General features: G+C 40.1%; 2 protein-coding genes across 7 annotated transcripts; one reads left to right on the forward strand and one right to left on the reverse strand.

Annotated features, from left to right (window-relative positions):
* Positions 1–13937: 13937 nt before the first annotated feature.
* LOC116260726 (uncharacterized) lies at positions 13938–21392 on the forward strand. Of its 2 annotated transcripts, none has more exons than XM_031639171.2 (10): positions 13938–14061; positions 14481–14645; positions 14941–15042; positions 15941–15986; positions 16131–16209; positions 16740–17112; positions 18640–18883; positions 19187–19429; positions 19498–19620; positions 20855–21392. In XM_031639171.2, exons 2-10 carry the CDS (start codon positions 14574–14576, stop codon positions 21298–21300), a joined length of 1728 nt encoding a protein of 575 aa, XP_031495031.1. In that variant the 5' UTR covers positions 13938–14061; positions 14481–14573; the 3' UTR covers positions 21301–21392. The 2 variants fall into 2 exon arrangements, with proteins under 2 accessions (XP_031495031.1, XP_049935579.1); XM_050079622.1 differs by having other exon boundaries at positions 14003–14061; positions 14514–14645.
* A 66-nt stretch (positions 21393–21458) lies between these two features.
* LOC116260725 (uncharacterized) lies at positions 21459–37548 on the reverse strand. 5 transcript variants are annotated; one of them, XM_031639170.2, is made up of 15 exons: positions 37438–37548; positions 30986–31081; positions 30593–30727; positions 29056–29626; positions 28676–28899; positions 27871–27946; positions 27715–27785; positions 26440–26533; positions 26290–26360; positions 24901–26128; positions 24488–24780; positions 23682–23788; positions 22686–22821; positions 22272–22424; positions 21459–22178 (listed from the first exon to the last, which is right to left on the reverse strand). In XM_031639170.2, the coding sequence occupies exons 1-15, from the start codon at positions 37474–37476 to the stop codon at positions 22050–22052; spliced, it is 3423 nt and encodes a 1140-aa protein (XP_031495030.1). In that variant the 5' UTR covers positions 37477–37548; the 3' UTR covers positions 21459–22049. The 5 variants fall into 5 exon arrangements, with proteins under 5 accessions (XP_031495030.1, XP_031495028.1, XP_031495029.1 ...); XM_031639168.2 differs by having other exon boundaries at positions 26290–26354; positions 28676–29626; XM_031639169.2 differs by having other exon boundaries at positions 24931–26128; positions 28676–29626.
* Between the last annotated feature and the right edge of the window lie 34541 nt (positions 37549–72089).

A 72089-nucleotide genomic window follows, 5' to 3' on the forward strand; every position in this document is an offset into this window, starting at 1 on the left:
ATTGAGCTGAAATTTAATTGGGATTATGTTTATCATGAGCAAATCACTATTACCTTAGTTCGATTGGAGTTCATTCCTTTCAGTTTGACTACAATTTAGTTCCAAGTACTTTCTCTCTCCTATTTTTAGGGATTTGAGCTGAATTTAAGCTTAACCCGATAGAGTAAACTAAAACTAAGTTAGGATCATGTTTAACATACATAAATCAAGCTTTTTTTAATTTTGTTTGAGTTCATTCATCCCGGTTTAAGTGTAATTCAGTTTCAAGTGTTTTTTTTTTCTTCTGCTTTCAAGGATTTGAGCTGAATTTAGGCTCAACCCAGTAGACTGAACTGAAACCAAGTTGGGATAATGTTTATCATGAGTAAATCAATAGTCTCTTACTTTAGTTGGAGTTCATTCCTTCTGGTTTGAGTTCAATTCAGTTCTAAAAGTTGTGGAGAACATTCCTATTACTTACTACACTCTATAAGTAGTTGTCAATCTTATTTTATAAAATTAAAAGTGAATTTCTCTGATCTTTCTTCATATCCTTACAATAAGTAGCTTTCCCAAGTACCCTCAGTTCTACTACGAAAATTCCAGTAAGTTTTTGTGTCTCTCGATTTCCCTTTATAAATGTGTCATATATAACTTGGTAAAAATTTGTTTTTGATTTTTAGAGTAATCCATAAAAAAGTTTTCAGCAAGACTTTAATTACAGCCTATTTAGGAACCTGGCCACAAGCTGGTTCAGTCAAATTAAGAAAATTCATTTGACACTCTGAAAATACAAACACAAAGGCAAAATAGTCATTTCCTTTTGAGCTATATTCTTCTACATAAACATAGGGTGTATGTTGGTTTATGATTTTCTTTGGTTCTAAAACCTTAGTTCAAAACAATCACCTTATTTGAACCAATTTCAGCCCAAAATCACACATAAGGGCATTTAGGTATTTTTCATAAAACCTAACTTAAGAGCCACATGAAGCTAAGTTACCTTTTATATTCATTTCATGGATCGCTACCCCAATCTCTCATTAAAATAGAATTTTCCAAACATAGCACCTAGGATGAGTCTGTGCCCAGCCTAAATCTGAATTCAATTTTACAAAACTCAACCTAACCCAAGTCTAGTCCATGTCATACAACTTGAATCTACCTAACCCAGCTTAAGCCAGGTTCAGGTCCATGCTGTTTTCATATATCTATTTCATATTTCTGATCCAAATCTTGTATCCAAGTCTTATTTCTATGTTTGGATTTCATATCCAAGTCTCAAATCTAATCTATCTTTTGTAGATCGAGATCCATTATTCAGATTTTAGATCACATATATCAAAACATGATTTCAATGCCATATCTAGATCCATCTTCTAGAATTTTTCTTGGATCTAGACCTAGATTTGGATCTCAGCATCAAACCCAGATCTAAGATCCACATGTGAACTTCATGCAGATTATATCTCAAAAATGTATCGTGATTTTCTCTCTTCGCGCCTAATGTCAATTTGCACGTAAGCACTTGAAATATGTGAAATTCTTTGTTGAGCACTCCAGCATAGATTAAATCAAAATAGATATCTGAATCTAGCCGAAATGAATATTTTTTTTTATTTATATCAAATTTTATAATAAAGTTTAAAAGTGTGTTTTCTCTTCTTCGTTTTCTCACAACGTTCATCCTCCACTCTTAATGTCAATTTAAATACTTTATCAAAAATCGATCAGTACTTCTCCATGTATTAAGAAAGGTATAGCTCAAAACAAGTTAAATATTTAAGAGTCTAGGCTAAGTCTTGGTACGAGCTGCATTAACACTCAACCTAAATCCAACCAGACTCAGTGTGGGGGTCGTGCGAGTGGGCTCAAATATTGTGCAAGCTTCAGGTAATTTTGTTTTCCCTCTTCTTTTTTTTTTTTATTATTTGCAATTTAGTTGTTTTTCTTCATGCATATTTAGTTTAGTTTTTACTTTTTATCATGTTTAGTTTGAGCTTCTTTTTTTTTTTTTTTTTGCTTTTGGCATGTTTAGTTTTCTTTTGTTTCTAGCATGTTTACTTTAGCTTATTTCTTGCTTAGTTTAGCATGTTTATTTTATAGATTAGATTTTTTTTAATGCCTTTATGATAGACATAGGGTCAGGTTCATCCATCTCTTCTGTCTTTGTGTTTTATAATTTCATGTTTTTGCTTATGTAGTTTTACTTGAATCATGCATGTAAAATATAGTTCTTTTTCATGTTTTCTTTAATAATACATTGCACCTCTATTGTCACGGGCCGACAACTCCGGACCGTGCGGCACGGCAAACTCTCGCCAGTAAGCCGCAAGCCTTCGCCTCGTTCAAGTGGGCGCAGATCACTTGAACGCTTTCCCGAAAACAAAGGACACAAATTTGCACAAAGAGTGTGGAAAGAAAACTCGATTTCACTTCAGAGAGAAGAGTACATCACGAGGGAAAGCAAGTAAGCTATTACACTTTACTTACAAGGATGGCCGAAGCCGCTTACAGAATTCCCGATGCCGACCATCCAAAACAAGGAATCTCAATATCACACTTAGGGAGCCGTTTTGGGAGGGTACTCCGACATAGGTGAACAAACTAGCTTACACCAAGACTCAACATAAGCAAAGCAAATACAGCAAAAGCAAAGGACTGTACAGACTCTAGACGCAGGGGAACATCTATTTTGACATGCATTAAGTACCTTGCAGCCACATGCACCTCTTGTCTGAAACCAGACTGGGTCAACAAAGTATCATACCCTGTGTGCATTAGCTCAGGTATGTAAAAAGCATGAATCTAGCTTACTCCTTATACAAGAACCATTTCAAAATCATAGTTTTCCAAAATATTTTTAGAAATCAATTTCTTTAGATGTTTTTAAAAACCTTAGGCCATATAGGCGTGGGATCTAATCTTAGCACAATTTTCTATAAGACTTAGCTGCTTAGAGCCTACTATTTATAAACTTAGTCCCACAGCCTAGGTCTAGTCAGACTTCTTTAAACACTCATTCATATAAAATAAATGAAGTGTATATTCTATATCACATAGTATGACTAAGATCAACCACACTTGCTATAGTCAAACCCAAGTCGATTCAAACCTAGTTTACAAAAAATTGAACTCAGCCACTTTGACCAACTTACCCTTAGCTCATTTGGATCTTGGATCTCAATTCAAAATATTGAATCCAAATCATAAACTTCATACTGATCTAAATTTGGATCTTAAGCTCAGTTTTAGCATACTTAGATTTGGATCCCAAATAATGAATTATGAATTTTGGATTATGGATCTTGGATCTCAAATTTTGGATCTTAAATATTACATTTTGGATTTTGTACTTTGAAGCTTAGATTTTGGTTCTGATTCCTATTGGGTTTTGGACCTTATATCTTAGATTATGGGTATCAAATTATGGTTTTTGGATATCAAATTTTAGATTTCAAACAATATATCTTGGACCTTGGATTTCAGATTTTGGGTTTTAGATCTCAAGTTTTAGATTTTAGATCAGATTTTACACCATGAATTTTGGATCATAAATCTTAGAACAATATTCACATTATCAAACCCAAATACAAGATTTTAAACATTGTAATCATCAAATTTTATCCTTTCAATTTGGATATTAAAAGATCCAATCATGAATACAGGATCAAATTTATTGGATCTTTGACCTTGAATTTTGGATCATGAGTTTCAATCACATGAAATGATATTTTGACTTCTACAACGTCTCATATTTCAAGTTTAGGACAATAAAATTTTTTAGATCATGATTATAAGTCTTGGATTCAGATTTTGGGTGTTCTCTTAATGGGTCAACGTCCTACATCTTACTCCTAGTAGAGACCGGACTCCAAGTCTAGATGACTTAGTTGCATGCATCATATTATATTAATGACATTGATTTGCATTGCGTTATGATGATCCATACATGAACAGACTTTAGAATAATTTCCTTTTGTTTATTAGTCTATTTCTGAGATCTATTTAGATTTTAAAACATGCATGATTCCAAAATTAGGGTACATTTGCTTTTCATAGGTTTTGGATGATATTTAGACTTAGTTATTGGAACTTTTAGTCTAGTGTTTGGTTTGATTATGTTTAATAAAGGTGCCAGGAATGATCAGACCTTGTACCAACAGGTCGGGTCCCATCTCTCAGAATCCTGCACAAGGAACGGAGGTGAGTACGGGTTAACAAGTATAATTTTATTATGGCATGTGTGTAAGATTGAAAAAATTTACAAGCAACCAAGTAAACACTTTATATATATATATATATATATATATATATATATATATATATATATATATAAAGTGTTTATATGGTAGAGAGTGAGGAAGAGAAAATTATATCATTATTACCAACAAATACAAACAATTTATAAAAAAATGTACATATTGAAAATTTTATTATTTAAAAATTATCAATAAACAAATGCAGCTTTTATGGGTCAAATAGTTTCTCATTATTTGCAGCGAAAACTTGAGACCCATCCAAGAGCTCCTTGCTAGTGTTATCCTTCTAAGGCTATCACATTGAAGAAATACAAGCAATCTTTCTTCTATTGGCTATTGGCGCCATCTGTTGCTCTGCAAACTGGACCTCCTCAAGATGCCATGAAAACCATGAGTCCACTTGCATTCCAGTCTCTGTTACCATGTTAAGTACAGAACTGCAACCATCTCAAGAGAAGATTTGCCATTTATAACAAACATGCTGAACTTTGAGCACTACAGTTATGCCACACATTAGCTCATTGAATTCTTGTGCATCTCTTATACTTGGAACATTTGTATGTGAGCTACAAAAGCACATACTTTAGCTAGCTTCTGTTAGAACAGTATGCACAAGTGGCTGCAGACTTCAAGCTCCAGAATAAAGACATGTAAGTGCTAATTACAAAACCATAGACATATCATATTTAAGACATTACCATAAACACAGAACCACTTCTTGGCTAAAACTATTTGATTACCATAACAAATATACCAATGCTTGAGTTTGTGACAACTTATACAATTGTGTTTGTGTTAAATATATCTGGCTTGTTACATTGATAGAACGAAGTGAAAACTAGTTAGGACCCATTTTAGCACAGGGTAACAAAAAAAGACTTTTTTTTTATTAGCACAAAATTGAAATAGAAAATAAATGCTAAAAGCATGTCTATGGAAAGATTAAATAATTCTAGATAGCAATAAGTCTTGCAAGAAAATCAGCTACAATATGAGTAAAGTGTAGTAGCCATGAACCATAAAAAGACCCAAATCTAAAGAATTTTCCTGCATTCATGATGGAGAAGCTCAGGACCAAAAGAATGAATTCCATGCAAAGAAAAATGTAACCTTGCATTTTGCTGAAGAGAAATGTGACTGCGTACTTCTTTAGTAATTTTTCTATGCTTTTGACATTTTAGTTTTTAGTAATAACTTATGATGCCAAATAATTAAAAGTCCATGTCCTCGTGCTCGATGTCTCATGGGATTCTTGGAGTTGCACCTCATAGATGTAACTACTGAAACCCATGTTCAAAAGATGCAAACCCTAACCCACAATCGAGTTTATTTTCTTTTCATATTTAAATATTTATATCAAAAGATTGAGAGTGTTGCTACTTTCTCAAAAAGATTTTATTGATAGACTGCTAAATAGAGTACAACGTTGAACATTTACTTGTTCTAAAGATTGCTATCTAGCGCTATAGCTTCGATAGAAAATCTATAACTTTGATTGAGAATGTCAACTATTTGGCACTCTATTGGGTGAACTAACATACAAAGGAAAAAGAAATGGTGATTGCTTGATTACTTCTGATCTAATCAAACTGTTTGTCCAACATAGTTCTAAAATTACTACATAGTAAACAGTAGGTATATAGTAGAGGGATACCAAAAATTAGGAAAAACATTATATGATCATCCAACATCATGAAGGCCACCTATAAAAGGAGCACGTAGGAAGATGTCTTAGCAAAATAAATGCAAGCCATATTATGATAGTAAACATCAAAAGGATCAAGGAATATAGAAGAGGCAAAATGTTCACTGTACATAGAAAAAGAAATCTACTCGATTCCATCTTAAAGACTGATCTCATGCAACCTTTCTCCTTTCCAACCATCATCCAATTGTTGAAGTAGTCTCAAAGAAACATTCCCCCTTTCCAGCTAAAATCTAGAGAAAGAAACACCTTCATCTAGGAATAGGACGTCAAAGGAGGAAGATAAGTGTATGTTGTTCTTGAGAAGCAGCCTTCCTCTTGAGAAGATAACTAAAGTGTTGAATTGTTGTTCATATGCTACTCAATCCCTTGCATACACAAGGAGAACCAATGCCCTTTTGTTGAAAGAACCAATGGGCCTCCAAATGACTAAGGCCTCATTTTAAATCTTTGTCCCACAGTAAAAGAGAACACAAAGCTGAAATCACTAGAATGATATATTCAGAGTGATTTTGAAAGAATACAAAATTTCTAGAAGGATAATCGCAACCCTTTAAAAATATTTGTAAAAAGCAAGGGAAGATTTTGAAAAGTTAGAAAGGAAGAGGGTTTATCGAGCACTATTCTCTCTCTCCCAGCTCATTTAGGTAAAATTGAGGAAGTGTTGAAGAGTCATAGAGAGAGGGAGAGAGAGAAAGAGTACGACAGTGGAGAAGGGAGCACAGAAGCAGGAGAGATGAGAGAATGAGAGAGATGTGGAGGAGTAGGAGAGGGCAATAGTGAGGTAAGATTTATTTGAGACTTTTGACTTTGCCCTTCAATCTTCAATTGTTTCTAGATTTGTAATTTAAATAATTATCTTGTTAATCTATGGAAGAGAATTTCTATTTTTAACTATTTTAAGATAGAACTTTTGTAACTATGACATTCCATCGTAAAAAAAAGGAGTTTATATGATATGTATATCATGGAATTTTTTGGGGCTTCTCTTAATCATGGTTAACTATTTGGAATAGAAGAGTTGTATGAGTCTAACATGAGAGTAACTTCAGCAAGTTTTGCTTCGAGAAAGTTATGTGGTCATGCCCTTGATGGGGTTGTTATCATGCACAGTCCACTCTTGTGCCTAGTTGGGGTTCATGTTTAATGTAAAAGATGAAAACCACTCAGTTGTCACTTGATTAGGTTTAAATCTTGCATTATGCTGAAATGAAAGAGGGCTTTTATAGCCACGTATGGGTTAAGTTTGAAGGGTTTATATGATTAAGGGTTTGATTCCTTAATTTGTTGGAATAAACTACATTCTTACATCTAAGGGAAGGCATTGTCCTACATGGTTAGGGTTTTTGGGAGTTTGTATTAATTAGGATTTCAAGTAAATGCAAAAAGGGTGGATTAGGTAAGGTTATGACAACATACTAGGATCAGCAATTAGTGGGACTGATGGACATGTAGTGGGATTAGTTTAAAATTACTTATTGAAGTTTACAGTTAATTATATTATTGAATTATGAATAGGTGGGCTGGCACACAAAACCACACCAAGGACATGTTCGAAGATCATAACAAACAGTGCTCATTCTTCTTAGTGAGAAATTTTTGTATAATGGCTTATTTGGTGGTTGCTTTGTGGAATATTTGTTTTGTTTAGTTGATATGAAGATTTTTAGAGTGGCTAGTTTGTTATGTAAGCCTGATTTACTTATGTTAATAGTGGAAGAATGATGATTTTACACGTAACATGATTCTTTATGGCTAGTTGATGTAAATAAATAACTATATACATATAATTTGGTTAAGTCATTTATGGATGGACCATGGGAATAAATGTACAACAGATTTTTAGCAGTTTGTTTTGCATTTCAATCAAGAAGTAATATGATTCTGTTTGGTTGGATGTTATGCTGAATAGTTGTCATAACTTATGTATATATGTTGACGATTGTGCTTGAAATGTGATTAAAGAATGACCTATGTCCATTTTTTTATAGGAAATGTTGATTGTCCATTAAAGAAGAATGATTACCTCATGTGTAATTTGTACCTAGCACATTATATCAAGTTAAAAATGACTGCCAAGAAAGAAAGATTAAGATTCAAGGTAATTTCTTGTTGAATGAGCATGAGAAAAATTTTAAAGTGAATATATGTTATAGAAAAATAATTTATAAGATGATTAAAATTTTCTTGTAAGTCTAGCATAACTGGCCACAATTGCTACCTAAGGGCGGTGACCACATTGACAGCCAACCAAGGGGTGCAGCTTGTGATGGGTGAGGAATGAGTCCTATTAATACTCTTGCATTTGTTACCCAATGGGAAATTGATTGAGTATAAAATGGTCACTAGTCGCATGATTTCATGAAAGAGTGAGGGGGAACCTCAAGTGGATAGTGAGTCTCCATTGAAGTAATAGAGCAAACTTAAAAAGACTGGTACAAGAAAGCTGAGAGCTCAATAACACATGATTTTAAGAATTAAGTTTAGAACTAGTTTAATAGAATCAAGTTGATTGCATGTTAACATAACATTATCTACTATTTGTTGTTCTTATGTACGGATATTCTGAATGGTGTGGTCATTATTATAAATATGCTCACTGAATCATTAAGACTCTTTATAAGTATTTTATTTTCAATGGAGTGTGATAGAGCTCCTAAGGAAGGCAGCTAAGCATGAGCTTATATCATGCCCTGAGTTCCCAATGTAATTAGTAAGATGTAGAGTCTTTGTTTGATTATGTATTTGCATGGCATCTAGAAAGTGGATGGTTGTCTTCACGTGAAGAAAGCTAAATCCATGTACTTTGGTATGAGAACGACAAAGTAACAATTACATCAACTTTTGGCCATATTAGAAATTCCAAATTGAAATTTTATCTTAGTGACTATTGAATTTTGAATTCTATGAGGTAATTACAATTTTCTCCTCACTCCCTATACATGGGGGTGACAATTTTAGAATCAACACTTAGTGCAGAAGTTAATAAGATATATATATATATGCCTGAATCTTCTCTATCCCGCAAAAATAGAAAAGGAGGTTGATATTATTTAGGAGGCACCTGAATGCCACAGACAAAGATCCATGGATGTGGATGCTCGTCCATAGATCTTTGTCCATGGATGAAAACTATGGATGGTGATCCATGGATGGATCTTTGTCCATAGATGAAAAACCATGGATGATAATGATAGTTGTGGTCCAAAACACTTGTCAACCACAGTTGTGATAGAAGGACAACACTCCATCACTTGTTCACTCGGGCAAAGAACATCTTTGGCAATGATAGAGCAACCAAAGAAGGCTCTCGTGGAGAAAAAGGGGGCAAGTGCACACTGGAGAATGCTCCCTGTTGAAATGCTTTCACATGAAAATAGATTAATATAAACGATATTTGTAGTGCTGAGAGGGCCATACCCTATAGTGGTGATCTTGCTCATCATGTCATCATGACTAGATCCCCCAATGTGAATGGTTCTATGCAGCTGGTAAATATCACTGGCATAGATTTATATCTGTTACACTTTTGTACTTGGACCAGACAAACCTAGTGTAGAAACATGCATATTGTATAAAACAACATGCACAACATTGGTGTAACATGGTGTAGTTCATGGAGTAAGAGTAAATCAACAATTTGGAAATGGCTTCTAAACTTTTGGCATGCTTTCTTCATACAAAAATGAAGGTGACCAGATGAAGAAGTTCAAGAATTATCCTTTGGACATCAAGTTGAAAGTTAAAGAGGCCATGACAAAAGTATGACATGTAAGACAACATGCTATGTGTTTAGTAGAAGACTGTCAAAAAACTTCAGCTCAAGAAAGGGTCTAAACACCTTCGAGTAAAAATTTAGTGTAAAATATCTAGACATGTAAGAGAAACTAATGGGTTTTACAAATTTGAAAAACACTTTATGGAACTTAAATAACTGAATTCCCAAATTTCAAGACCAACTTTCTAAATCTGTAAATTGCTGAAAACCAATTTCCAAAAAATTGGCTCAATGGGGAACCGAAAGAACTCCACATTCTATGAAAATTGGTTGGCACAAACTAGATATGTAAACTAGACAATTCCCTTTTACAGTTTGCAAATATAATTTACAGATTGGGAGAAATATATTTTTAAATTTGGATGGGAATCTAAAAAAATTCAGAATACAGTTTTTGGGTTTTACTAAAGAACCTAAGGTCCTAAAACAAGGCAGCTTGATTCAAAATGACTTCTAATGCATGATAAACATTGGACCTATATAATGAAATTAACCTAAAATGCATAAAACAAGAAGGATGCAAAGCACGAACACACGAGGTAACATGCACATAACAAGCATAACAAGTTCGTAACAAACTTGACAAGCACACTTGATAACCAAGGTTCCTAAAACATGATCCCCACAAGCACAATAGCTTCTAATGTATAATAATCATTGGTTCCTAACTTTCGACACACCATCGAAGTAAATCCCCAATCATCAGATTCAAAGATCATGCTAAACTCTCAATTAATTATATTGAGAGTGTGTGTATCTCTTTCTCATCATTTGGTTTCACGTTAAAAGTGCATTGCAAAAAACCTGTTTCTGTAATTCGACTAATAGATAGGTCAAATGACAACAAAAGTGCACAAAATAAGGCTCATTGGAATCTACATCAAAGAACAAATTTACTTTTTATGGGATCATGGTATTCTATCCTATGCATGAGTCATGAAGTCACAAATAAAGATCAGATTTCTGCTATCCAAAATTCCACATGCATGGATAGTTTCCTGTATTTTGCATAGCAAAGAGAGTAGACAAAGTAAAAAACATGTAAAATTAGTTCCAAAAGAAAGCGAACACCCTAACAATTCCAAGGCCTATCTAAAAAAAAAAAGACCTCCTACAGAGCACAGAGCCTTCGTTGTTCCAGCATGGCATATTCATGTTCTATGCATAGGAGTGTTTGCACGTCCTAGATAATAATTAACATGTAATCATGTGTATGACAAAGCAAAAACACGATGAACCTACTCTATATGCAAGCTACTATTGAGAGAGTAATATGAGATGCATGAAAAGGCAACATGCAAATGGAAAATATAATGAATTCATATTGCCATGCATATATGGGTTTTGCACATGAATCGAGCAAAACACCATACAACGGCATGGAGTATGCATTAGACGCCTAATATAAACGTCCCTCACAATGTTTGAGAACCCACAAATTGCAAAATATGAGGGACTTTAGCATTGATCATTCAGAAAATCTAATAAAAATCCCACTGCTCTCTTTAGACAGTAGGTGGTACCTGCACGGATTCATGGCTTCAAAGCAGCTACTAGGAATACTGGTTTTAAGGCCATGCTAATACACAAAAGGACCTAGACCATAGTGTAAATAGAGTGCAATATGAGAGAGGGATAGAAGCCTACATTGTTCTCATATTCAGAAAGATCTCAAAAAAGAGAAGGCCAAAGTTTTCTCCGCTTTTTCTCCTTTCTTCTTATCTCTATCTTTCTTCATTTCTTCCTCTCTATAGATGGATGCAAGACTGGTAAATTCCTCCAAGGCTGGTGTGGACTCCAAAAGGCCCCCCCGACCTGCAAAATCACCTAAGTTAGGTATTCAATGAAGAATAAAGAAAGAAAAGAGGAGAGAAGACTTACTACAAAATCACCTAAGTGAGAAGGTGATATGGATGTCCCCCACCATGGCACTATTTATAATTGGTTGTGGTGGCATTTATATGATTTTCAGAAAGTCCTAATGGCTGTGAACTCCAAGTGGCCGAGGTTTTGGCTTGAAGAAAAAGAGGAGCAACTCTGGATTGGCTGGTCAAGATTGCTTGGAAAACAAATGTCAAGATTTGATGAATTCATACTTCAAACGTATATTTTAGAGCAAGATTTGGACTGAAATATGGATTTGAAAAGGGAATTCATGGCTTTTAAATATATTTAAATAGTGTTTGAAACTGCACTTTGAAGATCTCTTTTGATGTTGAGGTTAGATGTTCAGATACTGATGTCAGCCTATCCTCCATTTCATCTCCTTTCCTTGGTAGTTCCCCTTCTTGTTTCTCCTCTCACTCTTTCTGGAAACGTGATTGAAAATCTATCACTTTCTCTCTCTTTTGAAATGGAGAACTAAGGAACAGGCAAATGAACCCACTTTGAAAAGGCTCATTTTGGTTTCAACTTTGATGAAGTCAGGTCCAGATTGACGTAAGTCAATATCTGAGTCGGCTAAAATGCCCCTAAATTAGTCAAACCATCATCAAATCAGCCAAGTCAGTCCCCGAATTCGTTAAATTGACCCTGAATCAATCGGATTGACCTCGGATCAGTTGAATTGGTCCACTTTGAAAAGGCTCCATTTTGGTATCAACTTCGATGAAGTCAGGTCCATGTTGCAGGAGTTTGTATCTGAATCGGCTAAAATTGCCCCAGTATCCAAATTGGCTAAAATGGCGCTGAATCGATCGGATTGACCTCGGATTGGTTCAATCAATGATCGAGTTGCTCGTGTCGACCACCATCTTAGAGTGTATCAGATTATACCTCTGATCCAAGTCTTACGGTCCAAATTCAACATCTTAGAGCAGATCATATCAGACCTTTGGTCTAGATCCTAATATCCAAATCTAATAGCTTAGAGAGGATCAAATCAGACCTCTGATCCAAGTCTTACTGTCCAAATTCAACGTCTTAGAACGGATCATAGCAGACCTTTGATCTAGATCCTAATATCCAAATCTAATAGCTTAGAGTGGATCAAATCAGACCTCTGATCCAAACCCTGGATCCAAGTCCAACATCTTACACCAGATCACATCAGCCCTTCCATCCAAACCTCAAGGTCTAAATCCACATCCCAAGCCAGATCAAATCATATTTCTGATCTAAATCCCGAGATTTAAAACATTCGACATCCCAAATCGGATCAAGTCGGATCTTCTTATCCAAATTGTAATATTTAAACTCAAACCTAACTTCCAAATAGCTCTTACCATCATGGTCGTCCTTGCCCTTCGTCCTCCTTCCTATTGTCCCCAACACCAATTCGACTTTGAGTCCTTGCCAAATGAAGAAAGAAATTAGATGCGTGGGGAGCTACGAATGCCACCACTGACCTACATCAAGACGAAGGTTGAAGGCTTCCTAGTGGCCGGATTTCATGACGAGTTACCCATGGATTGAAAGAAGGTCAAAGGTTCCTAGTGGTCAAAATTCATTACCAACATTACCCATGGATTGGCCCAACGGGTTGAGATCATTCTAGAGGATCTATATCTGAGTAGGAGCTTAGTGACGATGTGCGTGAGAAGTGTGTGAAGGCACTTCCATGAAGTATGAGCCGTCTGCACCACTCCCCAACAAATGCTTCCTCTACTTTAATCATGAACGGCGGTGCCTGTTTTCTTACCTTCACCCTCCTCCTAATACTCAATACTCACATTGCCAAGTAGCAAGTAAAAATTGCAATATTTTCCTCTCTAAAGATTTGTCTTTCCACAAGGCTGACAACTACCCTCACTAGATGGCATATGGCAAGGATTTCTTTCATTTATTTTTTAATTTTTAAGAGAGAATTTTTCAAAGGAGGGTAATTTTGAATTTTCTTTATTATTTAAACATTTTTATTGGGAAGCAGCTGTTTGAGGGAGATGAAAACGTTGAGGACTGATTTGTTGATATTCAATAGTTAAGGCGGTGATTCACTGAACGCCTATTTTTTGGGCAGTATTTTGTAAATGTTTCTAAAGAACGAAACTTGAACTTGTTCAATAGTCGGATGCCTCGTTTATTAGACGTATGGTACCTAACATATAACCTGCTTATTTTTAAGCAGCCTTTGTAATCTATTTTTAATTTTAAAAAAGAAGACGGAAAATTTTCGTCTCCCCATATCTTTACGTTTTATGGGGCGTACCATACGATACGACTGATGATCGATACGTTAAAAGCGCCGAATTTTGCCGCCGAGCAGCCCAGGGCAAAACTACCTCCGAATTGCCGCCACACCCCAACTCTGAACTCTCTCTCTCTCTCTCCCTCCCTCCCTCCCTCCCTCCCTTTCTCTTTCTCTGAGTTCGATAGTAGATGCAGTGCTAGCCTATCTGGTAAGACATCGATTCGAAAGAACTTTCGAATGCCCTCGGCCCCGCCATATCTTTTTGCCCCTACCCTTCTTGAATCAGTGTCTGGTTTGTCCAGCAACCCGTCTGACTTTGTAGATTCGATCACAGAACCCACTCTTCTTTCCGTTCTTCGATCGATCTTCGAGCGCGTGGGTTTTAGCCTCTATTTTTCTCCATTCACTTGGTATAATTAGTTCATGCTGTGTAGATTAAACTTACAAAAGGCCAAGACATAGACAGTAAACATCGTTTTCTAGTCAAAGTAATGGAGATTGCCTAACATCCTCGTTATCTATAATTGAAGAGAAATTTGAGAGTTTACGGAGTTTCTGAGCTATTATTTAAATCTTGTAGCGACTAAATATATGTTTCCTTCATCCCTTTGTTACTCCTAATGGCAGGTTGTATTTCTCATTGCTCTTTCTTACTAGAAGAATTCCTTTTGGCCTTCTCTGCTTCTAAATAGCTGCGACGCACAGCAGGAGGTCCCAAGGATGAGGGAGATTGTAACTATCCAAGTTGGTGGCTTCGCCAACTTTATTGGTTCCCATTTTTGGAACTTTCAGGTAGCTTTTATTTGCATCAGTATGTATCTCTGAAGAAGAGCTAAAACGTTCCAGCTAAATTGAAGTTTGAGACATTTTATCTTTCCTTAGGATTTCGTATGTCGCATTCTTGATTCTCATTCATTTGTTTTGCATGGTTTGAGCGGATTGTTAACTTCGATACTGCAACCCTTTTTCTGTATAATCTGCCGCATCATTTTACTCCTTGTATACGGTCTTTTCATTTAATTTAGTAAAATTTATGATCCAGATTGCTTATTAGTTATTCTTTGATGTGCTTAAATTTTCTTGCAAGGATGAATTGATTGGCTTAGCTGATGAACCTCATGGAGATGCCATATTCAAAGATTCAGGTCTGGACATGGATGTCTTTTATCGTTCTGGTGAAACACAGCAGGTACCTTATCATCGTAGCACGTACTTTCGGATGACTTTTCATACATTATTAGAGTTATATCTGCAACTAGATATGATCAGACCGTGAGTGGAGAGTCTGATTAGCCGCCTTGGTGATCTTTGGGAAGTAAGCTTTTAGATCCTGGTAAAGAATGGAACCTATTTAAATGCGCAGCCTCTAGATCACATGCCACCTTATGGTAAACAATGCAGGCTTAGTTTCATATGGTTAGAACAACCATAATTGATCTATGCCTTTCTACATTTTTAGTACAAAATTTTGGGGACATTAAATTTTTACTTTTCTAACTGGGAAGATTTCTATACCTTGTACTAGTAAAAGGATCTGAAATAGAAGGTGAACTCAGTTTTAACTTGTTGGCAAAGGGAAAGATATCATAACCAATGTAATACTCATAGACTTGTTGAACTCTTCCTCTGCTCATGCCATGAAACTTGAGTGTTCTGTCAACCCAGTGACTCAGTCTGAAGAGTCTACCTTTATATGAACCATTTTTGGGATTGGTTAATCCAGTCCAAGCACTACCCTGTTTCATTCTTGTCGAGTTGTCTGGCTGGAGCACGTTTAACAGCTTGTTATGTTGTGAATGAGGCCTGCAGCCAGACATCCTAACCTAATCATTGTTCAGTTTAATAGATATAACCTTACATGCTAAGGTCTTTCTCTTTCAGACTCCAGTTATCTGTCGCCTGCAAAAAGGTAGTCCTAGTAGCTATACTGGCTTTTCCATCATCTTTGTTATAAATGCTGCCTTAGATTTCAGTTGGGATGCACAGAATCCTGTTTGAGTCCAGGGATCTTTTCTGTTTCCTGTATGGTCATTTAGCCTTTTTTCTCACAATCATTATTTTTCACAAGCACATGATCTCATCTGCAGGGTTTCCTCACATACACTCCTCGATTGTTATCTGTTGATTTACCAGGTAACATTAACAGACTCTTATTAAATTGATGGCTAAAATTGTATTCTTTTACAGAAAGTGCATAGACAACATTATCCAGTGCTATGCTTAGTTACTTCTATCACATTGTGATTTTGGTGGGACATTGGTGTTCTCCATTTGCAGGGTCCCTAGGTTCCCTGCAGTCTTCTGGTTCGCTTTATGAAGGTCCTTCAGTTCACGATACCACTGAAATTGCCACTTGGTAATACACATTTTCATGTTAGATATTATGAAGCCTATTTTTTTCTTTCCTTTAATCCATCTTGCTTCATTTTAGGCCTCTTTTTCCTTAGGATGGATGTTACAAAAGTTTGAAATGCTTTCTTGAAGATGTTACATTTTGGTCCTCAATGTATCAAAGGATATCCTGCATCAGAATATGGTATATTGCTCTTCTGCAATAGCCTGACTGATTACTTGAAACAAGATTTTTTTTTTTTTTTGCCTACATATTATAGGATGTGCTCTTACTGTTGTTGTATCAAAACATCTTATTAGAGAGAAGAATATCTTGCTGTTTATTTGCCAGTTTTTGTGGCTCTGCCATTCTTAAGGATGCTTTGCAGGCTACTTTTTTTTTTTTTTAATTGTAGCTCATCTGTCATGGTAGTAAAATGTTTAGTATAAATTCATTGCTTTTACCAATTAGTTGTATTATGTTAATGCAAACCATATTCATTTCTTGAATTTGCTGATATTTTTCAACCTCAATCTCTACTTATATTTTTGCAGGACAGGCAGTGTTACAAAAATAGTGTCAGAACCTCACAAGAAAAATCTGTTTCTACAAAGCTTAGAGGAGGAAGAGAAAGATATATCCACCAATTTCGGAAGCAATTCAGTACCAAAGAATGGCAATGGAGTCATACAACAAGAGAGAGATAAAGATCGTGTCGAGTGTCTGCAGAAATGCGTTCAGTTCTGGACAGATTTTGCTAAAGTACATTATCATCCTCGGAGTCTATATGAACTTACTGGCTTATGGAGCGACAAACAAGAATTCAATAACTTTGGAAGTGGAAGGGATGTTTTCTCAAGAAGCCTACATGGTGAAGAGATGAGCGAAAGCCTTCGTTTTTTTGTTGAAGAATGTGACCATATACAGGTTTAACTTTTTGCGCTGGTTAGTTCTTGAATTTGAAATATTTTGACATTTATGATTGTTAAGTGTTAACATCCTGAAGCAATATCGTCTTGCTTTTCATGGATATGAAAGAATTATGTTAAATGTTTTACCTTGTTATTTATTGAAGTTACAGAAACATTTTTGGATTTCCTCATGATAGGCACTATTACTATAAAGTGTTTTTGTGATTTTCAGGCCCTAGGAGAGTCTAGTGTTTTACAAAGTAAACAAGCCATTTAACATATTAATTTTTAATGCCATCATCTGCTTGACATTTTGAACAGACTGTCCTGCAATTTTTTTCATTTGCCTAATTGTTTCAGTAACTCGTCCTTGTATCCTTATGCTGCAATTGAAAGTTATTTGGACTGTTGGGAACCAAAATATAAAACAGTATTAGTTGAAGGTTCTGTTTCCTGTTTCGGAGGAAACAACTGCTCTAATTTTGCAGAGAAAGCAACTGTTGTTGAAGGATTTTTTTTTTTTTCTTTTTGACGAGAACCTTCAAGAACCAGACAACTCAGTGGGCTTGCCCTTCAGAGTTAAACCCCGGTGGCTTCAACCTCCATGCCTTAGTATGCAAAAGCATGCCTAGGGACCCACCTATTTGACTAGACTGGACCACCTAGGAGCCCAAGTGAAAAGATAATTTCTTTTTCTTCTACTTTGACCCCCAAAAGATAATTTCTTTTTCTTCTACTTTGACCTTTCTTCATTCTTTTCTTCTGTTTTTCTCTCTTTCTTCTTGTTCATCTATTTTTATTCCTTTTTTTTTCTCCCTATTGCTCGTCAATTTTTTTTTTTCATTTACTCTCTTTGGTCTGCCTAGGCCCACCTAGCACTCTTGCATACTAAGCTCCACGGTTTGCCAACATAGCACCAAAGGGAAACTCTCGACGCAGAGGGTAGAATCAATACTTGATCACGGGTCTGTACTTCAAGTTTCAGCTCCCTCACAATTTCCCTCTTACCTTTAGCTCTCGAAATGTGGTGGTCCTGTTGGAGGTTTTAGTTCCTGCATTCATGGCTGTGACAAGTCTTCTGATTTTCTGAGAGACTTTCCTTTTATTCACTTCAACTTGTTTCCTTTAGCAATTTCCGTCTTGTCTGATGCGTTACATAGTTCAGAAATGTATTTTTATTCATCGTTTGAGTTGTAAAAGAAAACTTGGTCGACTAGTTACCCACTTGAAAACATCAGTTTTCTGTTAACTGTAGAAGTTCAACTGAGAAAACATATGCTACTAGAAGTGTCACTCGAAAGCTGACACAATTAGGATGAGTTGTTCCTATGAATTTTGAGTTTTTCAATATCTAATGGACACTCTTTTAGCTTATGTTGTCAAGGGTTTTCTTTTCTTGACATACTTTTAGCTTATGTTGTCAAGGATTTTCTTTTCTTGACATACTTATAGCTTCTTTTGTCAGGGTTTTTTTTTTTTCTCTATCCATTTATTAGTCTCCTACAGTGCAATGCTTACACTTGAAATCTTGCCTGTCATGCAGGGTTTCCAATTTATAGTTGATGACTCAGGAGGCTTTTCCAATGTTGCTACAGATTTCTTGGAGAATATTTCAGATGAGTACACAAGCACACCTGTATTGCTTTATGCTGCCAGAGGTCCAGGAAACTATACAAATATCCTAGGACAACATGCTCGTACCTTGAGAGCACTCCATGATTCCGTCTCCTTCTCAAGGCTCTCATCTTTTTGTAAATTGATGGTGCCAATTGGATTGCCTTCTCTTAGTAAGTTCTCATTCTTATGACTTCTATTTTGAATAGTGATGGTTCTAAAGTTTTTTCAAGAACTAGATGGCTATTGCAATTTGAAACTGCTGAATCTCTTTGCTCGGACATGATAAATTATCTTTAAAATTGAAGATCATATTATATATAAATGCAACACAATATTTGTACCTAAAAGAAAATGAAAATAAGGCATGGCTAGTCTCAACTCTGTGCAGGTTTACTCTGTTTTGCATGGCAAAATCAATGTATATGTTCATTACTAGACTTTCTTTTACTATATCTCTTGTTTCGTTTGTGAAGGTAAGGTATCTGCTCACCTCTGTGTTGATGATGAAATGCCGTTCCATTCTAGCGCGGTTTATGCTGCTGGGCTTCATTCAATATCACTTCCATTTAGAATGTCTACTCTAGGACCAGCTACTCACTCAGAATCTACCTTTGGGGCTCTCGATGTTGCTACGTTTACACAATTGCTAGCAGATCAAGCTAGGCAAAATATGGTTTCAGTTCTGGATATAGCCATGCCTGCTCCACCTCTGCCAGGTAGATATACATCATCTTTGTACTGAATTCAAGCATTTTTGTGCTTTAGTCACCCTTCCTGGATACAGGTGAGCAAAATCAGAGATTTGTACAGAGGAGCTTGCATCCATTAACACCTGACGTCAAGGAGGAAGCTGATGATGATGCTCATGGAATTGAATCCACTGTCATTCATGGAGCCCTTCGTCAAGGTCACTCAACTAATTTTTTCGTCAATGGCATACATATCGTGTTGATGTGTCCTACATCTGGACTAGGAACTCTTATTTTTCTTTCTAACTATGACTAAACACTCGTATTATTAGTCATGAATACCATTCATGAAGTACTAATGAAGTAATAATTCCCAAACAACTCAAATCTTGTGATCTTTTAAAATCTTACGATACTATGCAATGATAATATAGTGATCGGAGAGCTATGGTACAACCAAAACATCTTGTCTTTAGGAATGCCACTTTTTTGGTTTTATGTCTGTGACAGCAGGCACACATGATACAACCGTTTGATGATAGCATGTAATCTTTGAAAATCACACAACTTTTACCTGTGTTAGTACTTGACTGTATCTTTATCTTCTATGTTGTATGCAAAATGCTTGTTTACCAAGATTTTTGAGAGATGGTAATGGAGGTTTTTTTGAACTAGAACTCAGTTCACCTACATAGGGTTTGAACCTAAATCTTTCAAGTACAAATGGAAGATATTCACAAAATAACCGATCTTTCCATATGTTTATGGGATGTCAAAATATTTTTCAAGAAGCTTTTTCTTAAAATTTCCAATGACAAGACCTGTGGTCTTATATTACCTCCAGTCACTCTTTTCTTCTCCTATTCATAAGGCTGGCATGAAATTTCTTGATCAAATTTGAGTTGATGAGCTTATATACATACAAACAGCTACAAGGCATCATCAAGACAACTCAGTTGGGTTCATTTTTGGGTCATTTCCTATCAGAAGATGAAAACAAACTTGGTTTGACTATCTTTACTTTTATCGATGAACTAGAAAAGATACTGCAGGGCATCCGTTAATGGAAGAAGCCCAGAACTTTGCCCATGTTTTTTACTTGTTTCTTTTTAATGGCTGAATTTCAACTAGTCCATGCAGCTATGTATGAGTCATGAGAATGTGCAAATGTTTATGTATTTCTTGTGTTTGGATGGATAGGCACTTGCAGATGCACGAGCATACATTACCATGCCTTTTGGTCTTTTTTTGGTTATTATCTTGGATGATGCTGCAACATTAACATCATGTTGAACTGATTAAATCTCATAGAAGTTCAGTTTTCTTCGTTTTTCATAATGACTTGACTCATGAAGTAGCACCTGAACTTTCCAAAAACTGTGTTTTTGTGGGGCTTGATCCAGCTGGCCTTTTGTTTGTGGTTATGTGTCTAACTAGTGTTGGGAATCGCAGGGGGTACAAGGGCTTCAATTACAGAAGTCAAGGAGGCATTCTGTCTTGATTATCAGAATTGTAAATCTTTACCTCTTTTCTCGAATATTTCAATAGCTCTCTGCCCTCTTCCTTTGCCTCTACCTTTCCCTCGACTTTTCCAGAATACACTTGGTCAGCATGGGGAAATCACAATGAATCCGACAGCTTCGGGGGCATTGGGTTCCCTGGATGTTTTCTCAATACCTATGGCAGCAAGGCTGCGTTCAAGCAATGCCATCTTACCGTTCATTGAGAAACGACTTCTTGATTTTCGAAGGTATGGTATGGCCAGAGGATCTTTGGGTAGCCAGCTGCTCCAAAGCTGGGGGTTCCAGAGAGATGAACTAGAAGATATGGCAGAATCCCAAGCAAATATGGTGCAGCTCCTAGGAGGTGGGTCAGAGGGATCATCTGATTCTGATTGACAATGTTGGATATCCTTCATATTTGGAAGCAAAATTGTAATGTTTTGTTGAATATTTTAAGCTCTGTCTAACAAGTAGTAGTCTTCTTCTTCTTTTTTTTTCTTTTTCTTTTTTTTTTTTACTTTTTAAAGAATGCTTGTGCAGATTCATGTCTACAATGAAAAGAATAAGATGTATATTTATATAATGTACAACAGAATAGTGTACATAACAAAAACAATTCAGATACACAATTAGGCATCTGAGGTAACAATTTACACCGCTATACATTCTTGCCTAAGGAAGCCATTCATCTCGACCAAATCAACTTCGAAATTTAAACTAAAATGTCTTAAATTTGCTGATTACTTTCATGCAGCAGGCCGGCAACAAGAAATGGCGATTAGTTGGCAGGTTAAATAAGTATATAGACTGTGCTGTACTTAAAAGAATACTGCTGCAATGCAAGGCTGGAGAGACTGATCAATAACCACGCTTACACCAACATACATGGTGAATGGTCATGCTGAAGGTCCATCAAGAGTTACCAACGCCACCTTCAGATGGTTCTTTCTACGATGCAGACGGTCATAGATGCAACCTTGTCCATGGGTCCCAGATTCCTGATTGAAGCATAGATGGATCATGAATTCTGTTGCTTCAAGTAGGGGCATGCTTTTGCTCTTGACTGGTGTATGCGCATGTTCATTCATGCCCGTTAAGAATGCTATCCAAAAAAGGGAAGGAAAAGCCGCTGGTGAGGACAACAGTTACATCTCTTGACTGGAGCCTATAACCTCAACTCCAGCTTCCTTTATTGTGCTGCAAAGATCCATGTCATTGGTATCAAATGGTAGGACCTTCCTGGACAGCAAACTGCCAGTTATCCAGTTTGCAGACTGCAGCAAAGGAATGAACAATCAAATCCAAAGTTGAGTTTGATATGAGGGAAAAAGAAACCAATGTTAGAGAGAGAGAGAGATAGAGAGAACCATCATATTTAGCTTGTATTCCGAAGCACATTGCTTCAGGTGGCGTGTAGCCCAGCCCATATCCTCCACCACGATGGCACCAATGTTAACTTTTTTGTTCCTAAGATTCTGTACTAACCCTTGCAGAGTTTTGAACACCCTACCGCCTCCATGCTGGGGAGCCAGATCAGGTAAAAGAATATAAGACTGGCAGCACAAAAACTATCGATAGACTAAATGGTGCGACTCAAGGTGACTGCCAGAGCCCAGTCAAACGATCAAATGGAAATGATAAACAATGAATCACTGGTAAGGTGTAAGAACAAGCACAAAATGATCAATTGTTTGTCATGGCATTATCCACCTAATCATAATGATGCAGCTCCATTATTAGGAACGGCATTAACTAGTTGTAAAAGGAAAGTAAAACATTACCCTGATTAGCTTTGTAAATTTGATGCAGAAGCTGGCCTTCCCATAGAGCATGATCCCTACTCCATCAAAAATATATGCCGATTGTCCAAGACCCATATTCTGCATTCCAGCAGATTGATTTGGAAGAAGCAAATATCTGCAAATAACATCATTAATGGAAGATAAAAATCGGCAGGACAAAGTCCAAGAACTTGTTCAATAATCTAATCATTGTAGGAAAGGAGATGCAGCATACACAAACAGATCGAGTTTGAGGGAGAAAAAAGGTCGTGCCTTGTTATACTTCAGGAAAAGATCCAAGAGTTTTTCAAATGTTTGTGGACTCTGAGCCTATCTATAATATGAAGCATGTGCTTGAAATGACAAAATTCTACTGCAAGTGATGTCACTACATAACCTCGAATGAAGTATCCTTGCTTTGAGGAAAGCAAGCTTCACAAAGCCATGCGCAACAACCTTGTCAAATAACAAAAGGGAAGTGAAGCACTTGCACTTAAAATATACTCAGAAAAGCACAGAAGGCTCTTCACAATCATCACACGGGAGAAGGGATAATCAAAAGATGCTTCAACTAGCCTTCACAAGCCTCTGAGGAAAGTACAAGAGGGGAATATCCCATTGTATACAGGAAATGAAGCAACAGAAGTAGAAAAGGAGCTAGCCGTTGGATAGCTCCAACAGACAGAAAGGTAGCCGTTGGGCCAGCCAATGGCTAGCCTGCTGCATTTTAGCAGCAAAATAGAATAAAATAAAATAAAACAAAAATAAGGAATAAAAAACAGAAAAAAATTCCTGAAAACAAGTATATATATGCATATACATATAGTTCACACACACACACACACACACACACACACATATATTATATTACATGAATATATTCTCATAAAAGTGACATCTATACCATGTCTCAATATAAAAAAGAACACGTCAACAAAACAAATAAAATCTGGACACTGCCACGTGCAACAAGACAGTAATGAAGGAAATGTTTACTTGTCGGGTGGTAACATAGAACCCAAGGAAATTGAGTCAATAAGCCATTCCACTTTCAGCAAACGAGCATTTGTTGCACATCCATACAATACTTTTGTTGTTCGCACCTACAAAGAAGAAGCTGATGATCAGGCATTGCATCAGCAAACCTTGACAAGAAAAACAAATGTGAAGCTAGGCCTGAAGACCTTAATTTCAGAAAGCATAATCATTTTGTCAAAAGTCCATTGAAAGCGATTCGCACCTCCTGAAGGAAATTTTTTAATCAACAGGAATCATTGAAGAGAATTAGGATAGCTGTAAATTTCTTAGTTAAAAGATCAATGATATATTTCTCATAAACTTGGACACATAAAACCATGCAACATTATTTCCACTAGTTAGTGCTCATAACTGATAGCTGCTGAAGGAACATGTTCCCCAATTTGTTCTTTAGCAACCACATGACATAATTCAAAAGGCAGACCTTGGAGAACTTGTCGAGCTGGCTAGCATGCATCCATGATTAACTTCATAGATGCAAAGGGCAGTTTGTTGAGAGAATAACATGCACTACACTTATGCAGCAATAAATTGTGTCTGAAGTTTGAACAAATTTCACCGACAGAACGGTGAGAGTAAGAATAAAAAGACTCACAAACCTAGCTTCTTTTTCTCTTTGATGAGGAGTCCAAATAGATGAAAAGCAAATTATCATAAAATTTCGCAGGGGGACTTTACATTTTCACTTTTAAGCAGCATAGTGATATTTCGGCCATGTGTATGCACCTCATGTCCAATTTCTACTTTGATATGGAGCTACAAACCTTTCGAGGAGATAAAATTATAGTATGGGCATGATCCTTTTGAAATGGTCTTCTCTTGCCTGTTTGCCTTGGGGAAGGTGATGGAATGTCAAAAAGCACCACTCCTCCATGTTCCCTAATCAACACTTCCAGTTCTTGCTTCTCATTTCTTGTGAAGCCTGTCAGCATAAATTCCAAGCCCATACATATAACTCTTTTCTGAGTCCTGCTACAGTTTTGACTTTTATTTTGCACTTTTAGCTTGGCCAAAAGGAAGGAATTTTTCCACTTTTTGCCATTTCCTTGACGCAAGCCTACATATAAAACAATTAACAATGTCAAAACAGAATAAAACACATAGAAATGTAACAGATTGAACAGTGGCAAAAAAAACTACAAAAAAGAACATATTGTGTTGTGGAAGGGGAAAATACTACAACTACGGATCTGGGTGGGTCCCGAACTTCTAAAATTTCTTTGCTCACACCCATCTTCATCTTCAGCAAAACGAACTTTCTTGATCAAAGGTCCCTGTTCATGTGATGTTGATTCCAATTGGGGTGGTGGTGTTTTACGCTTTGCATTCTCCCTGCAACTTGATTTCTTCTCCAACATCGTAAATGGAATTTTTCCCAAGCATGTTTCTGCTCCTCCACCCATGGTATATTCTTCATTAGCATCATTTCCTATTGTTTTGCAAGGCCGGAGCCTGCGCCTAGTCCCATTTTTCCATACTAAAGGTGAACAGCTTCTTCCATCAAGTTGGTGCATTGTGATGCCATCATCCAATGCATCAATAGTTTGCATCACATCTGAGTTCTTTAAGATGTTTTTCTTAACAGTACAACAATTCTCTCGTTTTTTTTGTTTATGAATGCATCCATTGATCTCAACAGGATTAGCTGTTCTCTTATGCCTACCGCGAGATTTAGAAGAATCAGCACACTGTGATTTCTTTTCCAGATTCAAAGGTTGGCAGCAGCCAGAGTTGATTTTAGACTGCAGCACTTGTGTAATTTTTTCACTTTTATCCCTTGACATAATAATTTTGTTGGAAGTAGAGTCTTTTTGTTCATCAAAAGTAGCTTTCTTAAATGAAGTCAGCATGCTGTAGCTCTTCAGTGATGCCACAAGTGTTCGTCTAATTTCTCCAAAGCCTGCAGAACTGATCCTTGGGTGCATACATCTAACAGAAGCAACAGGGGATTCTAGGCTTTCAATTCCTGTAAGTTTAGCAAGTGAACAGAAGAACTCTCGACCAACCATAGAATCAGAATCCGGTCCCAGTCGATTCTGCTTGTCCAGTTCCAAGTCCTGCAATCTGGAAGTAACATCCTCATAGGAATTTGCGTTCTCGCCAGGAACACTGCACTTGACTACAGAACAGAGAGGATCATCCAAGGAGCAATAAGAGTTTGCGACCGCCTGAGAAGCAACGTTTACAATGCTAATATTGCTATCTATAGCTTCAACAGGCATGCCAGAGACACATGATGCATTCCCTTCTGGCCTCCACGCATTCACCCAACCTTCAGGTTTGTATGCAGCAAAATTTTCATCTAAAGCAGCAACTGACTCGGACAAGAAGCTGGTCTCTCCAACAAAGAAATTTGATTTTCTTCTTTTGTTGTGTAAGCCATCAAGGACAGATGATTTTACAACCTAAATCAACAAATTCAGCATTACAACAAGAAAGAACAATAGAGGCCCATTTTCTCTTGATACCAAGTTTATATGTGGATTGTGGAACTAGGGCAATTCAAAACTGTTGAAAAAGATACTGAACATAGAAAGGGAAAGACATGCACAATGCCACCAGTTACCTGGTCCATACAGTTGTCATGCTGATGGCTACCAGAATATCCCTTTGATCCTGCCTTCTTTGCAACTTCAGCTTCAATAGCAAGGCAGAATAATCAGAGACAATCAATATTCAGGCTGAGAACTCTGCATGAGACATGGATGGCTACTACCTGTATGATCCCCAGGATCTTGAACCCAGGGTGGTGTGACTATAGATGTTTCAGACTCAAATGGTTCTAAACTTTCAGCATCCAGGTCAACTTCCTGTAGAAAGAAGAAAATACAAGGATCTCGTTAAAAAAAGAAAAGTATGACAACAAAGATGCACATGATGTGGTAGGTTCCCAGTGTCTGTCACCTAGTTAGGCCTGCAGACCATTTGACACCCCAGTCCCCAAGCTATCCAAAAAGAACAACAATGACAAATGTGCCTTCGAGAGTATTTAGAACACATCTTAAAAGTAAATGGCCGGTTCCATTATCTATCAATAGAAGCAAAGCCAAGTGGAAAAAAAGTAGTCTGAATGAACAAACCAGAAAATTAATAAATGAAGCATCATTCAAGATAAAAATAGCAGAAACTTTGATGACCCTGAAGAAAAGGAAGACCGAAGGTTAAGCCCAACATGGATCATAGATATAAAACTAAAAGCCCAATCAATTCAGACAAGAAACTCAAAAGAAGAACAAGCATTTAAGTTTCTAATGACATTTGATTAGTCGTCTAAAGTATACATGACAAAGCAAGACGATATTTAAGTAACATTTGATTGGTGGGACAAAATGTAAATGACTAACCGAGATCACAGCTGACTGTGATATGCAAGTTGTGACAGTTATGTGGCATGCAAATCGCAAATTGATTGCTAAAATCAAAAGTGGTAATGCTTTACTAAAAACATGTCCAGAAGGAATAACCATTGGGCTAGCTGCAATCTCAATTGAAGCAGATTATAGTGTGACCCCTCATCTATATTGGGAAACTAATTGACAGGTCATATAACTGAACAACTTTGATAGCCACTATGATGGGGATGAACTATATTTTAAATCCATCTTTTCAATGCTAATTTGATGCATCACACAATCAGACAAATAGAATAGTGTTAGGAACGAGGCTCTCTCACTCTCTCTCTTCCGACATCAAGAGAAGAAAACCAAAGAAGAGAAGGAAGAAAACACAAGGACCTTACGCGGTTCGCAGACAAAGTTCTCCAATGTCCACGGCCACACAGAGCTTTCACTACCAAGCTCCCAGCACCCCGTCCACCCCAAAAAAAAAAATTACATGAATGCGCTTACAAAAGAGTTTGTGAAAATTAGGGAAGCCTATTAAGTATGGATTAGGCTCCACACTCCAACAAATAGTGCCTGAGATGAAAGCTGAAAAATTGACCTTTTCCCAGAAAAAAAATGGACAAACAACAAAAGGTCATATTCCTTACCCTGCCAGTCCAGCCACCAAGCCACCGGCTTTTGAAAGGCTGCATTGACATTGACTTCTCTGAGTGTGTTTCTGAAATTACCAAAAAAAAAAAATATGATTATCCTACAATCTTTAGGCAAGGTAAACCCTCAAGAAAGAACAGTGAGAAATTTACCACCAGTTTCTACGCCAAATGCTTTACATTCTTTGAACTGAATTGGTCCCCAGCTTTTCGTATTGAAATCAAGTTCCTGAAGAACACCAAAATAAATACATGCTCTCAAAGCTAGATGATAGTAAGTCATCTATAATGTAGAATATGCAAGATGCTTTAACACAATTGGAGACAGTTGAATGACTTAAGTTATAGATAGAGGGAAAGAGAGAGAAGCTCCACTGCTCCGGTGACAGTTCGAAACTTGCCAACAAAAAACCATCTTGTTGGTAAATGAACACAGTATGAAGCCAGCTGAATATAGCCTGGAGACTTTTATGACAAGATTCAACAATAATAAATCATGCTAAACGTATGGACCAAAATGTTTTTATCATTTTTCTTGCAAAAATAAAATGAACGAGAAAAAATTTAAATATATAATACAAAGAGGCCTTTCAAAATCTAGGATAAATATTAGGATAACAACCCGATTTTTTTGCTTATGGCAATATTTCTGGCCATAAATTGGTAATATTACCATATCCTAATTTCAGAAATATTGATAATGTTGGTGATTATCAAGTGCTTCAAACAAGCTCTCAATAAAAAAAGGAGAAAGAAAAAATGCTTTCAGATTTTGACCTGCAGAGAAAATGGACAACATAGCCAACATCTCACTTTATTGGAAAAAAGGAAAAGAAAAAAGACACACTTACATGGTATCCTACAAAGTGAAACTGAAAGCAGAAGATTCAGACGGAGCCTCCTCAAAGAGAGTTAAGCAAGTTGTTTTGACCTACTTAAAATGAAACTGTTATATTACCTCAGATCCTTTAAAGTGCTCGGTGATACTTTTTGCAACTTCAGATGTGGTTATGACAAGTAACTCATGCTGTCTTATGGAAGCAGTCTCTGCTGAGTTCCTCTCACTGAATGTCCCAACTGGATCAGCAGCTTGAACTTCCAGATGTTGCTCATTTGCAACATAAACACTACAGGATCCTGCAACATGTGTGGCAACTGAACATGGATATTGGATGCACTCCTCTGCAAGACATGTCCGAGATTTTTCAGCTGTTATTTGGTAATTATCAACATTTTTCCCCATCTTTTTTGTCAGCAAAGAGTAATGTTCACAAGCTCCAACTTTAAGATCAGCAGCTTGATTGAGCTGCATACAGCATGAATTAGTCTTGACAATACCTTTGATTGGAGATAAACCTACATCAGAAAAAGCATCTACCATAGCTTCCTCATCCAAATCAGATAGGGAGTCCACTTCCTCAACTTCCTCAGAGGAAATGAGAGAAACATCGGCATTACTAACACATGCCTGAATCCTTGCTTCCTTGACCTTTAGGGCAATTTCAAGAACAGCTGAAGCAGCGCAAGCTTCAGAAGGCAAAGACGTGCACACCATATCAGAGATTGCGAGTGCTTCGGATGCTACAATAGATAACTCAATGGCACTATCAACATCAGCATTTTCAAGGAAGCCAATACTGAAATTTCTTCCTTCGCAGTTATTGTTGTCTGGTTCTGGGCAAGTATGATACTTCTGCATATTAGTTACTTGTGCCTCACTACTTGCCATGGGGTCTGTGTTTCTTAGCTTATCACATGGACCCTCAAGATTCTTGACTACTAAACAACCAGGTGTAAATTTAGGGTGCACCGTTCCTCTTGACGAGAGACTTGCTCCATAACTTTCATAATATTGATTCAAGGAATGTTCAGAAACATCTGAGGAAAGGTGTAGTTGGAAAGGCTGCACCTGTTAGGTAAACATACTATTTCAATGCAGCATATACCAAATATTCATATTATGTACTCACACTAATAAACATTTTTAAATTTCACTAATTTTTGGTGGGTTAACACATTTGCAGTTTCACTTTTCTCCTGACAATTCCATTAGGTTGTGTTCCTCATAGATCATTACTATCAAAGGTACATAGGACTATTCTTTGACCACCAACAATGCAAAAAAAAAATACTACAAAATACAAATATTTCTACAAGCCAGCTGAAATAACCTTAGTGATAGCAATTAATATTAAGCATCAGCTAACTACTTCACAAGGGAAACTAGAATGGGTTATGGACATTTGTGATGCCATCTAAAACCGAATATCTGACTACAATTTAGTGTTGTTAAATGCATTTCTCTATTTCATTTTGTCAGAGAAAGTGTTCAAGAGCTTCTATTCTAGATTTAATACCCGAGTCTCAACTCGACAGACTCTAATCTGCCTATGGAAGTGCCTAAACAATGTGCTAGGGATTCTATTTCGAGGATAGAATTCAGTTGTAAATCATGCAATCCAAATGTTTCTTTCCACCAAGTACACTAACATCAAATACATTGCGTCATGAGACAAGCATGCATCTACTCGTTTGCATTTATTGTTTTGCCATACTTCAGTTATAAAGGAAGGGCATAGAATAGATTAAATCTCTAAAGAGCTCAGCTTGCAGATGAAGGTAAATCATATGATCATAGTTGAATGAAAGAGAATGAAAAATTGACACCAATATACAGTTAGACAGAGAACAAAAATTGTCCTGAAGGTAGGTAAAAACTGAAATCAATGCAAACAAAAGTAAAAAGGAAACAAAAAAAGTACAAAAAGATCACGCAGTCATAAAGTATACAATAAAAGAGCATGTCAAACAGGAGGAAGAAAGAACAACCAAGTACTAAATAACAGAAAACATACACATATAAAAGCAAACGTACACTTTCTTTGGATAGACTATTTCCAACAGAGCAAATGTCGTCTCCTGATAAAAACAATTCAAAATTGTTGTTTGCAGCACCTTCTCTTATGGGTTCTTGTCCATCACCCAATGTCTCTGGAGGCCATTCAACATTCTAATGATGATAAGAATATTTTGTTAATGTATGCTTCAAATGAGATCATTCAACAGAGAATGCTCATAAGCAAGCCAAAGGAAATATCCTTCTGCACATATGACATGTTTTTTGACAGTCTCATGTTACTGAAACAATCTTTTGAAAATGACTCAAATTACTGAAATTAACATGAGCTTGAAATTCTGAATGCTCATAACAATTTATTGATGGGACAGATAAGAACCATCAAAGACTAATTAAGAGTATAGACCATACATTTGTTGGTTGCGGAAAACTATCAGCCCCTCTAGCTTGCTGACTCAAAGATGAAACCCTGCATGATTGAAGCCAAACTGGAACCCATGCTGTGTCCTATAAAGATATGTCAAAAACATCAAAACTCAAGACAACTCATCATTTCATACTAGCAACAGGAGCATTTACTAAAAACTTTATATTGTTACACATATCCTTGTTCTACTTAAGAGAAGCACATACCAGGACAAAAACTGCATGGATTGACATGATGGTCAAGTAGATAAAGTTGCACAATTGAACTAAGGGTTTCTAGTCTATAAGGCAATGGTTATAAGTTAGACAAAGTAAGATAAATGTGGGTGGCAAGTGAAAAAGATAAAGGACATGTATGCATCTATTCTCCATCATCTAAACATTCACACATAAGACACAGATGGCCATCTTATGTGCAACAAATTTCATGAATTTTCCTTCTTGTTGGTAAAAATGATCAAGGGCACCTTGGATTCAAGCTAGAGCTTTTAGGACTCAGCCCAGCTAAGCCTATCTGAGCTCAAACAGGGCTCAATGTCGACCCCGTACCCACGTTTCCCCACTTAGTCAATGACAAAACTGGCCTTGTCACTGAAACTTGGCTCTATGGATTGCTGGTGCCCTATGTGACACGGACACGGCAATCTGGGTCAAGCACCGGTGTCGACACGCCGACACGCGGATCCCGACACTACTGGATACGTTTTGGATCGAGTCTGGGTCAGACCTGATCCAAACTACCTTTCATAACCCGATTTCTGTTTTAACCCTCGACGACTTACGCTTTACCCTTTACCTTCGACGACCTCGACGACTTGCGGCGACAGCAGTTCGGCAATGACGGGCGACGGCAACGAGCTCCGGCGATCGACGACGACATTTGGTGGCGTCCGGCGGTAGCCGGCGACAAACAGGTAAGTTTTTTTTTTTTTTCTTTTCGATATTAGAAGTTAGGGTTTCATGCTTCATTTGGGTTTTTTTAGTTTAGGGTTTTTCTTGCCAATTTGGGGATGTTTTCGTTTAAAGATTGGACGGTTAATGATCTTATTCTTCAATGCTATGTGCAATATTTTCTTTTTTTGTTTGATTTGGGGATTTTGCCGATTTGGGGATTTTGCCTTCGTGTTTGTATTCTTTATACTGTCAATTTATACTGTCATGTTTATACTGTCAGTTTGTTGGATTTGGCCGATTTGGGATTTTGCCTATGTGCGATATTTTGGCAGATTTGGGGATTTGGCCGATTTGGGGATTTTGTCTATGTGTGATATTTTCTTGCAGATTTATCCAGAAATAAATCTGTGACTGCATGTTTATACTGTCAGTTTGTTGTATTTTTTTATTTCATAAATTTTATGTTCATTATATGTTTTTTGCATCTTTTTATTATGTTTAATGTAGTAGAACTTTCTTTCTTATGAGTTATGAGTATGACTTATGAGATTGGTGATGAAAAAACAATGTTTTGTATGAGATTCTCATGTTTTTTTTTATTATCATTAATTTTTTTGAATATAATATTTGCCGTGTCCGCGTATCCTAAAATTTTAAAAACTGCCGTGTCCCCGTACCCGTATCCGTGTGACATAGCTGGTGCCCCACTTGGGTTGCTCTCAGCCGGTTGTTAAACCAATTGTTATCTCATCTCAATGCAGCTTCGGAATTGGGAAAGACTGTGGCCACAATTACAAAAACTTGGCATCATCTATATCTTTACTCCGATACACACGAGACCAGATAACTACTGCACAGCATATGGTCCACTTCCCCTGTCTACAAGCTTCTCCATTAACCAACATCACACAAACAACATGCCCCTACTCATGCAGTTTGCCATTCTACAAATTTGGATTCAACATGGCAAACATAGCTCTCAGATCTGAAATTGAAATTATGAAACTCAAGTGCGAAATTCAATGTCATAAAAATCAAACATCCAAATTTTCAGTCTATTGGATATCTCCAATATTTGTTGAAAACTTTCAACCAGTTATTAATTCAACATAGTGAACTGCATGACAATTCGACAGTTCTCAACCTCTCACCAATGTTTGAGTCAAGCCCCATGCCCAATTTTTAACAACTGTAAAAGTGACAGATAACAATCACTAAATTGGTGTAGCCTCTGATATAGCTGGACCAAGATAGTCTAGTCCTTGTGGTACTACATAGGTCAACTGCAGGGCTTGCTTGGTGTAGGTTCTGATCACACAGTTCACAACTCCCATCCAATTTGGCCTATCCCTTTTGACAATAGATAGTAGACTTTCTGTCAATGTGAAAAGCCATTACATGTTTAAAATTTCCTTAGATAAATTGAGTAACTGCTCTCCGGAGTAATCCAAGCATTTGTTTCTGCTTCTAGCAAAAGGCAGGGGTATGAAAGAAACAAATTTCTTTATATTATATAAATTTCTGGTATCTGCATTGAACAAATATAGATGTAATGCTAGCACCTAAAAATAGATATCCCCTTGGTTTCAAAACAGGTTTATATGTTCAGTTCTAACTTCTAAGCAATATTTCTTGAGTGATGGTCTTGAGAAGTCCGAGCATGAAATCTACCATAGACAATATCCAATTTATTAGTGTCCACTCCTGACCAAATTCTCAAAAATAGCAAATTTTTTGCATTCTGATGTTCTACTAATTACTTGATGCCCAGTTTTCCAATAACGTGTGGAATGAGAAATTCTGACAATGCATGAGGGAGCTTTGATCATTAAAAAGACCAAAATCTCAACTGAAAACCAAATTTCTATTAAATTTGACTAATCAACATCAAAACCCTTAAATTGCAATGCATATTTCTCTTATACAGCCAAAATACGAGCATATTTTGCCATAATTCCCAAATCAAACGCAAAAAACACTTTACTATTTCTTGTTCATCTAGGCAAACACTGCAAAACCAATTCCTCTAGTATGATAATTTCATAATATTTATTTATTATATTTTTCTTTTATGCTTTATCAAACCTAACCGTAGATATCAATGAAATACATGACTACATACTAAAAGCAAAACACATATAACTACCTCAATCATTCAAAGCGTATCACATATTTATACATTGAGATTCTAAACTCCATGGTAGATTGAGTGTATTTAGCTCTAAACTACCAAACATCAGTTTTAAATTTCTTGACCCAGTGACTCAACCCAGCTATTACTTCTCCACCTTGCTGGAAATCAACTCAACTATCTCTCACATAAAGTATGTAGAAAGCCAGTTAAGGTAGATACAGCTACCACTTAGTTGATGATTGCCTATTTTTTTTAAATGTGTGACCTTCACCCCTATTCTTGATCTATCTCATATATATATATATATATATATATATATATATGTATGTATGTATATATATATATATATATGTATGTATGTATATATATATATGTATGTATATATAATCCGAAAGCACTGGATATTTCCAGCCTCCAATCTATACTATTCCCCTTCTAATTCTTATTGAAACGGCAGCCTAATGGCCATTAAGGTTACCCTTAGCGGTGCATTACACAAAACTGAAAAATTCTAACTCCAACTAGAAGTAACATTTAACTGTCGCATGGCTCTCTTTTTTAAATCTCTTTTCAACCTTTCATTATTTTCATTGTGCATAAATGAACTAATATAACAAATGTTGGATTTGAATCCATTTCTATTTGGGAGGATCCATTTCTTTTTTGTTACTTCTGTTATAAAGTCTCAACTAGGAGGTCTACTTCTGTCTGTATTTTGAGCTATAAATAGGCATGTATATTTCATTGTTTGTTTGATGGTGAAAATTTATTTTAGAAGTTTCTTTACATGATAATACATGTGTGAGAAAGAGAAGAGTTCTTTCATCAGCAAGAGAACAAAGAAGGGGTTTTGCACACAAATAGAAAGTGATTCCTAAAGTTCGAAAGTTTGAGAAGACTTTTACTACAAAATTTTGTACCGTGGATTTGCTGGATAGTATTCCAGTTTTCCACCCTTTTTTAGGAGAAAACTTTCCACTAAATCAATGTATTCTTTCTTTTGTTTGACATTTTGTGTTTTTCCATGTCTACTTAATCATTTGTGAGGTGATTGTAATGGTGGTGGCATAAGGTTTGATATTTATGAGAGTATATCTACACATGCATTTGTTGAATTTCTTAAGCAATCCATAAAGGAAAACCTTCTGCATTTTTGGGTTTCTTCCCAACAAGTAACATTTTGATATTATTTGTGTTGATTTTTGTGTGAATTAAGATGAGAACTACAGCACAAAAGATGATTAATCTCAATGAAATGCATCAGCAAGGGTGAAAGGATAATGTGAATGACTTTCTTTATATCAGAGACTTGTAGTTGTAGGCATAGCCACAAATATTGTTTTTGGGTTTTAAACTACAAAGTTTTCACGTGTACAATACAACTAGATTGTTTTTTTGGGAAAAGAACGGAAAAAAGAGCAAGTTTTGAAAAATAAAAAAAAATATTTAAAAAATGGAAAAAATAAAATAGATGGAAAACTAATAAAATGACAAAAAAAATAACTAGATAAGCAACAGATCTGATAAGATGTTGGATCTAATCTGATCCAGATCCAACATGTCTATTGATTCCGATCCAACACGTCTAACCATGTCTGAACGCATTTATCTAGGCAGGGTTATGGTTGTAATTTTTGTAATTATTTTATTCTAGACTCTAGGTTATTGTGTTGCTTCACTCTAGGCTCTAGATTATTGTGATTGTTTCATTCTAGATTCTTGTAAAATGTGTAGAGGAATCGCTATATAAATGGGTTGTGTGAGAATGTAAAATCACACCTCCCTTCCTTATTTCTCTTTTCTTGTTCCCTCTCTTATCTTTCCTTTGCTGAATCTAAACGTGGGTTATACTTCGACACCCAAAATCTTACAAGATCTTCCCCAAAGCCCAAAATAAAAGTAGGCATTGCCTATCAAGCCTTCCCCACAGCTCAAAATAAGTTGACCTCTTTTTTTAAAAGGTGATCCAGTTTTAACATTATAAGTTTAAATATTATACACCAAGCAAAAAATACGCAAAAAGAATGCATTATTTCATTTTGTTATTTTTTTTTCAAAAAGACACGTTTTAAACATGTTTTTTCGGGGAAGGCTAATGTAATGTTTTAAACGCTTTTTTTTTTTTTTGGAACATACATGTTTTCTGTTGCTATGCTTGGGAGATAAACCTGCAACCACTTTATATGATGATTGAAGTAAATTTCATGAGAAGGTCAATGCAAGTATGCAACTATCATGCAATGGTTGGATGATGTGATTTCACTATGTTTTATAGATACAATTACATGATCCGTATGAGAGAAAAACGAATATAAGCAAGATATTTTTCTCCAACCAGTGAATATGGAGTTCAACAAAGGATATTCGATGGCAGAGCTTTTCAATAAAAGTAAAACTGTAAAATGTTGTAAACTAATTAGCGTCAATGAAAATGGCAGTCTGATTGCAAACTACTTTGTTGCCTCATTTCCTATAAACTTACCAGGCAGCGATCAACAACACTTAACTTAGGCAACACGAAGGGAGGAAAATAAAAAAAAAAAATTAAAAAACATAAAAGCAAAGCAATTTTGTAGTCCTAGCAAGAGGTATCCACATGTTTCATGCTCAACCATAGTTTTATCTCACGTATCCGTATTCCATCTGCCCGTCATTTTATTCCTCAACTAACATAGTTGAAGACCAGGTTTAGGGATCATGGACTCGTAACTGATTTGGCGATGTCATGATCATGCAAAAGGTCAAAAAGTCAAGAAACCAAATGGTATGCAGGTTTATTATTAATGGAGTGTCAAAGAAAAAACAGAGGACTCAGCAATTGCGTTCAAAATGGCAGCTGCCAAGTCGCTCATAGATGTGTGGGTTGTAGAATCGATGTGTATGTATATGCTTATCACTTTAATTTACAACGTACGAACTTAATCATTTTCATAATAACAAAGTTCTTGACTGGTACAGAAGGCATAGGATCACCCAAAACCTGACTGGTATAAAAAGCATAACATCAGAAAATGTGAGCTTGTCTTATGAGCCCATACGTGCTTTCTCAGAAGATCCATTAAATTTTGAGAACAACCAAATATTGATACATGCATTCCAAGAGTGGAACTAATATCTTTATTGCCCATAAAAAACGAGATATCCAGAATAGAAAAAGGCAAAATTAATCGATAAGCAAATTGAACACCTTTAATGCTGTAATCGGTGTCCTCAAGATCGCACTTGGAAAAAAAAAATCCTTAAAAACGGGAGAGAAAAAGCTCAAGAAAGTTTTTAGACGCAGAGCCAGACGAAACCGGAGAGAAAAGAGAAATGAAGATCACTCGAACAGAGAAATCATTTAATATCTTGTAAACAGTAGAAGCTCCGTCTGGCGCTGCTGAAAATAGCGATGGGTTTCGCTACGTACCTCCGAGAATTGGGGTGGACGGTAGCCGTTCTCTTCCATGGAACGGTGGCGGCAAGCTACTCGAAGGGCTTCTAGTTTTCGCGCCACGGGTTTTATCTTCCCCCTGAGTCTTAAAACTCCCTCATAAATTATGGAAACGACAACTTTGTCCGTCTTCCTGTCCCCTCCCCGAACGGGTCTCCTCTTCGGTTTTGACTGAGAAACCTTGGTCTGCCGTTCCCGCCGATCGCTTTTTCCCCACTTCGCTCCAGTGCCGATTATTTTTAAAAAATACAAACAGATGCTCAACTTGCTATGTATTTGTAAACAACTGCTTTACGTTTTAGAATTTACAAATAATGGCTTCAGTTTATAAAATAATTGATCGACGCATATTTTTTATTGGACAAATAATATTAAACGAATTTACAAAAGTAGACTCAAAGTTTCGAGGTTTTACAAAGAGGACCCCATTCTTACGTAATTATGCTACATTTGCTTTAAGTTTGTCACCATTCACCTAACTTAGGTTTTAATAGTAATTGCAGAACTATTATTTCAGTTCCAATGGAAGAGGAAAAGTAAATCCAGCTTTTCACATTGAGCCTGTGTTTGCTAGCTAGTCCAAAACAATAATACCAGAAATATTTTTTATTTGTTTGCAGAAACAAAAAAAAATCCTAAAAGAAAAAAGCAACCACTGTTGGACTTACTCGTGAGCATATAACTATTGTGGCATGAGTTCCGTAACTTGTGTTTTGTAATTTCACGTTGCGCACAAGAAAACGATGGAAATGTTGTTCTTCACAAGTTCTAAAATTATGGTTTGGTTGCCTACTCGGTCCTTCTAACCTCTTTAGACAAGTTGTTTTTGTTTCACCACTTCATTTTTGACATGTGATATACACTTTACACAATCAAAACCTCATGGTGAGATGAAGATCAGAGAGAGATATTGCGGGGGAAACCGCTGGTGAATCAATCCTAGGCAAGCATTCTAACAAAATGGACTTGAGGAGGTGTGGTGGAATGATCGTGAAGAGGGCAACAGCAACACCGACTGTAAGAGAATGAGAGGAAAAACAAGAAAAAACGAAGCAGAGGTGATATTGTTCACGGGTTTTTGCTTCTGGGAGATCTGATGATCAACCCTCATATGGGTTGTTCTTCCAGTTCTTCTTCACAATTCCGTTCCGTTCAAACTAGACTCACCACTTTGTGGTAGTTAGTAATATTATTTTTAGGGAATTTTATTGCAAAAGTGCACAAAATTTTGTGGTCTTTTTACTAGAGAATGCCAAAGGAATTCCTTGAAAGTGATTTATTAATTCAATCTTGTAGATAGAAATGTAAGACTTTTATAACTTAAAAAGCTAGTAAATATAATATGTTAACGTAGTTTATTATACATAGAATATAAGACCATTTTTCTTTTTTTTTTGGCATCTTATTTGTTTAATTAATTCTTCTTTTATTTTATCATTACTTGCATTAGAAACAAGGAAGGTGTGTGTAGACAGCTATTAAAATGCAGATGTATAGATAAATTATATTTGATTAGATTTTGTCTTTTCATAGCATTTTCAAACACACGTATTAGAAATAGTTTAGGAACTAGGATTTGCTTTTCGTCTTCTTTGGAAAATATTGAAGATCTTGAAGTTTGTTTTAAATTGCCAAGCATATTTTAATATTTCTGTTTTTTGGACGCCTGAGCACTTACGAACAAGCAATGCTCATTGTTGGGCGAAATTTCATTCTAACCGTCATAATTTTTAGCCAGTTTATCGTAATCACAACTAGAGTTTCTGGGAGAGCACTGTCCATGTTATGCGATTAACATAGGAAAGCATGTTCCCACATGGATATTTTGCAATATTACAATGGACTTCTTCTGTTCCGATTTCACGTTTATAAGGAGGGGCTTTTCTTTTTAACCAGCAGAGGTGCTAACCCATAACACATGCTAGGGCCTTGACATAAAGTTTTTGGTCCCTATTTAGGGAAGAACCTTTTAACCTCTCTCTTACGATCATGTCTCTCTCTCTGACATGGCAAACTTTCTTTTGAATTCCTCTTCAATAAGAGTTTTTGTGGAAATACCTCACCAATGGTGAGGTGAATTGAACTGGTATAGAAAAGACATTATGAGTCCACCTAGAGTAAATTAGGTGACACGGGAGAGGCAAAAGGATATATTGGGGAAGTGCTTTCATCACCAAGTACTGCAATGATAAATACTTTTATATAATAGCTCAAGAAACGCTTCCCAAACTATTACAGGAGAGACAATACCAGTTTTGCCCAGATTGAAGGTGAATAGTTTTACAAAAATATCAAATGATCTAAATTCAAAAAAGTGTCCCCACCACGGGGTGTTGAATTGCCAGCTGGTTAGAATGGGCTGATGACCATTTGATCACATTCTCAATTAATGATTTTACCACAGGAACACAATTAGGGTTTGAAAGATTTGAGGAACGCTATTCAATTACACCAATTTCTCTCTCTCTCTCTACCCCTCAAATGATGGGTTGAGCGATTGGTCAGGCAACACGAAGCCGGTTATATGCGCCACAATGTGCATGAATTTTTTTTGCTCCAATTTAATCATGACTAAAAATGCCCTTCGTTAATAGAAAAAGAAAGATTTTGTAGGGACAAAAAAAAATTTAAAAAAGTAATGTTTTGGGATTTGATAAAACTCAAACCGAAGGATTTGTGTCAGTCCGTATATGCATATTGTTATGACCAATATACCCCTCTAAGTGACAAAGAAGTGTTTTTGTTTTTTTGTCCCGCTCAAATTGTTATCTCATATCTCTGTTATCATTTCATACCCTTGTTATTATCTCATATGCATGATCTTATACCTCTGTTATTATCTCATACCCATGTTATTATTTCATACTTTCTATCTCATACTTTTATCATTATCTCATACCCATTATCGCATATCCCAGTCATTATCTCATACCATCCTTTGTCATTATCTCATACTTATAGCAAAATGAGGTAATGACGAGGGTATGAGATAATGACAGATGTATGAAATAACGACATGATTAAAAATGTTCATTATGCACATGCAATGATAAGGCATTAAAGTAAATATACATTTTTATAATAGGGTCCACCCTCGGCGAACGGCGTGCAAAATTTGTTCTCATTGGGTTGAATGGTGTGTAAAGAGTACATCTCTATTTAATTTAAAGGGTGCTGCTATATATAGAGAGACGTTAGTATTTGATTTGAAGGATAATTTATGTGGTTTTAAGGAACTGGCTGTTGTGTCCCCTCTCTCCCCCTTCTTTTTCTTCTTCATATTTCTCTCTCTCTCTTTACATGTATATATAATTGTCAAGCATTAATGGACATCACATGGGTAGGGCATCCTCCCTGCAGAGCAGTGGTTTGTTGGTATGTCACTCTCCTACTCTAGTGTGGTTGCAGTAGGCCTGCCAAGTGCTACGCCCCCATAAAAGATGACAACAACCAATAAAAAGGACAATCTTTTAGGGCGCCAAATGTCTTCGCATTCATACTTATGTTGATATATTTCATGAACATTCAATTTGCTGGGTCCTTCACATGGGTCTCCCATTTGGGTACGTGAATCTTTAAACCCTAGCAACTCTATTCTAAGTGTAAAATGATAGAATGCTCTAACCCAAATTAACATTGCATCTACCTTTCTTTTCTTTTTTCTTTCTTTTTTTTCGGCACGAGGCACTTTTTCTCTCGCTCACAGACAACAAACGAATAAATGAAAAGATAACACACCTCCTACGTCCCCGACTGCATAGGGTTTTGTTCACTATCTCATAAGGATTAAGGTGCAAGAAAATTAACTGCTTCCTCTTAAACATGGGGATTAGGGTAAAAAACGCTCCAAAATACAAATTTACATAAATGCCCTGAAGCAGTTCCCTTATTTACCATGAAATTGGGATCTTGAAATTAGAGAAGCTTATTAAATATAGATCATTCCTGACACTCCAATACTTTTGTGATGTTAGCAGGTGTTGGAGGTGAAAGACGCCCTTACAAGTGGATCATAGGAAAGAATTTTCATGTCAACTCCTTGCCCTCCTTCCGGCTTCAGGTACTTTATAAAGTTCCAGCATCATATCATGTTGGCGTTCTTTATTCAAAAATTATAAAACTCGAACAATTTTTTGAAGCAATGACATGCTCAAGTTGTACATGCTATTGCCTCAATTTTTTGAAGCAATGACCAGGGCCTATGCAAGCCCCCTTGGCTCCACCCCTAGTCAGAAGCACAGAGGGGGGGGTGGGGTCAATTCACGTACGGACACTCCTCAGTCCCAGCCCAGACCGTCCAAGTCAATTAAGGTCAACGATCGTGATCGGATTGCTCCTCATTCTAGCAATTAAGTTGCACGTAGGTGCTTCACCCTAAGGAATAAACCTCACAATGAACTAAAAGCTATGGAAGGACGAAAGTATGTCAAATACAAAAGGCACACACATTCAATCTTTTTTTTAAGGAAAAAAAAACATTTTTTTAAGAAAAAAAAACATACAGTATACATAGTTCAGTTTAAATTCATAATAGTTTAAGAGATTGTTACACGGACAAATCCCTCGGCCTCCTCAGTCCTCTTAGAGTTTGCGTCGAGCAGTGTATTTAATTATGCCCGCTGGATGCATCATAATAACATATATTCAGTTATGGACAAACCCAGCTGTTTCCAGTGAAAAGAAATCAAGCAAGCCGTCATTCATTTTCATATGAAATAAATAAGTGATCACAACTAGTTAAGCCGCAGTTTACTATACATGGAGAAGAGGCATCCTCAACCACAAAGACAAGAGATGGCACAGCCCAAAGCCAAAATATGCAATTATGCATAAGGCTTTACAAGTGTTGAGAAAATTTTCCATAGCATTGTCACGTGGGGCCCCTGCAGCCTCACGTGACATCGGCGACGCTCTTTTGATTTTGAGTTTTTGAATTTTGCCATCTTCACATGGGAAGGAAGACATATCCCCTCGGTGGGGGCCACCTGTAGCGGGCAGCTCCTTGTAGTTGTCTCACTCCCTCTCTTGCCTTCTGTCTCCTCGATGGACCTTGGCTATGTTTTCCTCTATCTCTGTCTGTAGCTACCCTAGTCCACTTCTTTTTCTTGATTAGTTATAGCGGAACCAAGTCCATCAATGCATTTCTCATTGTTGGTTTAGTAAGAAAAACAAGCATTAGAATGAAGTGACGTAATGAGAAATTAGAATTTTTCGCATTCCAGTTGCCGAACAAGAAGTTTTTTTTTTTTTAACCTAATTCTTAGAAAGTGCATACAAATACTGAAAGTGCCTAAGTTAGTTTGTGCCCTATAAATATATCTATCAACTTAAATCAAATGAAACACCATCACAATTTTAGCCAAGGACCAAATGATGTCTAACCCTTAATGGGGCATCCGTTGGGGCAGGGACTGGTAGGTGGGCAGCTTCCGGTTCAAATTCTAGGGGCCTCAACTTTTTATACTGCAAAAAGAATGAACACTAATATGTAAGTTGAGCATCATCCCGAGATAATGAAACAAGGTTTAAGTATATTGGGGGGATAGGGAAAGGTAGAGCTTTGGCCCTCTAGTTGCACGGTATCTTACTCACCTGATAATGACATTCATGTGTATATGTGTACCATTCAACTATTTGGACTAGTCCTAGAACGTCATTCATTTTAAATTTTTATAACTCATTTTTAGATCCAATTTATAGATGTGATCTTTGGATTCAAAACATTTTGGACATAAAAATTGTTATAAGATGTAAATAAACTCATATAGTATGCCTGAAAAATGTGATTATACATCACATCTGTGCAATTGTTTATTTGGTAAATTATTAAAAATTAGACTAGTTTATGCATTTACATGTGTCTACAAGTTTAATACGTCTATGTGTGTTTTTGTATGAAATAGAGAGAGAGAGAGAGAGAGAGAGAGAGAGAGAGAGAGAGAGAGAGACCCATTCAAGAAGGCCACTAAAAGTTAATGCAGTCCAGGAACATAGTCGATGTGAAAACCATGAGATGATGATGAGATTTCTTTGTGATTTCTTTTGTGATGATGAGATGCCAAAGCCTGAAATCTTCTTTTGGTTATAATGTTGAAGTCCTCTATGCCAACTTAATGATTTATGTCTAATTTTTTCACGTGTATGTTTGAACTTTTCCTTTTGTTGAAAAGAACAGAGTTCATCCCAGGTGCACTATTTTTTTGGGTTGTTAACAGTGACAAGCATGACATTTGACTTGACCATAATTCATGCAAGCCCTGAAGCAAGCCAGAACCTTGGACGTATAAGGGTACCGACTTGAGAGTTTTATGAAGGTGGTTTCCTCAAAATAAATATTGAAAGAAACCCAGAAAAAAAAAAAGTCAAAACAATAGTAACATCAAGATGATGTTTCGGCAAAGTTTATTTTTTCATGCAACTTTTTGCCCTTAATTATAAAAAGAGACTTCACTTTTTTTGAGTTTCCGTTTCATATCCAAAAAATTTGGTTTGGTATTGAATATTATGAGAAACATTTCGGCAACGGTAGCTTCACTTGGTGCACTCGAAGGAGCTGAGAGCAGAGGATCTATTGTAAGTTAGATTGGATCTTAATCGATTATCATTGGGTCTCCTAAGAGCACTATGGGTGGCATTGGAGAGTGGTTAATGGAGAGGAAGCTAAGTCAAAGATCATAGAGCAAGGGAGGATCCCTTACAGAGGCTGTCCCACGCTGCAAGTCCTAAATAAATTGAATGGGGTCAAGCGACAGTTAAAGAATTGGAACAAATCCAGTTTTGGCCCTTTGAGTGTGAAGATCAACCAGCTTCTTAGGTACCTTGTTGAACTTCAACCAGAGCTTGAAAGAGGCGATCTATCTAAGATCGACCAGAAAAGAAAGATTTAGAGAGGATCTGGAAAGAAAGCTTCTAATGGAAGAAGTAATGTGGAGGAATCAAGCTGTAATCACCCCAATTTTTTTAAAATTCTATATTTAGCATTTTTCAAACATTTCATGATAACTTTACAACAGCCTTCAAGGATTTTCGGTTTCAAACACTTCAATTTATCTTAATTATGGTCAATTTCTTCACTATCAACGATATTTGGGGTTTATTGGATCTAATTTCAAACTTTGGATACAAAGTCTTATCTCAATTTATACGTATTCTATAATTCAATCTGGGATCCGGTTCAAATACTCATATAGATAAAACATAGCCTTAAATCCAACTACTAGCCTCAAATCCAAAATAGATCCATATTTGAATCCAAATTCTAAAATTAAATCCACAACAGAACTTTAGATCTAGACTTTGATCCAAATTTCAATTCTGGACCCATTTGATCCCAATTTGTGCTTTCATATCAATTCAAAACGGATCCAAACCCAAGATCCAAAGTCTAGATTCATATCCTTCTTTGATTCCAAATTTTTAATCTAGATCCATATTTAGATTCAATTTCATGTTTTTAAGTTAATCATGTTTTTAAGTTAATCCAGATCTAAATCTGAGATTCAGAACCAAATATGAGTTTCAGATCCAAATTCAAATATATTATTTTTGATCAATTCTAAGATTTTGATTCAGATCCAGCTCCAAATTCGAAAGCTAAATCTATTTTTAGATCCAAATACAAGTCAAGGATCATTCCTAGTCTAAGTACCGAGACATTATGATCATTTTCCAAAATACCAATAATTTCTAATTCAAGATTTTCAAAATACCCATGATTTTTCTAAAAATATCATTGAATTTCTGAACCTAGGTTGTCTTGAAGTATCCTTTTTTTTCAAAAAAATAACCTTATTTTTTCACAAAAAATACCATTTGTGTGCCCCACAGCCAACATGGTAGGAAGACCAAACCTGATCTGGCTGTACCTAGCACTGGCCGGCCTGGCTGCCCAATCCAGGCCCGAGCAAGTCTGGCCTACGCAGCATGGCATGGCCAGGAAACGATCTAGCGGGCTTGGCATGGCCCTGGCGCGGCTAGATAAAGCCATGGCATAGCCAGGCATGGATCTGGCAGGCCAATCCCAGTCTGGCACGACCAGGCATGGCCATGGCCAGCCAGTTCTAGCCTTACCAAGCCGAGCCTGCGGCCAGCCAGCACATGCCAGAATGGGCCTGTGGCAGGCTAGCTCAGCCTATGTTGGCCCGTCAGTGAGCTAGGCCTAGGCTGGATGAGCCTTTGGTGGGCAGCCTGCTTCTTAGCGCGGTCAACCCTCCAAACAACCTATTTTTGGACAGATTTAACCTTCTTAGTGTTTTTAAACTATTTTAAGTCAATAATGACTAATTAATGGACAATTTTATTTTTTAAAAAATCATAATGCCCTTGAGTCTCATTCCTCTATAAATACCTCCTCATTTCTCTCATTTAAGGGAAAAATTCATCATATTTTCAATTCTTTGAGCTCTCTTTCTCCTCTTCTAGATTTCTTCTTCTCTTCTTCTTCTTGTTCAATTTTTCTTGTTTAGCTCTTCTAATCTTCAACTCCAAACCTTCATTTTCACAAGAGAAGACCTTGGAGGAGCTTGTAATCGACTCTTAAGAAGTATCTCCAACCTGTTCCAGCCCTTATCAAGGAGTTCTCTTTGCCCAGAAGAACTAAGAAGCCGCCTCTATACTAAATCTTTTTTTTTTAAAGGTATTTATAACTTTTCATTATACCATTTTCTTGTCTTTTTTCTTCATAACAAGTAGATGAAGGTCTGCAGTCTCTCCAAAGTTAAGGATCCTCCTTGAGGCTCCGGAAACATGACCAAAGCAAATGTTTTCCTCAAGATTTTTTTTCTATTCTTTAAATTTATCTTTTTAGCATTTTAACTAGTTTCTTCATTTCTTTTAACTTGTTTATCTCTTTTTAACTTGTATTTCTCTCATTTTAATTTCTTATCTTTATTTTTCTTTTTTTATTCCTAAATTTTCATTTCTCTCTCATTTATTTTTTTCTCTTTCAGATATCTCCTTCTTTCTCTCCCTCTTTCATCTTTACTTCTCTCTATGTATTTTCATTTTTCTTCCTCTTTTAATTTTTTTTCTACCTATTCCTGCTCTCTCATTGTTTATCTATCTTTTCATTTCTCTATCTAATTCTCTATTTTGATGGCTTGATTGTATGTGGATATGTATTACGATGTGAGGATTTGTTTCTATTTTTATCATTTTGAGGTTGGGACAAGTTCAACCCGAAAAACACCAAAACACGCTTGATGTAGATGTTAATTTGCATTGAGCATGTCATTTTCAATTTTTTCAAATTACAAATTCATCGTTCATATGTTTTTTAATCATTCTTCTAGCCATCCATTGGCCTACCTATATTTTTAATACATCATTGAGTGACTCGCTCGACGAAATCTTACCTCTATCAATTTTTATCAAATTTTTCATATAAAATTTATGTAATTATGCATACGCAATCACTTATGGGACTCACAAATGTTCATAAGTACATCTCTAAGAAGCTTAAGTAAGATAAGATCAAACCCTAATGAATTGATAATCTAATTAAAGCAAAATCTTGAAACTCACTTAAGATTCAAAGGAAACACCCCTACAAATTATAATATTTTCGTTTTAAATATTGAATCTTTACTCTCCCCAAAATATTATTTTGACATTTGCAATATTGTAAAATTTCTCTCTTTGGCCTAGGATGAACAAAAACTATCGTCACCATCTATTTATTTTGATATGCTATTTTTCAAACAAAATTTGAAAAACTTGTTTTTGCAAAGCAAGACAAGTTGAAGTCATGTTTTGCAAAATAAGTAATTTACAAGTATGTTCCTAATCATATATTCTCAAACAAGTGGAGAACTTTGATTTTCAAAATTATCTTCAAATATAAGTTATCTTTTATTTGAGTTCCAGTGACAATATTTGACAAACTCAAATGATCTTCCAAGTGTCTCTTCTAAACAATTTGTTTTCTATATTATTTGGCTATTCCAATAATTTAACCTCAAGTTTTAAAAGTTACTAATTATTAAGGGTTTGTAACCCTTAAGACTCTAGTTCTAGACCCGAGGACACTATTTTTTAACCAAACCATATTTTAATATTTCAAAATTTGTCTCAATATTTTTAAAAAAATTTATTTAGACTTGAGCACACATGCATATAGGATCTATGATAACATTTCAAATATCGAAATGTGAAAAGTAAGATGCTAGTTCTTGGTCAGTTTTCCCACAATAAATGAGTTGAGAACGACTGGACTTCGTACTGATGGGCGAGTCTCTTTCTCTCTCATTTCAAAATAAAACCTTATATTTTTGAATGCACTCCAAAAATGAAAACAAATTTTGGGGATGTAAATACAAGCCAAGGCTCGTTGGCTGCGAGAAATATGCAAAAAACACTAAGGGTAGTGTTTGGATGAACCCCCTTGAAAAAATGGTTTTTGTTAAAACCTAGTTTTGTGAAAATCATTTTTTAATGAGTTTTAGAAACCTGGTTTTAGTGTTTGCGTAGCGTGACAAAAAGCAGGTTTTCACTTTTGAAAAATTAGTTTTTGTTTGAATGACAAAAAATGGTTTTTTGGATGTATGTTTAAAAATAATTTCAACCAAATGATAGTTGATTCACAGTTATACACACACTCTCTCAACAAAGCATGCCGAATGACAACAACCACCAAAAATTAGAAGATAATGCTCAACATGTACTGTATCTGCATGACTCAAATCTCAAGGGAAGTTTTTGACTACATAGATCATGAACACCTCTAAGCAGTGAAGTCTAAAGAATCATAAATCTAACATTCTGACATGAATTAACTTTTATCAACAAAAAATGCTTGTAAAGAACATTGTCTTAGGTTGTTTTTACTTATCCCACCTCGTTGTTTCCAAATAATGAACATACAAATTATTTAGAATTCATCCTTTATCACCAAACAATTAATAATCTAGAGCCAATCAAAGTGACAAAGTGGCCTTCATGAGTTTCTTGAGATTGCCATACTCATGTCCAACAAATAATTTGAAAAGTTTGACATATGAGTGTGCAAGTATGTGTTCATGTGTGCTGCAATATTGTTCTACTTTCTTCCTAAGGAATGTAGCATTTATGGCTTTCCATAACTTTATCTTTCACATGTGAAGGAGATGATAAATGGAAGTACAAAAAGAACAATAAAGGATAAAACAATTGACAAAGATTCATAGTAGTAGTGGGTGCACTTGGAAAATGTTGAATCCAAAGAATCATAGAATTATGCTTTTAGAATGCTATTGAAAATTCTGAAAGTCTGTGGACTTCTTTTTCTCTCATAGTCTTAGTAAAAGTTATACCAACAAGTAAGTTCTTTGCTTCTGCAGACATTCCAAAAACAATCCACCCATGTTGTGCATATTCTTTTCAAAACCTTTCAAGCCTTTTCAGCCAACAGATGGCATGCCTCCAATCTTAACCATGTGATAGCTGTTAAAATTGTGATCATATAGTTTGTACTAAAAAAAACGAGAGATTATTGCGGCTGCAAGCAAAAGCGCTCATTGTGCTCAATTCTTTCAAGCTTCACAAAACCTTACAGAGCCCTAAAGAAGACTATTCATATAAATTTCTTCTTGCCATTCATGGGAGTTAGAGACCCATGGCACCAAATGCCTTTACAAAAATGAAGACCCAATTCATTGCATAAATCAATTTCTTCTCTACATTAAAAGCTTGTGCTGGATTGCATCAATCAGTTTCTTCACTACAATAAATTTAGGGTTGAAAATTACCTTCGTTTACGGGCCTTGTAGCCCATCATTCATCTATCTAGATTGTCCATGGGCGACCCTTGCAACCAGTGTGCTACCATCAATTTTGAGGCAACCAGCCTCCTTGCATCGTTATCCACCATTGACGCTGAACCTTTGTCGCCATCATCATACTCTTTGCTGTTGAGAGCACCCAAGAGGCAATCACCCACCCACATCATCGCCCAGTTAAATACGTTCATATACAAATGCCCCACATGCCCAAAACACTGTTTTGGATGCCACCCCCCCCCCACCTCCCAAAAAAACAAACCCAGGCTATGTAAAATGGGCCTAAAGGGTTGTTTTTTTGAAATTGGGTTACCATGAAACCAATTTTTACAATGCCCAAATCCCCCAAAACTGAGTTTCACATGCAAAACATCATTTTGCTTGCAGAATTCGCTTTTGAGCAGGTATCCAAACACACCCTAAATTTTTTCAAGCTATAATGAAAAGGAGGAATAGAAAATCACATCAGCATTATGAACATAGCATAGCAAAAGTTTGAAGGGCAGGATGACGTTCTAGAGTAGACCACTCGCTACTATGAGTCCTTTTTTAATGATAACTCAACTAAGGGGAACTGATTGTCTTAGGAGTGATAGAAGCATGGTAACTGTGGATGAAAATGCTCAACTAACTAAGCATGTTACCAAGGAAGAAGTATGAGATGCAATCAATAGCCTTGAAAAATAAAGCATGGCAGGGCTGGATGCGATCTTAAACTTCTTTTATCAAGAAATGTGGGGCACAATTAGCGAAGACATCTTCAAGATGGCTGACTCTTTTTTCAAGTCCTTTATATTGGTGTCTAGCATTAATCACATTCACCTTTTGCTCATCCCTAAGTTTGTGGGAGACGAGTGTATACAGGATTACTATAAGACCCTGCACTGGCCCCTGGCTAGGGACGGCTTGGTTTGGCTTGGCTCGGCTAGGGATGGCTTGGCATGAATAGGACATGAAAGAGGCAGCTACCTAGTCCCAAAGAAGCAAACAGCAAGTCACAAGTCGGCAGCAGGAGGCCACAGGTCAGCAGAAGCAGACCATAGGTCGGTAGCAGCAAGCAGTCCCAAATTTATGGTAGACTAGAGGTCTTTGGTGTTTCTCCCACGTGGAGCGATCACCTACAACACTTATATAGGGAACCCTATTGGCGAAAGGGGCACCAGCCCCTCAACAAGTGGTCCCTGTGGAGTGACGGTTGGGACACTTGATAGCATTGAATGGAAGGAATTCGAATGTGGTGCCTTAGAAGGAACATACTAGATGACAGTCGAGCAGCGATGCTAGGTCGTGCCTAGCAGTTGCAGGTCAAGGGAACATGTCAGATAATGGCTTTGCGGCCAGATGGCTGTGGCAGCAATACCCGTGGCCAACCGCTCGCTTGACGTGGGCAACGGTGTTTGGACGGGAAGCCGACAGGCGGTTGTAGCCCACGACCACATTTGAATCTCGGCGGGATAGTTTTGCTGCCTTGGTTTTTGAATTTTAACTATGTAATAGCTTTGGCCGAGTACTTAAATTGAGTCGAGTAGTGAATAGATGGATCGCATGCAATTGCTTTGAGTCTTTGTAAGTTTTGCTTAATTAGAAAAGACTAAGTCATCGAGTTGAGGCAAAGGCTGATTGTCCCTTGTTCCTTGAGTTTCCATATGTGTGGTGACTTGGCTGGTAAGTCTAGCGTGCATACTTACACTTTGTAGGTGAAGAACAAAAAAAAAAGAATTGTCCCTATAACAGTTGGTATCAGAGCCTAGTAGAGTGTAATAATAACCAATGGTGCTGAGACCCGAGTGACGAGACTCTCTTGCTTGGAGGAATCTACTGGCTCGCTGACGACTCAAGTGTCTTCTACTTCGTCAGGAAACCAGTGGATTATGGATCTGACTCTACTTGAGAATCAGATGAATGACCTCGTTGCTCGCTCAGATGGTTTGTTTGATGAACTCCGCAATGAGCTTGGGGAAACCAGACTAGTCTGGCAGCAAGAACTTGCTATTATGCATTGTGCTCTAAGAACGGCCACAGGAAAGACTTCAAAGATGAAGGTCTCATAACCCAAAGCTTTCCATGGTGTGCGGTGCTCGAAGGATTTTGAGAACTATCTTTGAGACATGGAGCAGTACTTCAAAGCTGTCCATGCCAAAGAAGAGGTTAAGGTCACTGTTGTGGCTATGGATCTATAGAGTGCTGCCAAGTTGTGGTGGTGAACCAAGTTGGAAGAGGAGAGTCACGTCGGCAAGGCGCCATCTCCACTTGGGTAGAAATGAAGCAGGAACTTACACATCAGTTCCTACCGTCGAACATTGCCTGGATTGCTCGGGAGGTCTGCAATGACTTAAGCAGACAAGCTCCATTCGGAACTATGTCAAGGCATTTTCTTTGTTAATGCTTGATGTAAAGAACATGGCGAAGGAATACAATCTCTTTTATTTTATAAGTGGTCTTTAATCATGGTCTCAAACTAAAATCCGTTAGCAAGAAATGAAGGACTTGCCCTCTGCTTCAACAGTGGCTGACCATCTTTTAGATTTTTGTATGCAACTTAGTGGCAAAGCTTCTAAGAATTGGCCATAAAGCAGTACAAGTCGGTGAAAATGAAAGATGGTGGTAAGAAAAAAGAGAGCCAAATACCTTCCAAATCTTCAAGTTATTCCGGGTGATTCATTTACAAAAGCCCTCATCGTGCCGAGATTGTCCTCAGAGGAAGGAGATGAATACTGTCCTCCAAGAGCCTGATGATGAGTCAAAAGCGCTCACCATTGCAGCCCTGACACGCATGAACCCCCTTTTATGAGTGAATACTCTGCAACAGTCTCTCAAGGACACGGCCTTAAGTCCTAGGTTGTTGTATGTTGAGGTCCAGCTGAATGAAGTCCCCACTCATGCCTTGGTGGATATAGGGGTGACCCACAATTTTGTGGCTAGCCACCTAATGGAGCACTTCGGTCTTATGGTAAAGCTGAATGCTAGTCACGTGAAAGCCATCAATGTTGTCCCTTCAGCGGTGAACGATGAAGCAAAAGCCGTTAGGATGGAAGTCGGTCCTTGGTTGGGTAAGTGTAACTTCACAGTCTGCACACTCAATGATTTCGATGTGATGCTAGGTGTGAAATTCTTCATCCAAACCAAAGCAACAGTCTAGTCACATATGTCTTGCCTGGATTCATTGGTAACGAGCACGGCCACTACAAAAGCAATCTCATCCTTGTAACTGAAGGACGAATTGAGGCATGGAGAGCTGACCATTCTTGCTATGTTGAAAGAAGTCGGCCCAGATTCGAAACAAGGTAATGTCCCCCCTTCTGTGCAGGAACTACTGGGCAAGTTCTCTGACATTGTGCCCAAAGAGATGCCAAAGGAGTTGCTGCCGAGACGCGACATGGACCATGAGATAGAGTTGGTGCTAGGCGCTCGGCCTCCTGCACAGGCCCCATAACGGATGTTCCCACCAGAGTTGGCCGAGCTACGTAGGCAACTTGACGAATTGCTTAAAGCCAGTTACATCCAACTGTCCAAGGCCCCTTACGAAGTGCCAGTCTTATTTCAACACAAGAATGATGGTTCGCTGCGGATGAGCATGGACTATAGAGCTTTGAACAAGCTCACGGTAAAGAACAAGTACTTTGTGCCTCGGGTGGAAGACTTGTTCAATTGGCTAGGTAATGCTTAGATTTTCACTAAGTTGAATTTACGGTCTAGGTATTATCAAGTTAAGATTGCCAAGGAGAATAAACTAAAAACGGCTTGTATTACTCGTTATGGATTGTTCAAGTACCTTGTAATGCATTTTGGGCTTTGTAATGCGATGGCCACATTTTGTAATTTAATATAATGTGTTTTGGCCTTACATTGATGAGTTTATTGTTGTGTATTTGGATGACATCGTAATTTATAGTCCGTACATAGATCCCATGTTAAGCACTTCGATTTAGTGTTCTCTAAGTTGCGAGAAAATATGTTGTACTTGAAGCTGGAGAAGTGTATATTTGCTAGCCAAGGGTCCCCTTCTTATGCCACTTCATCAGTCATGGAATGGTGGAGATAGATCCACAAAAGGTTCAGTCCACCGATGATTGGCCATCCCTTACCAACGTCCTAGAACCTTGGTCTTTCTTGAACCTAGTCAACTATTATCGCCGCTTTATTGAGGGGTACTCAAGAGCTGTGATGCCCTTGACAGACTTGCTAAAGAAGAATCGGATGTGGGACTGGTCGTCAGAATGTACTGATACCTTTTGGCTGCTTAAGGTAAAGTTGAGCAGCGAACCTGTTTTGCACTTGCCTGATTTCAGTCAGCCATTTGAGTTGAGACTAATGCTTTTGACCGAGCATTGGGCAGTGTCTTGATGCAAGATGGACGTCTGGTGGCCTATGAAAGTCGAAAGTTGTCAGATGCAGAACGACAATACACAGCCCATGAAAAGGAAATAACAACAGTTGCCTATTGCTTAAGGCTTTGGAGACACTATCTGTTAGGGTGGCATTTCAAGGTGGTGACAGACGATGTGGCGAATAGCTATTTTCTATCACAGAAGCAGCTGAGTGCCAAGCAAGCACATTGGCAAGACTTTTTGGTAGAGTTTGACATGGACATAGTGCATTGGTCAGGTAAAGCCAATCAAGCTACCGATGCACTAAGCCGAGGAGCATAGACAAGGGTCTACACTGCGGCGGCAATGACTCAAGTGTTTGGGAACTTGATGCAAAAGATTCGGTAGGCTATGGCCATTGATTCATCAGTGGCCCGCCTCATTGACTTGGTGAAGAAAAACACTTTTCGTCAGTTTTAGCTACAAGATGAGATTATGTTTGCTAAGGGGAATCAGATGTACGTCCCTTTATTAGATGGAGTTCAGAAGGAACTCTTGAGGGAAATGCATGCATGAGCTAGCCATCCCAGCCAAGACCGCACGTTGGCTTTGATTGCTAGGCATTTTTACTGGCCGAAGATGGAAGTGGATGTAGAGCATTACATTCAGACTTGTCTAGTCTGTCAACAAGATAACACAGACAGGCAATAGCCACTTCCTATTTTGGACCGACCGTGGCAAAGTGTTTCCTTGGATTTTATCACGGCTTTACCGGTAGTAGATGGAATGGGGTCAATCATGGTGATTGTTGATCGATTTTCGAAGTATGTAACGTTCGTCCATGTCCCAAAAGTTTGCTCGGCCGTTCTAGTTGCCAAGCTTTTTTTAGTCATGTGTTGAAGTATTTTGGGGTTCCTGTCGATATTGTAAGTGAGAACACCTGATTTTAGACTTGCTTGTTTAAGTTGCTAGGAATGAAATTAAACTTTTCGACCAACAATCATCCTCAAAGCGATGGCCTAACCGAGCGGATTAATTGTATTTTGAAAGAGTATTTGCACCACTATGTGATAACTCTTTGTACTATGTGTATTTTGAAAGAGTATTTGCACCACTATGTGTATTAAGTTCAGGAAACTGTCATGCAGTAGTGAAGATGTTTTAAAACAAGGAAGAGGCTATGGCCGAATCAAGAGATTTCTTAGCGAAGGCCATAAAGAGAATGAAGAAGACAGCCCATAGGAAAAGGCGGCCCTTAGATTTTAAGGAATGAGATTTAGTCTTGTTGAAGCTAACTCCTCAAATCTGGAAGAAATTAAGCAGCAAGGTGATCCATCGTGCCTAGTGTCAAGGTATGATGACCCATTCAAAGTTCTAAGGAATGTTAGGAACTTAGCCTACAAGTTGGAGCTGCCCACAATAATCAAGTCCCACCCTTTGTTCCGTGTAAGTTTTCTAAAACCTTTTCATAGAGATGGCGAGGACCCAGCTAGGTCAATTTCTACTAGGGCACCACCCAGTGTGAGTGTGCAATTTAAAAAAGAGGTTACTCAAATTCTAGACCATCAGCTTAAGGGGCACAACAAGGCTAGCTATTACTGAAAGTTTTTGGTAAGGTGGAAGGGCCGGCTGGAGAGTTAAGACAACTGGGAGAGAGATGCCAACTTATGGCAATTCGAAGACAAAGTACATGAATACTTGGCTTTGACAGGGACGTCAAGCACAGTTGGTGAGAAAAGCTTGTAAGACCCTGCCATGGCCCTGCTAGGGATGGCTTGGCATGAACAGGCCATGGAAGAGGCACTTACCTAGTCCCAAAGGAGCAAACAACAAGTCACAAGTCGACAGCAGTAGGCCAAAGATCGGCATAAGCAGGTCACAGGTCAACAGCAACAGACAGTCTAAAATTTATGGTAGACCATAGGTCTTTGGTGTTTCTCCCCGCCCGCATAGAGCGATCACCTACAACACAAATATATGGAACTGATAGGAACAGACCCGGCGTCGACCAAAACTGTTGCCAAGTGCCGATCCTTCTCCCAAGATCTCTTGAGAGAGCCGTCGAGAAAACCAAAACAAATTGAATTACAAGAGTTATACCTGACCGGACAGCAATCCCGGTGCAAAAAATTCCCTAGAACAAAAAATACATGTGAAGTTAACAAGCCCAAGTTTCAACCTACTACAATACTAAGTAGATGTGAGGCTAGTACAAATGTGATCGATACAGAAAAGCACTCACTCACTCAAGCATTCATCTACAACAATCCATCATGTCATACATGCTTAGGCGGCCAAACCATTCCCTAGAACCGTAGGAGGTATTGCAACCCGTGACTATGTCCTTGGTACTCATTCCTTGGAGGAGTCGTAGTTGGTTGCTAGGTCCAAGGGCCGGGTTCAAAGCAAGTAACACTCACCCCGCTGCTATAAGGTGTTTAGATTCTTACCTACCGGGGTTAGCCCGGCATCAAAACCAATAAGAAACCGAGGATGATAATCCGGCAGCCCAGGCTGCTCCCTGGTATTGCAGCACTCCTCGTGTTTAGTCACAGATGCACCAAGATGTGTGAGCCAAAAACACCGCTGGTCTTAGGTGTACGTTGGTCAAGTGCGAGCAGTCTCCTTCCTTAGTTGATGATGACACGGCTCCTCCTTCAAACTCTGCAAGGCGGCCTTCCTTTTTGGGATGTGGTCACCTTCTCGATGGTTAGGGTTTGATCGTGAGGGAGTAACTCCTCCTTTAGCCGCCGCATGAATCACCTTCCAAATAGGGCGCCAACCGTTCCGAGATTTCCCCCAATTGCGGCACCTAGAATCTTCCTTTTTGGGTTGGCAACTCCTCCACTGAATCTGGCAATTAGGGTTACCTTTTTGGTCACACCCTAACTGTTCCAAAACCTCATCAACGTGGCGCAAGAGGGACCTGCCTTTTTGAGCTCTAGCCATTCCAAAATCCTCAAATTGTAGTGCCAATGACTTTCCCTTTTGAACTGTTATCCCCTTCCTCCAAAATAGGCACCACTTCCTTCCTTTTTGAGTGCACGGCCTCCATTGAATGACCACAAGGCCCACACGTGTAACACCCCAGAATAAAAGATGAATTATTTCATAGGGGCATTATTGAAAGCTTCATCGAATCTCATGGATTACCCAAGATTCTAGCGAAATGTGGTGTTGGAGCCCGCGGCTGGGAGGGATGCCGGAGGCAGCCGACCGCGCTCCTAAACGCCAAGAATCTCGCTCAGAGGGGGAGAAGGTCAATGGAACAGTAATCGGCTGTGTGGGAACGGCGACGAGTAGGGAGGATGCGCAGGGACATGGAGGCTAACAGTGGGATTTGCAGGCGGTTTAGACGTCGGGTGGATGAAATGGAAGCGACGGGAGGCATGGGCAGCGATCGGTGGAGTCTCCTCAACCCGGGATGGGCTTCAGGCGAAGGAGAGCTCGTTGAAGGCAGCCATGGAAGCTGGAATGGAGTAGACGCAGGGAGAAGAAGGGGAAGAAGAAAGCATCGATCTCATTGATGAAATGAGACGAAATCCAAGGGGGCTGCCGCCGGGAATGTCGTCCGAAGACCTTTTGGGTATGAACGTCCAGGGATGACCCTCTTGGGATTCCTCTCTCAAAACATGAAGCTCAACAATGGCTGCCTCCCCCCTTATGAAGGAGGAGGACGATGGCCCAACGGCCTCCCACGGCTCGCGTGGGAGGTGGCCGACCAAGGACACGGTTCGACAGTCTTGTCGAACCGGGTCGGGGGTGGTGAGTCGACCCGGGTCTTTAAGAGACCCGGGTCCCAAAACCGAGTCAAGAAATGCGGGTCCAGACCCCAGTCCAGATCCCCCCCCCAAAAGTCTGTGCCCGGATCTATAAGTCTGCGCATGGATCCGGGTCTACAAAAATGACGGGCCAACCCGCCTCAGAAGTCCGGACCCGTGTCCGGTTATTTCCAAAGTGTCCCCCTGTACAGTGTCAAGTTCCCCCTCATCGTGTCAAACGTCACACTGGAGGCGTGTCCCGTCAAAAGGACACGCGTGTCCCGCTGGAGCTCCTTCCGACTGGGGCCTGTCTGTCGCTGCCGCGCCTTCTCGACCAGGTGCTGCCGAGTCTCCTCGTCCGCTCGCTGTCGGGTCGCCTGGTGGATCGTGCGCAGGACTGTCGGCCAGCCCGCCGGGCGCTCGGGTGTCGCTCGTCCCTGGCCGCTGGTCAGCCAGGCGGCGCCCGTCCGTGTTGCCGCTCCTCTCAGTCTCTTCTGCCTTTGCCCCTGCCCGGGCGATGGAGGCTAAACCTCCCGAGGCGTTCGCCCCCGCGTGGCGCGCCTTCTGCCGTGGCTGTCTCTCGGCGGTGCCCAGCTCTTGCCTTCGGTCGGAAGCCTCCCTCTGACCTTCTTCGCGGTAATCACCCCCGCCTCCTGACGCGTGGCCCTCCTTGGCCGTTGGCTGTGCGTGGCCTTCTGCCCTCTCGGTGCCGGCTGCGGTCCTCTTCCTGGACGCCGACGGATGGGCCGTATCAGATCCATCCCTCTTAGATGGAGCCTGTCCCCAGGCTCCTACAGCGGGGTACCTTCCGGCAAGTTCGTTGGCGTCCTCCCAGGTAGGACCCCATTCGCGGCCATCCCACTCTACAAGATACTCCCGGCGGAGCTCCCCGTCGCGTCGCACCCGGCGGCTACGTAGCAACCTCTGTGGCAGGGCGGGCTCGTCCGGGGCCTCTTCACTAGCCGTGGGCGGGGCTCCATGGTGCGGCTTGAGCCTCCCCACGTGGAAAACTGGATGTACACGGGGGTGGGCTGGTAGCGCCAAACGGTAGGCGGCCTTGCCATGGCACGCCTCAACTCGGTAGGGGCCATAGTACCTAGGCAGCAATTCGGAATATAGTCTGCCGAATAGGGTCTTCTGCCCCCTAGGTAGACGCTTGAGCCACGCCCAATCTCCCACACTGAACTGTCGCTCGGCCCGCCCTTTGTTGTGCTGGTGCTGCATGCGGCTGCGTGCTCTCTCCAAGTTGGTGCGAAGCACCCTCAAAACCTCATCACGGTCGCACAAAGTGCGCTCAAGATCCTCCTCGCCCGTTAGGCCCGGCTCGTAGCTCCTCAACGTGGGCGGGGGTCGCCCGTAGACCGCCTGGAAGGGAGTCATCCCTATCGAAGAATGGGGGCTGGTATTGTAAGCCCACTCGCACCATGAGAGGTACCTGACCCAAGTAGATGGCCTATGCTCAGAAAAGCTCTGTAAGTAGGTCTCTATGGTGCGGTTCACCACCTCCATCTGTCCGTCGGTCTGGGGGTGGTGGGCTGAACTGAAAAGCACCTTAGTGCCGGCTAACCGCGTGTATTTCCTCCAGAAGTCACTGATGAATACACTGTCTCTGTCACATACCATCGTGCGGGGCATCCCGTGATGTCTCCCAACCCACTCTTGGTATGTCTCCGTGACAAGTCGGACTGAATATAGGCGCGGCAAGGCAGCGAAGTGGCCGTGCTTGGTGAGCCTGTCCACCACAACTAGGATGGCCTCCTTCCCGTCTGAGCGAGGGAGGGCGTCTATGAAATCCATGGAGACGTCCTCCCATGGCCGGTGTGGAATCGGCAAGGGGCAAAGATGCCCCGGGGTCTTCGCGGCCTCGTACTTCTCACGCTGGCATACCGGGCAGTTCTTGACAAAGTGGGCTACATCTGTCTTGAGCCCCTTCCACCAGAAATCGGCGGCCACTCTAGCTCGAGTCTTCTCCTGTCCCTCGTGGCCCATGGCGGGCAGATCGTGGTGATGACGAATGAGCTCCTGGCATAGTGGGTGCCCCCGAGGAAGGACGACCTTGCCTTCCTTGTAGAGGAGGCCTTCTCCGGCTGAATACAACGGAATGCTGCCCGGGTTAGTCTGCACCGAGGATAAGAGGAGCCGAAGGGTCTCATCCTCCTTCTGAGCCACCCGTATGCTGTCCCAAAGGCGAGTAGTAGGGGCTGATATGGCAAAGAGCGCCTCGGGAACTCGTGATAAAGCATCTGCCGCGGAATTGTCGACTCCTCTCTTATACTCTATGCAAAAGTCGTAGCACAAAAGCCGTGCTATCCACCTCTGCTGAGTGGGGGTGGATATTCGTTGGGCCAGCAAATACTTCAGGATGACGTGGTCGGTCCTTACCACGAAGCGCTGCCCAATGAGGTATGGTCGCCATTTCTCTACGGCGACAACGATCGCTAGCATCTCCCGCTCGTAAGTAGAGAACCGGTTGGTGCGCCGATTGAGAGCCTTGCTAATGTAGGCAATGGGATGCCTATCCTGACTGAGTACTGCCCATATTCCAGCCTCGCACGCATCGGTCTCCACTATGAAAGTCTTGGAGAAATCCAGCAGGGATAGTACTGGAGCGGTGGTCATGGCCACTTTAAGCCTCTCAAATGCCCCTCTTGCTTCCTCGGTCCACTCCCAACCTCCCTTTTGAAGCATCCGTGTGAGAGGAGAAGCAATGTGCCCGTAGTGCCTCACAAACCGGCGGTAATACCCGGTGAGCCCGAGAAATCTCCTCATCTCTCGAGGAGATCTAAGAATAGGCCAATCAACCATGACCTCGTGTAGGCACGCCGGGACTGGCTGGCCGATGGTAAGCGACCAGCCTTCGTATCTTTTCCTCTATCTTATTGGTCCTTTTGTAGCACTCTTTCAACCGTTGTGGCCGGTCGGTCATCAACTCTAACTTGATGTCCTCTCGAAGTCCCCCAATGAAACTAGAGATGAGGGCCCCTTCAGGCCACGCGTGTACCATACTAGATAGATCTTCAAATTGGGCTTGGTAGTCCTTCATGGTCCCCTTTTGGTACAACGCCTTGAGTTCAATCTCATAATCATGGAAGGCGGACTCCCCAAAGCGATCTAAGACCTCTTGTACCAATTCTTCCTAAGGAGGCTTGGGTAGCCCCTATAATTCCAATTATAACATCTCATGGCCTCCCCTTCGAAGTGGAAAACAACAATAGAGACCCACAAATCCCTTGGAACTTGCTGACATAAGAAGTACTGGTGGGTCTTGTAAGTCCATTCTTGTGCGTCGTGCCCACCGAATTTCGAGAAGTCAAGGCGCATCCAAGGCATGGCGCGGAATCGGTCCTCGCGCGGGTCATCTCTAAATGGATTGAGGTTGACGCGCCCGTAGAGGGGCTGTCGTCAGTGGCCATGGCGAGGAGGGGCCTCTCGGGGCGAGTCAAGGCCTGCCAAGTCGCCGGGATACTCCTGCAAAGGCTCGGGTGGAGCTCCCACCCCAAAGCGCGGAGGTGGCTCATCAAACGGTATAACGCCCTGTCTCCATCTTTCTGCCCGAATCTGGTCGTGTCCTCAAAAAATCCCTCTACCAGCATGCTGCCCGAAACGTGGTGGCTGTCGCTCGGGAGGAACCTGTTCATACTGCCCCGGGTCTCGCTGTCCGTAGTCCCCTCTATCGAATGTTCTAGCCGAAACTCCACCGGTTTGGTACGCCTCGTTGCTTCTCGCACCCGGCAATCTCCCCATTTCTTCCTTATCCGCGGGGATATCCGTATTGGCCCAGCTCTTGGGGTCGGGCGGAGTCAAGTGATGGCTCCCCCGACTCTCAGCTGGCCACCCAAGCGAGTAGTCCCCTGGTCGGTCTTGGGCTCGGGAGGGAATGTGAGGTCCCCTTAGTCCCATATTCGGGTCCCTTTGGGAGGTCTCTCCAAAATCGTAGTGGCCTCGCCTAATCCCTCTTCCGTCAGGGTTAGGGTCGTCTCTAGCCCATTGGCTGGTTGCCTCGAGATGGTCTACCCTATCCCTCACTTGCCTTAGGGCTGCTCCCACGTCGGCCCCTAAGCGGTTCACCATTTGGTTCATATTTTCTTGGAACATCAACCCGAATACTTCGAACTGTTGGTTGAGTTCCGACCTCCACATGCTTAGATCTTGGTTAGGCACTCGGGAGGAGTAGGTCTCCCCCCGCGGTGCTCGTTCGGCCCCACCTTGGACGGTCATACACTCTTCTTGCGCCTCGGTATCCTCGGCAACCATCAGCGCCTTATCTTTGGCGCCCTTAGCCATGGCGCGCGCTACTCAGCATCGCGGTGTGGCTGGACTGTCTGCCCGCACTGCTCTGCCCGGACTGGCGTCTACAAGCTGTCCGACTGCTCTAACCTGGCCGAACGTCGTCCACACAACTGCCAACTGTCGGCTGAGCTAAGACTGCGGTCTGCCCACTGCCGGGTATCACAAGGATGCTGCTCCTACCTCTTGTGGACGGCTGTACAAGGGTTCCCGGCCTGACAAAGGCCCTAGCTTCCCCAGAGGAGTACAAATCCCAGCCCAATCCTCACAACAAAACTCTCAAGAGCAAAGGTGGCTTTAATGATTACAAATGCATTCGATACATGGATAAAACCTATCCCAGCTCACTCAACAATCCATGCCTAGAACGTACAAACCATGCCTCTCTTGCCCTTAGGTAGGTCTTTCCACTGCCGGGCTGTGTCCCGTGCAAGGTGCACAAGGAGGAGCCCAAGCCAGGGGTGCGGGTGGCAGGGATAAAGCAAATACAACCTCCCTCGCAACTATAGGGTGAGGCGAAGGGAACCTGGTCACGGGACCGGCAGCTTGGCTGCACCCCCATATTCAGCAGCCTCGATTCGTCGACGAGTGGCGCCTCCTAGTGGTGCGGCTGCACTTCGCTCCTTGACAAAGAAAACGAGGCAGCGATAGTTACTAAAAAGATTTAATAGCAACTCAAGGGGAGAAGGAGATGCACGTCACCGTGAGCTCGAAAACCCCTAAGTGCTGAAGCGTGTAGGGGGAAGCAATCGCTGGAATGGCGCCAGCGAACACCCTTCCTTCTCCCACGTCCAGCCCAGTCGAAGTGGCTAGCTGGACCTCCTCCTCGGCTAAGGCGAGTGGCTCCTAGGATCAGCTCGTCGGGAGGATGGCTCATTGTCGTGCAGCTCAGCCCAGCAAAGGAAAGACAGGAGCAGTCAAGAACAGTTCAGTAATATGAGCAAGTAAAAGAGATGCTTGGAAATTTCACCGGGAGAAGATGTAAGCGGGGTGAGGCAATCGCCGGAAGCGCCGGCGGACGCGTATTCTCCTTGCAGCCTTAGTGAAGCAGGGATCGAGTAGACGGTGCAACTCAGGACCTTCGTGCAGTCGAGGCCCTGTATCTCCCTGACTAGGCGTCCAAAAATCTTTAAAATGGTACTGAAAAATTCTTAAGATCTGTAGCTTTCCAGAGGTACCAAGATCTCCAGCTGCTTCAAAATACAGAAGGATTCGGAGCTGGGAGAAGTGACGCCTCAGCTCAGCCCCTTCAGTCGAATTACAGGTTTAGAACAGGCTTCAGGCAGCTTCCCAGACCAGTCCCTAGTTAAAATTCATTATCTCCCAGCTCCAACGTCCAAAACTCCTCAAACCAAAACTGAAAAATTTTAGAGATCCAGGGCTTTCCAGAGGTACCAAGATCTCTAGCTGCCTCATAGTACAGAGAAAATCGGAGCTGAGGAAAGTGACGCCTCAGCCGCTTGACTCAGGCGTGTTCCAGTGCTCTATCAGTCCAGAAAAGAGGCTCCGACCAACCTCCACTCAAAAATTTGCTCTGGTTCACCCTTAAGTCCAAAAATGCTGAAAATTGACTGCCAGAAAATAGAAACGTAGCGGATCCAACGTACCTAGAACCACTGAAATCCGACCTCGGAGCTGGCAGCGCCGATCGCCAGAAGTCGGGGTAGCTTCTGGAAAAACTGATAACTGAGAACAGCTTTCGGGTGGTGTCCGGGGCTCTGATTCGTGTGATGGAGTCCGAGACACGACGGACACGTCGTCGCCTCAGTTCAAATCGTCAGGACACGTGCTGTGCGGGACACCGTGTCCTCGGAATCGGATGCAAGGCGGGACTCGTAGCGGGACACGGCGGGACACAGTCGAGATGTGATGCTGGACTCGACGGGATTCGCGTGTCTCTGCGTACCGCCCTCGTTCTGGACACGAAACCGGGACTCGTCGCCGGGGACCGAAGAACACGGCGGAATCTCGGTGGAATATTTCACCGAGATCGTCGTTTTCGCTGGAAAATTCTGTCCGCGCCGGAAAACTTCGAAAAATCATCGGTGATGTTCAAATCGAGATTCCGACGCCGTTCCTTGACCAAATTCGATGATCCAAGGCTCGATCTGCTCGGAATTGAGTCAAGACTCCTCGGGTATACTCATCCACACGAATTAATCCGTAGAACAACCGGAATCAGCACCGGAAATGGGGAAAACAGTAAAGGCAGATTCAAATGCAAAGGAAATACGAGTTTAGATTGAGGGAAACTGTGGGGAATGCACTAACCGAGAAGGGATCAATCTTTTCGGGATTGATCGGCCGCTGGACAGTGAGAAATCCCCATCACATTTGCTTGAAATCTGCCGAAACTCGTTAGAGAGGGGAAAGACGTCGGAAAACGCAGAGTGCCTTCAAAAATTCGTAGCTCGCTCTAGGAAGCTCCCAAAATCGTCAGAAAAATCCACAGCGCTCCCAAGATGTAGACGAAGGCAATGGGTTGAAGCTCGACAGCTGAAACCCTTCCAGAATACAATGCCTCTGATCTGAACAGCGCTCTTCCTCTCGGTCTCCTGTCTTCGGTGGTCCAGCGATAGTAGCTTGGAGGATTCGATTTCCCCTGGCCGTGCGACAGCTCTGATACCAGTTTGTTGGAGCCCATGGCCGGGAGGGATGCCGGAGGCCACTGACCGCGCTCCTAAACGCCCAGAATCTCGCTCGGAGGGGGAGAAGTTCAATGGAACAGTAACCGGCTATGTGGGAACGGCGACGAGCAGGGAGGATGCGCAAGGACAGGGAGGCTAACGGTGGGATTTGCAGGCGGTTTAGACGTCAGGTGGATGAAATGGAAGCGACGGGAGGCATGGGCAGCGATCGGTGGAGTCTCCTCAACCCGGGATGGGCTTCATGCCAAGGAGAGCTCGTTGAAGGCAGCCATGGAAGCTGGAATGGAGCAGACGCAGGGAGAAGAAGGGGAAGAAGAAAGCATCGATCTCATTGATGAAATGAGACGAAATCCAAGGGGGCTGCCGCCGGGAATGTCGTCCGGCGACCTTTTGAGTATGAAGGTCCAGGGATGACCCTCTTGGGATTCTTCTCTCAAAACATGAAGCTCAACAATGGCTGCCTCCCCCCTTATGAAGGAGGAGGACGATGGCCCAACGGCCTCCCATGGCTCGCGTGGAAGATGGCCGACCAAGGACCCGGTTCGACAGTCTTGTTGAACCGGGTCGGGGGTGGTGAGTCGACCCGGGTCTTTAAGAGACCCGGGTCCCAAAACCGAGTCAAGAAATGCTGGTCCGGACCCCAGTCCGAATCCCCCCAAAAGTCCGTGCCCTGATCCATAAGTCTGCGCATGGATCTGGGTCTACAAAAATAACGGGCCAACCCGCCTCACAAGTCCGGACCCGTGTCCAGTTATTCCCAAAGTGTCCCCCTGTACAGTGTCAAGTTCCCCTCGTCGTGTCAGACGTCACACTGGAGGCGTGTCCCGTCAAAAGGACACGCGTGTCCCGCTGGAGCTCCTTCTGGTTGGGGCCTGTCCGTCGTTGCGGCGCCTTCTCGGCCAGGTGCTGCCGAGTCTCCTCGTCCGCTCGCTGCCGGGTCGCATGGTGGATCGTGCGCAGGACTGTCGGCCAGCCCGTCGGGCGCTCGGTTGTCACTCGTCCTTGGCCGCTGGTCAACCAGGCAGCGCCCGTCCGTGTTGCCGCTCCTCTCAGTCTCTTCTGCCTTTGCCCCTGCCCGGGCGATGCAGGCTAAACCTCCCGAGGCGTTCGCCCCCACGTGGCGCGCCCTCTACCGGCCTGTGGGGCTAACCTCCCGCGGCTGTCTCTCGGCGGTGCCCAGCTCTTGCCTTGGGTCGGAAGCCTCCCTCTGACCTGCTCCAAGGTAATCACTCCCGCCTCCTGACGCGTGGCCCTCCTTGGCCGTTGGCTTTGCGTGGCCTTCCGCCCTCTCGGTGCCGGCTGCGGTCCTCATCCTGGACGCCGACGGATGGGCCGTATCACGTGGGGAGGCTGCCACCGATGGACTGATTCCAGTGAATGTTGCCCTAGCGCCGCCACAAAATCTCGCAACTTAGGTCAAGGGTTGTAACTCCTTTGTTCTTACTCGGATCTTACCCAAACTCAGTGAGTACACTCCTCGGAATAGGGTGACACTAGCTAGCTAAGTCACACCTTCCAATCTATCATTGGTGGCCGGTAAAGTAAACTTGAACAGCTGCCTCCCACGCGGTAAGAATCAGTCTGGCTGAAAGTTGATAACAGTCCATGTGCAGCCGGATTGCTTCAGATGCTCTCCAAACCTCGCTGCCAATAATAGGGTATGAATGAATAACAATGCGGATGAGAGATCGCTTTATCAAACTTAGAGATCAGCTACCAAGGAACCTGATGTTAGACCACCACTAATAGTGATAGAATGCGCCGACTCCTAAAAAACCTCTCAACCTTGTTCGATCCAAGATCTAAGATGAAATCACTGATCCTCACTTTCGTTAGGCCATTCTTGATGGAATTGATCATGGGTCAGCGATGCTAGATCGTCCGGATCTACAAAAAGAACCTTCAAAACAACTGCCTCCCTTTTGTCGAAATCAGCCTCTAAACTCCTCCGGGGTTGAGGAGAATGCACCAATAATCAAACTTGAGCTTGCTGGTTGGGACGATCGTAATTTGGTACTCCGGTAGCGGTTTCCAGTCACCGCTCCTCTAGAACTCCAAATCGTAGTCACGTTCAGTAGTAGGGGATAATCGTGAATCAGAAAATGAGGAAGAAGAAGGTAGATGGGCCGTCAGCATTGAGAAGAGAAATCCGACAGCAGCCGGTCATGAGAATCCCATGCGGTGAAGAGAGACAATCATCTTGAACTTTTTATTCCATAATGAATGTCTAGGGTTTCTCCTTATTTACAAAGCTTACATAGTCTTAAAGTGTCTCGGTTCTCTAAGCTCTAATCCGAGACGGTACAAACAAAGCAACTAAACAAAGAATAAAACATAAGTAAATGGGAGCCCATATTTGATCTTGTCTCGCCCGCTCCAAGAGTCTTGGACTTGTGGGTTCGAGGGAAAACTCGTCTGGGTTCCGCCCAGACTCGTCTAGATGTGATAAGCCTTGCGGCCTGCATCCGCCTAGGTTCACCTTAGGCTGCTAGGTTCAGCCGTCGCACTTGCCTAGGTTGCCCTAGGCTGCCTTCGTCCATCTTGGGATCAGTCTCGGCATCTAGTTTGGCTTGATCTAAACTGGGTCTTAGTCCTTCTTCACCACACTGAGTCTTCTACTCGGCCTCGTTTGGATGCTTTCTTGCTCGGACCTATCCTTGACTCCTCAGCCTCTGCAGTTGTCTCATGATGTCTCAGGCTATCAAAGTTAGCCGCACTTTGAAACTCGTCACACCCACCAACTATTCTGCCCACCTCCTTAGCCTCCTTTAGCCTAACATAGCCTTCGACAACTAACCCCGCACTACTGCTGGTGGCTTACGACGCTCCTGGCCTTGGTTGTTGCCTTTGGTCTGCCTTGCTCGACTTCTTACGACCTCGTCCTCGGTCATCCTCGGCTTGTCGCTCGTCGGTTGCGCTCGGCAGTGCCCTAGCCTTCATCAGCACGCCTGCCTCCCTTGCGGCCGAATGCCCTTCATTTTCGACAGCTCCCTCAGCTCTGCCTATGCTCTCGGTGCTTCTTGTCCAGGTCAGCCTCACTTGACACTAGTCTTTTCAACTTGTCAGGCAGTATGTGACGCACCCAACTACAGCCTACACCTTCGGCCTGTTCTGCTCGGGTGCCCTTGGCCATGTTGTTGGTTGTCCTCAGCATTGTCCCAAGTAGAATCATATCAGGAACCTTGTTGGCAAAAGGGGCACCAGCCCCTCAACACGTGGCTCTCCTGTGGAGTGATGGTAGGGACATTTGGTAGCATTGGATGGAAGGAATTCGAATGTGGTTCCTTAGAGAAAACAAATGTTACTAGATGACAATCGGGCAACGATGCCAGGCCACACCTAGCAGTTGCAGGTCGAGGGAACATGTCAGATGACGGCCTTGCAGCCAGATGGCTTGCGGGCAGCAATGCCCGTGGCCAACCACTCGCTCGACGTGGGTAGCAGTTTCTAGATGGGTGGCCGACGGGCGGTTGTAGCCCACGAACACATTTGAATCTTGACGGGATAATTTTACCGCCTTAGTTTTTGAATTTGAACTATGTAATAGCTCTAGCCGAGTACTTAAACTGAGTTGCGCTGTATATAGACAGATCACATGTAATTGCTTTGAGTCTTTGCAAATTTTGCTTGATAAGAAAAGACTAATTCCTCGACTTGAGGCAAAGGTTGGTTGTCCCTTATTCCTTAAGTTTCTATACAGGTGGTAATTTGGCTGGTAAGTCTAGTGTGCAGACTTACGTCATGTAGGTGACGAACGAAAGAAAAATTCATCCTTGTAACAATTACCATCCTATTGCACTATGTAACAACTTATACAAAATCAGTTCTAAGTTGATGGTAAAGCAAATGCAGTCAGTTTTCATGAGTTTAATTGGCCTATCTCAATTTGGTTTTGTTAAAGGTCTTTTCATTGAAGACCAAGTTGTCTTAAAGAATGAAATTGTGGATCTTCTTAGCAAACATAAGTGAGAAAAGAAAGTAGCATATAGGTACTAGTAGTGGCAGAATCAGTGTCAAATTAAAAACTAAAAATTACTGCAGTTATTATTCTAACAATATATAATGTAAACTAATCAATAAAATGAACCTTAATCTAGAAAATCAATATTTTTTGTGCATATGATATAGTTATTAAATATGAATTTACAATTACCACCATTGCCATTAGCAATTCAGACAAGTAAGATCAAAGACTTTCATCGATTAGCTAGTCTTTGTTACCATTCACAAAACTAAACTTCAAAATAATGCATTATGTGCAATATTGACCAATACTATTTCCATCATGATAGATAAATCATAACAATATGAGATCAACAACATGTGCATCATTTAAACAATCTCCAACAAGAACAATGGTTGATGCTATCAAATCCGCATCTTTATAACCGCAAGCCTGCAAACTATGGTTCACATTAACAAAATGAACCCATTTGGATATCTCTAACTTGTGAAAAGATGATAAAATGTTTCGAAATTGAAGATCTCTTCCACAAACAAAGCATGGTGCAACAAATAAGAGTCCTACAAAACAATATAGTTGCCAAATTTTTGATGTCTATTGCTCTTACACTTTGTCTTCATGAGGCCTACAAAACAATGTAACCAATCATAATCACAATGGCTGATGAAGCTAAAAGCTACTAGCATATAAAGCATATACAAGAAAAATGAAAAGCTTCAACTAGATAAAGATGAATAAACTAAAAATGAATAACCTAACTCCGCTGGCTACAATTTTTCATATATATATGAATGTATTGGAATTAACACCCTTTAAAAAAGAGTAGCTGCAAGCTTGTAAACTATGGTTCCCATTAACAAAATGAACCCATTTGGATATCTTTAGCTTGTGAAAACATGATAACAATTTTCCAAATTAAAGATCTCTTCTACAAACAAATCATGGCGCAACAAGTATAAGACCTACAAAACAATGTGGTTACCAAAATTTTGATGTCTATTGCTCTTACATGTTATGTCTTCATGTGACCTACAAAACAGTGTAACAAATCATAATCACAATAACTAATAATTATTCCATATTATTCAAAAATATAAACAACATAATAAACACACCAAAAATGAATTAGAAGATCAACTTGAATCATTCTAATGATATATATTCACTTGAATCATTCTGATAATATATATTCACCTTAACAACATAATTATCTCTACCACCTGCAACCACCATCCCAAAAACGAATCACCCAAATAAGAAAAAGAGGCAACGAGCCAATTGCCATCATCCCAACTAATTACCCCCAAGAAATTTCTTAGGTCTTTTTGTATTTATAAAAGAAGATAATACGACTGAATCTAGTCAAAGGCTTTACCAAGCCTTGTAAAATCACAGATTCGAAAGAAGTAATGCTACAAGAAAAAGATCACAATTTACTAAGACAGAAAGAAAACTGTGAGGATTAATAGTTACAAGAGGAAAGAGAAAAAGGGATGTAACCCATGAATTGATGTTTTTCTTTTCCTTTTCTTATGATTTAGAAGAAAGAGGTACTCACTAGCTCATTGCGACAAAAAAGCTCCCGATGTTCTACTAGGGTTACCAGACCCGATGGTCCTCAACTCAACGTCTCAATGTGGTGTTGGTGGGCCGGCAACTAGGGGAGATCGGGATGAGGCAGCGGCTTGAGGCATCAGACCTTGCCTCACCTGAAACCTTGAATCTTGTGCTTTGATTGCTTTTGCTTGGGTCGATCCTTGTGCAGTTGGGGCATGTTCCTTGTTTGGGCCTCCTTCGGTGCTCTTAGGGTGCTAAGTAGCTAGGATTGGCTACTAGTTTTGAAGTTTGTTTGCTCTTAAAGGTTTGCATTTTCTTTTGTAATTTTGTCCATATCCATTTTTTTGTCAATAAATGTGGGAGCCTACCTCCCAGCATACTTTCCTATTGGAAGATCCTAAGAAACATCATGAACCAAAATACAAGTAAAGGAAAACCCAAAACTAGACCTTGGGCACGAGAAGAATTGTAATCTTCAAGCTAAATTAAAGTCTGACTCTAACTTGAGCCGGAACTAGTGATGGATAATCAATAATAAATCATTTTTGCTTTTGTTGGGAAATTTTAGTCATATTGGAGAAACAAGCAAAGAAGTCTGACGGGAAATGCAGGTTAATCAGCCTTCAATTCATAGTCATTACCTAGTCATATTACTATCTAGAGAGTGATGGTGGTTCAGTTTTTCTCTATGGAGATGACTACATATGCTTCTTTGGTAGTGTTTGAGACATAAGTTGGCAAACTCACCGAGTCACCGGACCTCTCGAGTCAAGCTTCAAGATGATGGTTGGCAGGTTTGAGGCATTGGGCAGGCGCCAATAGTTGTTTTTTTGGTGCTTAGACTCTTGCGACAAGAATTTTGGAAAGAAATTTCTAGAATCATCTTCAACAGACAGTTTTTCTATCCCTAGTTTGATGAAACTGGGTTGGATTTCAAATTTTTTGAATTTATTTTCTGCTCTACATGAAATTTCTAAGCAAGCAAATGCACTTTAAGATTCTGGAGTTAGTCAAATGTGGAACACAATGCCATTTTCCAAAATGGCATTAGCGTTTTGGGGGATGAGTTTTCCTATACACATTTTTTTTTGCATTTGATGGGCGTACAAGGAGAAAATTTTCCGCTGTTGGAATTTAATTATCTTTTTGAAACCTTTGATTAATTTCTTAAAATTTAAGGGCATTGATGATTGTTTAAAAGGGCGTCCCCTCTTTTAGAATTTTATGAAAAATTTTGAGGCTTTTATAATCTTTTCTTAAACAGGTGTAAGAACCCGTTTCGCAATTTTTTTTTAATTTTGTTTTCACTTTCTCTATCTTATCTCGACCCTTCCTGGTCATGTTGCTCCTAACAGTGCTCCAGAAATAAGGATCATCACCATGAAATCGCCGTCAATTCCCTGGTGTCATCCTGATTGGAGACAAAAGAGAGTATCAGCTCAGACCGTGGGCCATCAACAACGAACAATTGAGTCACTGAGTTGACTCGGCAAATTTTTTGAAGTTAGGTCTCAAATTATTAAGATAAATCAGTCATAACTTATAAGCCTAAATCATTCAAACTAAGCTAAGCTTGGGCGCCGATCGGTCCGGCTCGATAAGGAGTCGAGCTTGAATCAACCATACACTTGAAACCTGGTTCGGGCTTGGCCCGACACCTAGAACTCGAGCTCAAGCCCAGTCTAGAGCGGACTCGACTAAATTAAAAAATATATATTTTTAATATAAAATAATATAAAAATATAATCAATTATAATAAAATATTATAATTATACATAAAAATCAATAAAAATATATTAAAAATTTCTTATCGAGCCGAACTGTTGGAGTTCGAGTTGGGCAAGGTATCGGGTACCCAACAGCACACCCAACCTTATTTAGAATAAGAGAGAGAGAAATGAGCCTAGCCCGCTACCGCTCGTTCGCAAAACCCTCCAAATTCCGCGGATCTTTAATTCCCCAAACTCTGAGACCAGACGTGAAGAGGGAAAGGTGAGCTTGAAGGGAAAAATGGGGGACAGCAGCTCCATTGGTGCCAAATTGGGACGAATCCGATCCAGTTCGGTGAGCCATCGATCTGAAAGGCACGATTCCTTTCTAAATCGGGTTTAACGGGTTTAAAGCCTGGATCATGACTCACCTTCTATCCAATCTGAATCAACTCGGACGATTCTTAAGTTGACTCGGCTGAGACAGTGGTTCAATGATTCATTGCGGTGAGGCTTGCATCGGCCGTCAATGCACAAGCGCATTGCACGGAGAGAGTGGGCAAGGATGTTTATGTTAATTCCTTCGTTTCTACGGCTTATTGGTAGATGCCTCAACCCTACCCTAGGACCTTAGCCCTAACC

This window comes from Nymphaea colorata, chromosome 9 (assembly GCF_008831285.2).
Source record: "Nymphaea colorata isolate Beijing-Zhang1983 chromosome 9, ASM883128v2, whole genome shotgun sequence".
Lineage (NCBI taxonomy): Eukaryota > Viridiplantae > Streptophyta > Magnoliopsida > Nymphaeales > Nymphaeaceae > Nymphaea > Nymphaea colorata.

What these genes read in the sequence shown, in the direction of transcription:
- LOC116260726 (XM_031639171.2), top strand. Translation starts at nt 14,574, where the DNA reads ATGAGGGAGATTGTAACTATCCAAGTTGGTGGCTTCGCCAACTTTATT. An exon ending in AAGAATGTGACCATATACAG is followed by an intron (nt 17,113 to 18,639) that starts GTTTAACTTTTT and finishes CCTGTCATGCAG; the next exon opens with GGTTTCCAATTTATAGTTGA. An exon ending in AATTGGATTGCCTTCTCTTA is followed by an intron (nt 18,884 to 19,186) that starts GTAAGTTCTCAT and finishes TCGTTTGTGAAG; the next exon opens with GTAAGGTATCTGCTCACCTC.
- LOC116260725 (XM_031639165.2), bottom strand. Translation starts at nt 37,476, where the DNA reads ATGGAAGAGAACGGCTACCGTCCACCCCAATTCTCGGAG. An exon ending in AGCACTTTAAAGGATCTGAG is followed by an intron (nt 27,947 to 28,675) that starts GTAATATAACAG and finishes GGTGTTCTTCAG; the next exon opens with GAACTTGATTTCAATACGAA. An exon ending in TTGGTGGCTGGACTGGCAGG is followed by an intron (nt 26,534 to 27,714) that starts GTAAGGAATATG and finishes TTCTTTCTACAG; the next exon opens with GAAGTTGACCTGGATGCTGA.